The sequence below is a fragment of the Myotis lucifugus genome, unplaced genomic scaffold (assembly GCF_000147115.1).
Source record: "Myotis lucifugus unplaced genomic scaffold, Myoluc2.0 scaffold_65, whole genome shotgun sequence".
NCBI lineage: Eukaryota > Metazoa > Chordata > Mammalia > Chiroptera > Vespertilionidae > Myotis > Myotis lucifugus.
This window is the reverse complement of record NW_005871113.1, coordinates 5,895,891-5,957,184: the sequence shown is the minus strand read 5'-3', so window position 1 is coordinate 5,957,184 and position 61,294 is coordinate 5,895,891. Positions and strand designations below refer to the sequence as shown.

The 61,294-nt window shown below is 44.2% G+C and overlaps 2 protein-coding genes and 1 long non-coding RNA gene across 4 annotated transcripts; 2 read left to right on the top strand and 1 right to left on the bottom strand.

Annotated features, from left to right (window-relative positions):
• Window positions 1-2,926: 2,926 nt before the first annotated feature.
• Window positions 2,927-13,231, bottom strand: LOC111826271. The gene is made up of 3 exons (XR_002829558.1): window positions 11,039-13,231; window positions 8,689-8,829; window positions 2,927-3,206 (listed from the first exon to the last, which is right to left on the bottom strand). It is a non-coding gene; the product is annotated as an uncharacterized LOC111826271 (long non-coding RNA).
• Window positions 13,232-14,383: 1,152 nt separating this feature from the next.
• G0S2 (G0/G1 switch 2) lies at window positions 14,384-15,401 on the top strand. The gene is made up of 2 exons (XM_006089925.3): window positions 14,384-14,543; window positions 14,674-15,401. The coding sequence occupies exon 2, from the start codon at window positions 14,705-14,707 to the stop codon at window positions 15,014-15,016; it is 312 nt and encodes a 103-aa protein (XP_006089987.1). The 5' UTR covers window positions 14,384-14,543; window positions 14,674-14,704; the 3' UTR covers window positions 15,017-15,401.
• Window positions 15,402-34,989: 19,588 nt separating this feature from the next.
• On the top strand, window positions 34,990-51,502 carry HSD11B1 (hydroxysteroid 11-beta dehydrogenase 1). Of its 2 annotated transcripts, XM_023754810.1 has the most exons (6): window positions 34,997-35,213; window positions 35,959-36,089; window positions 37,843-37,954; window positions 38,109-38,294; window positions 49,315-49,458; window positions 51,047-51,502. In XM_023754810.1, the coding sequence occupies exons 1-6, from the start codon at window positions 35,126-35,128 to the stop codon at window positions 51,262-51,264; spliced, it is 879 nt and encodes a 292-aa protein (XP_023610578.1). In that variant the 5' UTR covers window positions 34,997-35,125; the 3' UTR covers window positions 51,265-51,502. The 2 variants fall into 2 exon arrangements, with proteins under 2 accessions (XP_014312363.1, XP_023610578.1); XM_014456877.2 differs by lacking the exon at window positions 49,315-49,458 and having other exon boundaries at window positions 34,990-35,213.
• The last annotated feature ends 9,792 nt before the right edge of the window (window positions 51,503-61,294 follow it).

Sequence of the window (61,294 nt, the reverse complement as noted above, 5' to 3'; positions counted from 1 at the left end):
CACATTTCAATAGCTTGCTCCCAGCTAGCAAGTGGTCCCAGACCCTTACCTATAATTACACCTGTAATTACCTGACTCCACCCTTGGGAATCCTTGACCAGAGTCCAGACTCTGAACTTCCTGTTTCCCAAAACTAACCAAGACAATCTAAATATGTCTCTTTGAGACCTTGATCCCTCTCTTGGAGCACTGATGTTGACTGAGGGCTCCTGGGAGACACTGCAGAAACATCTGGAACAGATACCACATTTTGTTTGCTTTCCATACTGACGGCCCCTCTTGTGTGGGCTCACATGGAGAAGGTGCTGGCCCCCAGATCCCTCATCCCCGAGACTCTGGTACATACCATCCGGGTTTCCCGCTCATACCAACAGGAAGCCACTGTGAGTGAGGACAACAGCACCCTAGAAGGAGTGAGAAGACAAGAAGGTGACCAGGCAAACATCGCGGTGAGCGTCATGACCACAAAGGGCGTGATGACGGATAACACAACTTCCTCCTCGCCTCAGGAAGGGAGATCCCGCCCCTGAGGTCAGGCCCTTGAGTCACCTGGGGGAGGGGGGGGGCTCAGCTTCTTCTGTTCTATCTCCCAGGGTAAACCCCCAAAATGTCCTACCCCCTCCCTCCAGAGGGTTATAGCCCGGGGCAGCCTGCAAAAGGAGTCAAATGCTGGCGCATGGCTGGCTGGCTTCCCAGAGAAGAGGGAGAAGTATCTTGGCATTTCTCCCACCGTCACTGCCCTACCCACTGCCCTACCTTCCTCTGGCAGACAGGCCAGCTCATGACCACGCCCCCTCCTCCACCCCCAACCACCTCTACTGTCTGGCCTGTGCCCTCTGGGAATTAGGTTCTCCAGATCTAAGTCCATCATTGTGACCTTTCATCAGCATGTCCCTGCAATGCCTGTGGTCACATGGGGTCTGTGCTTGAACTTGAACCTCTTCTTAAAATCCGAGACCTAGCTTCAACTCTGCTGCTCCATAGAAGCATGAACTTAGGCAAGTCCCTCTCCAGGCCTCAGTCTCATGATTCATAAATAAAGGTGTGTGGATTTTCCTGGTTCTTAACCAGGCCACCCCTTAGAATTACTTACAGAACCTGTAAGATCATATCTGCAGGCCAGGCCCCACCCAGGGATTGAATTGGCCTGCAGAGGGGCAGGACATTCAATGTTTGCCAAGCTGCCCTAAGGCCCCCTCCAGCTCTAGGATGCTGTTCTCAGGGACTAGGGGTTTAGGACAGCAGTTAAAAGCCTGGACTTTACCGTGAGAGAGGTGAAGCGTCAAGTCTGGTTTTGCACTCACCAGCTCTGACCGTCTGACCATGGAGGAGCAAAGCAAGTTGCCTCTACTGGGAACAGTTAACCATCGACCTCATGGGTCCTTGTAAAGATGAAAGGAAACAACGCGTGTAAACCTCTCAGCAAATGCCTGGCCAGGTGCTGCTCTATAATGGGCGCCTGTCCCCACGTGTGTGCCACACAAAGGTGTTTGGGGCCATGATTAGCAGCCTTTACAGTTGTTCTAACAAAAAGCAAGTATCACAGATGTTTCATAGCTCACTCACCGGGCAGTGAGTGGCTGGGCTGCTCCTCTCCAACTCCCCTCAGGGGGCCCCAGGTCCCAACCTGAGAATCTGTGCTTTCTGCATTCCCCTCTGTCCCATAAGGACTGCAGACTCCCAGGAGCCATGACCTGGACCAGAAGGAAAAACAGGGAACTCGAGGGGAAGACTGAGCTCCCAAAGAAAGGGAACAGGGAAGGACAGAAGGTGGGGGTAGAGGCTGTTTACAAACAGAGGACAGAGGAGCAAGCTGGCTTCAAGCATAAGAGGGACATAGTTGTGTGGACGAAAGGGGCCACATGCTGACCTGACAAGCTCAGGAGAGGCCTGCATGGCAGTTCTGCAGACTCGGAGACCTAAAGTAACCACAAAGGATGGTCTGAAATTAAACTTTAACTAAAAGCAGTTATGGTGGGCAGTTATGTCCTAGGCCAGTATCTTCACTGACAAGATCAACTTTGATCCTTACTGAGCCCATTTGCCTTTTTGCCTCTAAGATAACATACCCTTGAAATGTCTGGGTAACTTGTAACTTCCCTTTTTTCTGGAGCCCCTGGGGCACAACCAAATGTTCTGGGCAGATACTATAAATTCCTTCATTATCATGTTAATTGATCCTACTATCCTATCACAGAGGTTTCCCCCTGCTTCACTTAATCCCACCTCCTTAAATCTGTCACCAATGAATTTCATGTATAAATACGGATGTAACCCTGCCATTCTCCGGAGCACTATCTCAATTCGTTGAGGTTCTGCTTCCCGGCATATGTCGACAGTTTGGCTCAAATAAACTCACAAAAATTCTTTACAGGTTTCAATGGTTTTTTTTACGTTAACAGTTGTATGGCTTCGGGAGTCCACACCTGCTTAAGATAAGAGTCAAAGCTTGCCAAACCGGTTTGGCTCAGTGGATAGAGTGTGGGCCTTCAGACTCAAGGGTCCCAGGTTCGATTCTGGTCAAGGGCATGTACCTTGGTTGCAGGCACATCCCTACTGGGGGCTGTGCAGGAGGCAGCTGATCAATCTCTCTCATCGATGTTTCTAACTCTCTATCCCTCTCCCTTCTTCTCTGTAAAAATTCAATAAAATATATTTTTTAAAAAAAAGAGTCAAAGCTCTTCTTTGACTGCAGATTTGTTACTTAACTTGGGGCCGTTGTCCAGCAAATGTGAGGGCAACAGAGAGAAGGCGCTTTCTTTTCCTGGGGCCACGGTGAAGGGTTTAGTTTGCAAAACCTGAAACATCACAAGTTTGCCCTTCTGGAAAACTTTGGAAACAGAGACAATGAGATCTCTGCAAGTTGCACCCGGAGGAAAATATCTATGAGACATACATGCCACTCCAGTTTCTAAGGGAAAAACCACTGCAGGGTCAGGGCAAATCTTCAAGGAGACAATTCCAGTTTCGTGCAGGGGTGAGCAACCATTCTAGTTTGCCAGGACTCTCTCGTTTAAGCTCTGAAAGTTCCATGTCCCAGGACACCCTTCAGTCCCCAGACGAATGTTCGGTCACTTGGTTGATCACCGATACTTTTTTCTCCCAGACGAGTTTTAAAAGTGTCACCCCCAAACGGCTCAGCAAGCTCTGCGTGAAGATGCATAATGATCTGAGAAAGTGAAGCTGGCTCCGAGTCCAAGAAAAACCTGGGTGGAAACAGCACATGAGAATAGAACTCTCCCATAGGCAGGAACTCGGGAAGCTCCTGTATGAATGTTAGCCATCTTAGTAAAGCAGTCCTCTTTTTTATTATTATTAATATGTTGTTATTGATTTCAGAGAGGAAAGGAGAGAGAGATAGAAACATCAATGATTAGAGGGAATCATTGATCGGCTGCCTCCTGCACACCCCCTACTGGGGATTGAGCCGACAACCCTGGTATATGCCCTGGCTGGGAATCAAACCTTAACCTCCTAGTTCATAGGACTAAGCTCAACCACTGAGCCACACCAGCCGGGCTAAAGCAGTCCTTTTTGTGGACTTGAGGGAAGAAAATAGTAGCCAAAAGGACTTTTGTTCTGGAGACTTATTCCTGCTGCTGTGGACTGATGACAGGAGGCTTTTCCCAGCCAGAGCATACCACAGACCCATCCTGAGCTTACAGATGCATTAACACCTCTGTCTTTTCCGAGTCAAATACTGCTAAAACAGGTTGCCCCTTCTTAACTTGGAGCTATTCTTAAGGCGGACATGCACATGCACCCTTACACACAGGCACACATGTAGAAACACTCAAATCCCTTGCACTTTTACGTATGACGTATTGTCTTGTTAGCTTTGGCCTGCTGCTCCATTAGCTAAGTTGCATTCAAAATGCACTTTGCGCCCTAACCGGTTTGGCTCACTGGATAGAGCGTCGGCCTGCGGACTGAAAAGTCCCAGATTCGATTCTGGTCAAGGGCATGTACCTTGGTTGCGGGCACATCCCCAGTAGGGGGTGTGCAGGAGGCAGCTGATCGCTGTTTCTCTCTCATCAATGTTTCTAACTCTCTATCCCTCTCCCTTCCTCTCTGTAAAAAATCAATAAAATATATATTTTAAAAAAAGAATGCACTTTGACCTGTACACACGCCATTATCTCCAGATGATTAAAGTCCAGAGTCCACAGCCGGGCACCCATAATCCTGCTGAGGAAAGCTGTGTTTCTGGCCCTAACACACAGCCTCCTTCACTCAAGTGCTCTGATCCAGCTATGCCGTCCCCTTGACCACACTTGGGCTTGAGTCATCTGGCTCTGTCTGCGCTGCCCTCTCCACCTCGGTGTCCTTGGCTAAGTCCTAAATCCAAGACTTGCTTCAGGTTCCTGGGCCAGTGCTGCTACTCTGCTGTTCTCTGTCAATTCTTCCCAAACACCAGCAGCAGAACTTACCTATACCATTCAATTAGCAATCAGTTCAGTTTTGCTGTGTGAATCCCTTCTGTCTCAACTTGACAAAAAAGTTTTGCAACTTTTAGTTAATTTGTGATTTGTCCCCAAACCTGGATTGCAAACTCTTTGACAACTCTTGCTCACTCTTTTTATCCCCTAATGAAGTGCATAACCCAGTGTTTGCACGTAGTAAGTGCTCAATAAATAGATATTGATTTATTAGTATGGATCCTTGGGGCAAGGGAAAACTAACAGATCACACAAACACTGACTAAGTGGTGTGATCTGAGACACATTACTTAAGCTTTCCATTCCTCAGTTTTCCCATCTAAAAACCAAGAATAATAATTTACCCACTGGGTAGAGTTGTTCATAAGATTAAGAAATTAATACAAACATTAGAAAGCATTAGGGATGCAATGGCTTTAGCTTTGACCATTCTATGTGAGCAATGATGGCAGCTTGGCCCAGGTTGGATGCAGTGAAAATGGAGAGAAGTGGATAAAGTCAAATTATATATTTGGAAGTAGAACAAACAGGACTTTCTGAAAAATTGGCTGAGAAAGGTGAAGAAAAGAAGGGAATAAACCCGGCCGGAGTAGCTCAGTTGGTTGAGCATTGTCCTGGCACCACAAGGTTGCTGGTTAGATTCCCAATCAGGGCAAATACCAGTTGGGGAATGTATAGAAAGCAACCGATCAATGTTTCTCTTTCTCTCCCTTCCTCTCTCTAAGCATGTCCTCGGGTGAGAATTATTTTTTAATGGAATAAAAGATGGTTTCCATGTTTGGGACTTTCGGAATTGGATGGGAAGTGATGCCATTTACCAAGAGGGATAAGACTAAGAAAGGAATAAGAATTTTTGTAAAGGAAAAAAATTAAAGAATTTTTTTGTATGTATTAAGTTAAAGACAGCCATTAGCTATCTAAGAAGAGCTACCTATTAGACAGCTTAATATGGAAGCCTGAAGCTCATGAGAAAGAAACAAACTTCAGAGTCATTATTGTATAGAGCTGTGCTGTCTAATACAGTAGCCACTAGCCACAATTATAGGGTGATTTAATTTAAATTTAGATTTATTAAAATTAATTAAATTATCAATTCAGTTTATCAGTCACGTAAGCTACATTTCAAATGTTCAATAGCCACAGGTAGCTAGTGGCTCCCATATTGGACAATGCAGATATATAATGTTTTCATCATTGCTGAGATTTCTTTTTTTTAAAATATATTTTATTGATTTCTTACAGAGAGGAAGGGAGAGAGATAGAGAGTTAGAAACATCGATGAGAGAGAAACATCGATCAACTGCCTCCTGCACATCTCCCACTGGGGATGTGTCCGCAACCCAGGTACATGCCCTTGACCGGAATCGAACCTGGGACCTTTCAGTCCACAGGCCGACGCTCTATCCACTGAGCCAAACTGGTTTCGGCATTGCTGAGATTTCTATAGGACAGCACTGGGCCTCACACCATGGGACTGCAGGAAATCATCTAGGAAGTGGTTCACCATTCTGGCTACACATTAGAATCACCCCAAGGATTCAGAGTCAGTTCATCTTGGGGAACTCCCAAGATGAATTTATAAAACAGTCTTTTATAAAAGCTCCCCGGATGACTGAAGTGGAGCAGGGCTGAGAACCACTGACCTAGGGAAATAATGTAGTCAGAGGGGAGGGATCATGGTAGACCCAGGGTGCCCCAACATTAAGAGCAGTGATTCTCAAACTTGGCTACACATTGGAATCACCTTTAGACTTTTAAATATTGCCCTAGCCAATTTGGCTCCGTGTATAGAGCGTCAGCCTGCAGATCGAAGGGTTCCACGTTTGATTCTGGTCAAGGGCACATGCCTCAGTTGCAGGTCCCTCCCCGGCCCTGACCCTGGTCAGGGTTCATGCAGGAGGCAATCAATCGATGTGTTTCTCTCACATTGTTATTTCTCTCTGTCTTTCCCTCTCTCTGCTACTCTCTCTAAAAATCAATGGAAACATTATTTTAAAAAATAATAATAAAAATAAAATAAATATTATTGATGTCTGCATCTTGCTTAGAGGGATTTCTGATTTCACTGCTCTTAGTATTACCTGGTTTTCAGAAATTTAAAAAGCTCCCCAATGATTCTAATGTGCATTCAAGGCTGAGAACCACTGACTGAAAGAGGGTGAGATGTAACAAAGGAGACCTAGAGAGAAGAAACTAATATAGTAGGATGAAAAATAGTAGAGTGCAGTTCCCTAAAGCAATAAGCAAAAATAAAAAGGAAGAAATGGTTATAACTGTTGGATGCGAAAAATCACTTCAATCAATAAACAGCCTGCAGCCTATTAGATTTTGGTGGGGTGGTGGGAATGGAAACCATATGGCAATGGGTAAAAGAGTGAATGGTTGATGAAGAAACTGTTACAGTGATTGTAGACAACTGATAATAAATAGTTTTAGTTATGAAGAGGAGCAAAAAACCATGCAACAGCTGGACAGTGATTTGGGGTCGTGGACTAGACTTTTTTTTTTTCTTCGTGGCCTAGACTTTTTAAGATATTAGAGTATACCCTCCCTGTTTTGGCTCAGTGGATAGAGTGTCAGCCTGCGGACTGAAGGGTCCTGGATTCAATTCCGGTCAAGGACACATGCCCAAGTTGCAGGCTCAATCCCCAGTAGGGGGTGTGCAGGAGTCAGCCGATCAATGATTCTCTCTCATCATTGATGTTTCTCTCTCTCTCTCCCTCTCCCCTTTCTGAAATCAGTAAAAAAATATTTTTAAAAAATATATATTAGGGTATGTTTGTATGCTAACAGAATACTATAGTGAAAGGAGAAAATAATTATTTAGGAAAAGGGAGAGATATGGCAGGACGTTCACTCCCTACCCAAAATCCATACCCAAAATCTGCATTTCTCCCAAGTTCTCAGATGATGTTGCTGCCTCTGTTCCCAAGGACAATCTTTGAGACTACTGGTCTAAGCTCAAGATGGTAATCCTTTCCTTCAAGTAGTCTTAGGGATGGGCATTCATCCCAGTTCTGGCCATGAAAGGAAGTCTCTGGAAGGATTCTAGGCAAGCTTTCTTTGGCAATAAAAGAGAAAGAACATCCTCCCTCCTTTCACTGGATGTTGTCATATTGAATGAAATGCCTGGCACTGTGGCAACTATCTTGGAATCAGAATGTGAAGACTATAATAAGTCTCCATGCTGGAGATATAAGATTACAAAGATGGAAAGAACCCGGGTTCTTGATAAAGTTACACTACTGAATTAATTGATCCTGAAATCCCTGCTTAAGTGAAATCATATATTTTTCTTATTATTTAATCATTTTGAATTAGATTTTCTTACTTGTAGCCTAAAGCAACCTGAGTTATTCATGGACTCCCAAAACCTTAATTAGATGAGCCTGGATTAGATGGAGGGGCAGTTCTTTATAGAAATAATCAGGAATGCTTCCTCCCTGGTAATGTGACAGAAAGGAGAGCAGATAGATTTGGTGGTTGGAAAATTAAGTAGCTCCTGTCTGATTCTTTCTATTTCACCAGGTCATGAGCTGTCTTTTCAGAGAGGAATAAAGATAAGTGACTTGGGTAACATAATAAATTATAGCAGATTGCCCATTTGAGATTTGTGGTCTTAAATTCACAGAAAATACAGTCAGCCTGAATGGGTAATTTACTCCAGCAATAATAAACTACTTGGGTATACATTGATATAGAACAGATAGCTGACTAACTCCAACCATGGTTAAGTCTTTCTGGGTAAAAACAAAAGAAACAGAGAAAGTCAAGAGAGTTCAAGGTGACGATGGACCACAGAATCTAAGCCAGGTTCTTCCTATCCTGGTTAGTCTTCCTAGTCTTTGTCAAGTTTTTGTTGTTGTTGTTGTTGTTGTTTTGTTAATCCTCATCCAAGGATATTTTCCCATTGATTTGTAGCGAGAGTGGAAGAGAGAGGGAAAGTCAGAGAGAAACGTCGATGTGAGAGAAATATACTGATTGATTGCCTCCTGCACAAGCCCTAACCAGGGCCTGGGCCAGGAAGGAGCCTGCAACCAAGGTACATGCCCTTGACTGGAATCGAACCCGGGACCCTTTGGTCCACAGGCTGACGCTCTATCTACTGAGCCAAACCGGCAAGGGCTTTGTCAAGTTCAAATGGGTTTTTTCCTGTCAACCCAGCAGGAGCTCCTAGCTTATATTAGTTCTCAATCACTACATAGCAAATTACTACAAACAATAGAACAAAATGCACTCATTAACTCACACTTCTGTAGTCAGACGTCTGGCACAGCGCCTCGGGGTCTCATGAAGCTAATAAATCAAGTTGTCCGGTGAGTTGCATCCTCATCTGGATCTTGGGGTCTTCCTTCAAGCTGATGTCGTTGCAGAATAATTCACTTCCTTACTGGCGTAGAAAGGAAATAAAATCGAGAGATACTTAAGAGGCAGAATGACAAGTCTTGGTGATTGTTTACGTGAGAGGTGACAGAGAGGGAGAAGAATAAAGGATGACTCCCAGGCTTAGGGCCTGAGCTACTAGCCAGACAATGAAGCCTAAAATAAAAAAGATGGCGGTGCACGTTTAAGGGGTAGAAATGTTGAATTTGGCTTTAGACAAGGTAAGCTTGATACCTGCAAGATATCCAAGTGGAGATGCAGCACAGACAGGGGACACAGGGCTAGAGCTCAGGTTTGTAGTATGTCATCTGCATTGAGGCAGTAATGGGAGCCTTGGAGAAAACTAAATCGCCTAAAGGAGCATGTAGAGTAAGAAAAGAGGCCCCAACACTGAGTCCTGAGAAATGCTGACATTTATAAGTTGTATAAAAAGCAAAAGTGAGAAAAAGAACTGAGTGTCCAGAATAGGGCAGGAGGGAAACTAGGAGACTATGATATCCTGGAAGCCAAGGAGAAGGTGTTCCTAGGCAAAGGGAGTGGTCAGCAGTTGCTAGGTATGGCATAGGCAGTTGATCATTCATGTAATTGTTCAATATTTGGCTCCTGCCTACCACTGCTTCATTTCCCCCATTTCTCGAAGCCCATCCTTTATGCTCTAACACCAATCTTGCCTCACTTCTCCTGGACCATGCAATGCTTTCTCATGCATCCTCCCATTTTCATATGCAGTCCTTTCTCATTCCAACCTCCCAACCCTGGCCCCCACTCTACCCTAGAGTTCCCTGGTGAACACTATCCATCCTTTAATACCTTAGCTGCTCAGTCATCATCCACTCTTGGGTCTTCTTTGATTACCTCCTTCCTGAATTGAATCAATGTATTTCTCACTCTATTCTTTGTGTACCTGGTATATATTTCCATTATTGTGCTTATCCTGATATAATGTAACAACTTATCTAATGTCTGTGTCCTCAACTGGAATATGAGCTACTTTGGGGCAAGGACAATTTTGTATTCTGCTTTTATAACTATACTTAACACAGTATTGAATACATAGCTAGCTTCAACAAAGGTTTCTGGACCTTAAAGGACCATGGGAACTGCTGACATGAAGCAGGAGGTAAAGACAACCAAATAATAAAAGAATAATAACTGAATCAATAACGTATTGATTGCTTCATTGGTGCCAGACCACTAAGCCCTTTACAGTGGTCTAGCTCACTCAAGCCTCACCACACCCCATCTTATAGGGGCTACCATCACTCTCACTTTACAGATAGGAAAATGGAGGCTAGAGAAGTGAAGTCACTTTTCCAAGGTCAGACCCTGGGAAGAGGAGCCAAGACTTAAACGAAACCAAGTCTGTTTGGCTCCAGATCCCTGTACTCTCAAGTCCAGCTAATATTGGAGCTTGGGGGAAGTCCCTTGTGCTGGTTGCAATCTGTAAAGTATAGCGCTGCAATTCAGATGTGGTATGTGGGCAGCAGGGTGCCCATGGCTACCCACGGCTCCCAGCACATCTGCATGCACTGGCAGCTGGTGGCTCTGCGTGACCAGAAGTCATGAGGGACAAAAGCAAAATGTCTATGAAGGGTCTGTTCCTCAGAGTTGATTTAACGAGGCCCTCGTGTCCTAGGAGCAGGTTGGAGGGGTGCCCAAGAGTGAGCCAATCGCTGCCACGTCAGACACTAAGCTGGGAGTGCAAGTGAAAGGTGAGGAACCCAGAGTGGAGGGAACTAAGCCAAGTTGCCAGGGCTTGGGTAATTATAACCCTAAGGACAAGCCAATGTGCCCAAAATAACTTCCCAAGAGAGTCTTCACTGATCATTTTGCAGTCTCTATCCCAGTACTGACTTCCAGGTCTGGGAAACTAGCATTGATTGGGCCTCTATTATATGTTAGCACCATGAAGGGTACAAAGACCTGTTCTTGCACAGATCCAGGGCAAGCCCACAGAAAACAATGGAGAAGTGCATGGCACAGACCACAACGGAGTGCCAACCTGTGCAATACAAGACACAAAGGCAGCTGCAGTTCACAGAAAGGAGTGGTCAGGGTGTGCTGGCACAGGCGGTGGTGGCTTCTTGGAGCACATGAATTGAAGGAAGGAAGACAGAATAGAAAGGGAACAGCATTCCAGGGAGGAAGAAGAGTATAAGCCAAGGTGAGGCAGCAACAATGCAAACGAGTTACTTCTTTGGCTGTGACAAACCCACCTGTGGAGCTAAGGGTTCTTGTTGGAGATGAGCAGGGGAGAAAGTTAGATGAGTAGAGAAGATCAGATCATAGAAGTCCTGGATTCCAAGAAATTCAACATGCAGAATCCAGAAATTCATCATGTGGGTGAGAAATCACCCCAGGCTTTACACAGGCAATGAAGAATAAAATGTAATTTAGGAAGATTTATTCAGTGGTCGTATTTGAGATGGATTTGAGAGAAGAGGACTAACAGCAAACCCCCCCCCCCAAAAAAAAGGCTGAATGCTTCTTTGAACGTCCGCTAAAAACCTTACTGCATGCAAACTTAGAAAACATGGTTCCCCACACACCAGGCTTCACAGTCCAGTGGGAATGACATTCATTAATCCCATAGTTACCTATTAAGCATCTACTTTGTACCAAGAAATATACTGGGCCCTGGAGACCCAGGGAAGAAATAAATAAAGTCCTGGTCCTTATGAAGCTCATTTTCCAAAGGATATGGAAGACAATACAAAAAGCAAATCAATAATCATATCTATATAAAGTCAGTACTAAGGGCTACTGAGAAGAATAAAGCAGGGCATTGGGTGATGGGATGATGGGATAACAAAATAATGCTACTAATGATTGAGGTCCATACGTAACCAACCACCCAAAAGACCTCTGTCCCCTGCTCCTTCAGTCTCCAAGGCACAGTTGTAGGGACAGCTCTCTCTTCCCTACTTCCCCCTTGGACTACACGTCACCCCTTTTTATTGATTTCTCTGCAGGTGGCTCTGGGTACCTTAATGTTTGGAAGAAAGGGATTTGGAAAGCAAAATAAAGTTTAAACTAGCCTTCTTTGTCTTCCTAGAAATGTCAAGAATTAAATATTGGGGTAGACTCAAGGGTAGGGTGACCAGCTGTTCCTGACAGCCCGGAACAGCCCCAGTTTCAGCACTGTACGTCATGCATCTTGGGGAAACCCCTCAGTCCTGAGCAGAGAGGGACAGTTGGTCACCAAGGCTGCTCAGACCTTCACAGCAATAACCTGTGACTGACCTGCGTGTTGCAACACAAGACTTTCCACCTCTAAAGTGACATCAGTGCTTTAACGCATGGGTTTAGTTTCCTAAGCCCTATCTAATCCCCCACCCTAGAAGCTGGGTTCTCTTTCCCCACCCAGACAGAGGAGCTGTGTCAGCAATTCCTAGCTAGGGGGTGATCGTGGATTCCTCGGCCTTCTATTCCCTTCATCTCTCTCTCTCAGCCCCAGCTAACACCTAAACCAGAACACCAACTCCACAGGCAACCCCAAAGCATGCCTCTCTGCCCAGCCCTGGCCAGCAAGCTGGTGAGGTCTGGGGGTTGAAGTCAGATTATCAAAGAGGAAAAGAACTCATGTGAGGTGCCGATGTGCCTTGCCACCAGAAATCACAAGAAAGGGGAACCCCAGATAAATTACAGTCTGCTGACCTTGAAGGACATGTGGTTTGCGTCCTTCGAGTTACAGAAACACCGGAAATACTGACACGTTAATTTCGGAGTTTTGGGTTCATCGCTGGGCTGACTCACCTTCAGAGCAGAAACCAGGTAAAGGCCCTGATATTAAGATGCACGTAACATGTTCTCCCAAAAGCCACCATGTTTGTGACACTCACAGATCTTGGGAAAGCCTACAGATCATTTCTGCCAGTTATTAGAGATTCAAAGAAAATGCCAAGAATGATATCAATCTCTCCTTGTTCTAGAATTTTCCTGCCTGACAAGGTTAAAAGGATAATAAGCAGGGGATACAATCTTCCCAGAAATAATCCCAATTAGGACCATTGTCATCTTGACCACTGTGTACAGACAAAAAGGTATAATGTTAAATTAGCTATTTAGGTAACCTTGACCAATCTGCACAAACCAATATATCTCCTGAACTATGAATAGCCCAGGCAAAAAGTAGTTATTTTTAACTAAATTGTCTGGGGAAACTGCCTTATCCCCTCCCCCAAGAAAGATTACTGTTAAATTTTTCAGAGACTCAAATTTTTGATCCCAGAAACAGCTCTTCCTCCTATCCCTCCCTGTGGGGCTTAGCTTGAATGATTGTGACAGGCTGTTGCAAGATTGCATCACTGACCTTTGCAATTTTCTGGCCACTCCAATTTCCCCCTTCCTCCCCCTGCCCTCTCCCTTTCCTAGTTTAAAGCCCTTTGGCCTACCAGTTTCTCCTTTTCCTCACTTGCTGACTCTGGCATATGGAGAACAAAGCTAAATCAGAACCCCCCTACGTACCCCTACTCCCTCACCCCTCCATCCCCCCCACACACACACACACATACACACAGGATGATGTTTAATCCTAGTCACAATCAGTCCAACCATCCTCACACTTCCAAGAGTACTCTCCATTCTTGACCTTCTTACCAAACTCTACTCTCACTCTTCTCCCCTAAACTATGGTGAGCTGAGCTGGCACGGTAGTTGCGCCCCCAGATCCAGGGAAGTGGCAAATAACTTTGAGGACAGCACGAAATGCTAACATTCCAGACCTGCAGGCTAACTTTTACACACAACCCCTCTTCCATCTTTGTCTCCCCCCAGCCCCCAACTTCGCTTCTCACTGGGGAAGGGGGACGATTTAGATTTAATGGCAGTTCCCTGATACACAGAAATACATACACAAACACCTGCAGGCACAGAGACTCACACACACACACACACACACACACACACACACACACACCACCTGTGCTAACAGGGCACCCTCAATGAGTAAGTTACCTCTCAGGTGACCCTCACAATGCAAGCACCTGTGAATAAAACCAGTCAGGCCAGACAGAAACGGTGGTATCCGCGCACAAGGCCTCAGGCAGAGCCTGGACACCTGCTCTGTTCTGTACCCCATCCCTCCCCCTTGCCTTCTCCTCTACGATCCCCCCCAACTGTGGGAAGATGACACCTTTCTGGATAAAAAACGAGTGCTTTTTCCTCTCAGGTAGAACCCCAGATGTCCTCCTTAGGGGTCCTTCTCAAGCTGCCCCGGACCAGGGACGCTGTGCACCCACCCACACCGCCCAGAGAGAGTCGGGTGGCAAGTGCACGCAGTTACCTCGGGGCTCGGGTTCTCACCCTTGCACGCACCTGGAGCAGGACCTCCCACGTGCAGGCTGCCCTCCCCTGCACCCTGGCGCCGTCTCCCCCTCCCAGGCCCCAGTTCACACAGGCCCGGCGTGCACAGCTCGTGGCCGCCCCACCCCCTCCCTGCCCCGCTCCTCCCCCCGGCCCCCCTTCCGGCTCTCCCCGCCCCTCCTCCGCCTCTCTGGCAAGCGCGCGCCCGGCGCTGGCCCCAACCCAGGGAGCCCTGGAGGCGGGTCCAGGAGGAAGATTTAAGCGACCGCGGGACGCCGACGGGGTGTCAGCTGTGGAGTCTCCAGCTGGACTAGCCCCAGCGGCCACAGAGGAGGAGAACGCGGAGCCGGACGGACGGACGGACGCGCTCACTGCCCAGCTCGCGCTGCCTCCCTAGGAGCTCGCTGTGCGGATCAGGTGAGCCGGCTGGGCTGGGCGCGGCGGGGCTGGGGGTCCTTTCTGCGGGGCTTGGGGAGGATGCTGCGGCCACCGGAGCGAGCCATCCCTCGGGGACTAACGGCCCCCCTTCTGCTCCGCTCCTCCCCAGGTCCCTTCTGTCCCCGAGAGCCAGAGCCGGCATGGAGACGGTGCAGGAGCTGATTCCCCTGGTCAAGGAGATGATCGCCCAGAAGCCCAGCCGGAGGCTGGTGAAGGTGTACGTGCTGGGCGGCGTGCTGGCCCTGTTCGGCGTGGTGCTGGTCCTGGTGGAGACTGTGTGCAGCCCCTTCACGGCCGCCAGCCGCCTGCGGGACGAGGAGGCCGCCGTGGCCGAGCTGCGGGCCGCCCGGGAGCGCCAGGCCCTGCAGACACAGGCCCTGCCGGAGAAAGGCAAGCAGCACGAAGACACCCTCTGCAGCCGGGCCCTCTCCAACCGGCAGCACGCCTCCTAGAAACTGTGGGAGCCCCGCAGAGGGTGGGCGAGAGGAGAAAGAAAGAGAGCGAGCGAGAAAGAGAGAGACGGAGACGGAGACCGACGCTGATTCCAGCAGGGGAGCGCAGGAGTCCTGAGCTGTGTGGACCTCGGAGAAGCCGCTGCCTGCTAGAACTGAAGGAGCTCACAGATTTCACCAAAAGGAGTTTGGGGTGGGTTTGCTGCCGTGCAGCACTGCGGAGGGATGGCATGTCCAAAGCCACGTGTCTTTGAGCTGAGTGCACCTGTCATTTTGCACTGGGGCCGAAGGAGGAGAGATGCTTTTTATATTATTATTGTTATTGTTATTATTTTTACAATGACCATTATTTTGCATTTTGAAAATGAAAACATTTTGTAATATATCTGTGTCTGATTCCTGGGGAGGGGGGGGCATGGTTCCCTGGGTGGGCGGGCAGCAGAGGGGGGTGGGCATGCAGGTGAGGGGTCTCCCTGAGTGAGCCCTGCAGAGCCCAGCGTCCTGCAGGTCAGGCTACCCTCCCTGCCCTGCTGGGAGCTCTGGTATTCATGTCCCATGCTTCTCAGTCGGTTGAGGATTTGGTTTTGTCTCACGTTGGCAGTGGGAAGCGAGAAACTTCCCTAAGTCCCACCAGACTTGGCATTTTAAGATCAGAAGATCAGCTTCTGAGCTAGGGGACATGAATGGGAGATACTGATCAGTTCTGGGACAGAAGGTGCATTTGTCATTTCTCACCTGTGCACCAAAGGCTCCTATGGCTGATACCTCTTTCTTCCTAACCATATGTTAGCAAGGGAAAGAGGGAGAGGAGGAAGGAGAGGGGGAGGGGGAGGAGGAAACCAGCCAGCTGGTAGGAAACCAGGAAAGGCAAGCTCCCAAGAACCCCTATTGGATGCCTAGTTCTACCCAGCCTTCCTCCCTAGAAACGCAAATTGCAGTAAGAGACCCTGCGGTTAGAAGGACAAAAGACGGGTTGTCACAGATCTGAGTCCTCTTCCTCCGGGACCAAGCTTGCTTGGCGGTAATAACTAATTCCGTGTGTCTGTCTATAGGGCTCAGCAAAGGAAATTTTGAACAATGACTCTTAAAGAGGTAACGCGGGACATGGGCTTGATGCCTCCCTCCTTGTGATTTTAATGTGTCTCCTGCCCTAGCCAGGTACAGACATGTCTCTCGCCATCAGTAGCGATGCGTTTTTGCCAAACATCCCAGTGGCTCCTGTCTTTGCCTCTGATCAGACCCTCTCCACCACCACCCCCTCCCACACACCCCTCCATTGTATTTCTGCCAGCTCAAATTCTACCCAGGGTTCTGGCCCTGATCAAATGTCATCTCTCCCTGAAATGTATCCTTATCGCGCCAAACAAAAGAACAACCAGAACTCAGTGAGAATAATGGAGGGGAAAGAGATATGTTTAAAGGAAGAAAAGAATATCAGTGGCACCCCTGTTCTCTCGGTTTCCAAATTGGGAACCTCATCCCTATATTAAGACATAGCCTCACCTTAAACGTCCAATCTTATTCTCCCAGTTGGTCTACCCAAGTGCCTCTCCTTTTATGTTAATATTCCTCCTCCCATTTAGCCACCACTGTGTCCAGCTCTCAGCAGCTGAAACCACCCCTTAGGACATTCCCCCCAAACTGATCCACTGCCAGACTGTTCTTCCTTCATGCAGTGACCCTCACTGATTGAAACTAAATAGGGAAGGAGATTCAGCGCAGAATTTCGGTCCAGAAAAACCAGTTGCATGTTCACGGAATTGTGAAGGCTTATTCTAGCAGCAGATCATGCGGAAAAAGACATAGGTATCTTCACCAATTACAAGTCCAGTATGAGCCAACAAGAGCTGGTGACAGGGCTGCCAAAACAAAGCAACACCTTATTGGTGAAAGCAGACTGTCCAGGAAGAGGGAAGAGAAGGTGGTTTTGTTTCACTTGGCAGTCCGCAGGTGGGAAACAAGAGAAGTTAAGTTCCACTGCCTGAGCGCTTGGATTTGCAATCAGACTCCCTACTTGTGAGCTCTAAGGCCTGGAACAAGTAAGTTACTTATAAACTGCCTACCTCAAGTTACGTAAACCATTTTCTCACCTATAAAATAGTTCCTTCCTCGTGGCATAATTTTGCGAATTAAATGAGTGAAGTGCTTAGAGAGTACCTGGCATATACAGCGAACCCTTGAACAATGTTAGAGGCACTGACTTCTGTTATAGTCAAAAATCCACGTGTAATTTTTGACTTCCCCAAAACTTAACTACTTTCATTATCCATGGGGGATTGGTTCCAGCTACCCTCCTCCCCTAGTGAATGCCAAAATCTGGGAATATTCAACCCCCCTATATAAAATAGCGTAGATCAATGCATACAGTAGGCCCTTCAAGTCTGTGGACTCCCAACCACGGATTGGAAAATGTATAAGTATTTATTGAAGAAGTTCTCGGCCCTGGACAGGTGGCTAAATTAGTTGGAGCATCATCCCGTACACCAAAAAAGGTTTCGGGTTCGATTCCCAGTCAGGGCACATACCTAGATTGCAGGTTCCAACCCTGGTTGGGGCACATATAGAAGACAACCGAACGATGTTTCTCTCACAATGATGTTTCTCTCTCTCTCTCACTAGATCCATGCAGTTCAAATCCATATTGTTCAAGGGTCAACTGTAGTAATCTTTCAGCCAATGACAGTTATTGTAATTGTGGTTGTTGCTATAATTTAAGACACAAATACTTTGATTAGAGTGACTTGGGCAGATAACAGTCCAGAACCCCTCTCACATACAGAAGAATCAAATCACTAGAGAAGAGAATATACAGTAGTGTCACTTAGCAATTGCCTTCAAATACTTAAAGGGCTGCTCTATTGGTCCAATGAAATACAATCAAGTAGACTTATTATATGTGGCTTGAACTACGACTAGCAAGGAAACAGATCTTAGGTCATTGAGAAATCAGAGCATTTCCAAACAACAGCTTGTCTTGTGATGTATAGTAAGAGCCTCATTACTAAAAGCACCCAAGCAGAAGTTAGACATCATCTGCCAGGGATGGTATAACGTGGAGAGGAAATTTCTGAACTTGGAGGGATGTTTGTCATATGGCCTCTGAGGTCCCATCCAATTATAAGATGCTAGGATTCTGTTTAGAACAACCACCAAATAAGGGTTGCTTCTCTAGAACCCACCATCCCTTCTTCTCTGTTTCCAATGCCTCTTTGCTCTTTTTCTCAGCATGCTGACAAAGATTTTCCTTCTTGCTAGATGACTATTAAAAGTAATGAATTTAATCCCCCAAATAAACTATTTCCTGATTAAATTTATCTAACTAATACTCTTGCCTCTTAGAAAATGCCTAAACCTAGTGGCTGAACCTAATGGTTCTCAAACTTTGTCATAATGAAACACTTATTAGTCACCTTGCTCAGTACAAAACTCCACGGAACTCTGATCTATGAACATAAATAAATATATTATTTTATGTTTTATCAGATGCCAATTTGCACTATGTTCTAGTGAAAACAAATAGTAAGAATCAACTGTGAGAATATTAAAAAGTTACCACATTCTTGGGGAAAGTTTGATTGCTCTATAATCATTGTACCCAGAATTAGTTTTAAACCCCTTGGCTCAATCAATGACAGCTCACCTCAGTTAAGACACTTTTATAAGCCAATCAATCAGTGATAGCCCTGAGGGTCAGCCAACCAGGAACTAACTCACCCATAAATAAATTTCAGAGTACCAGCCATCAAGAAATAAATGCTTCCATAAATGATGTCAGCCCACTTAGGTCTCAGGAAGGACACCACTCCCTGAACTCCATGCTTCCCAAAAATCAGCAATGTACTTACTGAGTTCCAGCTAATTTCATTGAGTTCTCACCATTTCTATGATTTTTAACCAAGCAGGTCATCTGGTTAATTATACCTAGGTGTTCGTATAAGGTCATTCGATATTTGGTGTGGAAAGTAGATCATTGAATGAGTAGGCATAGTTCTGTATATTAGACCTTTTGTTTTGGAGGTGTACCATTTGACAACTATTTTTGCCATTCAACTGCTTCTTCTCCTGGTGCTCACTTTTCTTTTGCTTTTATTTGTCTATATTAAAAAGTCTCATTATATGTGTTTTTGTTTTGTTCTGGAATACATTGTTTCTCATAGATGAATAAGGGCGTATTTCATATGGAATGGCCCAATAAGTCACCAATCTAGTCCAAACTGGTCCTAAGGTGTAATGGCAGGAGGTCCATTACAGTTTGGGAAAGGGCAATTGGTCAAACTTGGCTTTAGGTTCTACAGAACACTCATGTGGGCACTGTCTTGTCCATGTGTGGCAGATTACTTTTAGTCTGCATGCCAGGGTCAGATTGTCAGGTCATTAACTGCATGGCCCACTCCTAACTTTTGCTTATAAAGAGAACCCAAGATACCATTTGCAGGCACACACTCTCACTAGGTTGCCTCTCTTGGGTTCTCCTGTGTCACAACCCCAACTTCCTCTTGGAAAAACTCCTGATTTCCATATAAAGTTGCACTGTAAGCCTAACTCTTGCACTTACTTTGATAAAAAGCATTTTATTTAGAATAAAAATGGTCATTATGGAGAACTTTTGGCATGTCAAAATCAACAAATTAATTCATTTATAAGGAACCCCAGAATAAATGAATACATTTAAGAGGAACCCCAGAAATCTAAAAAGCCAAGTTTGCTTCTTTAACTAGTATGCTGAGGTTTAAAAAACAAAATTTGAACTCCAGCATGGTCTTTTCAAAGACTCTGAAACCAACCTTAATTTCATTTCTCTCTCTTTCCACTTATCTTTACCTGACCTTTGATGTGAGCCACTCATTTTTCAGAGTTTTACTGGGGGGGGGGGGGGAACAATCACAATATAAAATTGCAAAATCAGAAGGCAGCTCTAGCCGAAACCGGTTTGGCTCAGTGGATGGAGCGTCGGCCTGCGGACTGAGGGGTCCCGGGTTCGATTCCGGTCAGGGGCGTGTACCTGGGTTGCGGGCACATCCCCGGTGGGAGGTGTGCAGGAGGTAGCTGATCGATGTTTCTCTCTCATCGATGTTTCTGGCTCTCTGTCTCTCTCCCTTCCTCTCTGTAATAAATCAATAAAATATATTTTAAAAAAAAGGCAGCTCTAAAGAAGTTGAATGAACCATTCTTTGGTTTTTGTTTGTTTGTTGGTTGGTTTTGCTGTTGCTGATGTTTTTAGTTCAAATAAATAGAATTGTTTTTTAAAAAGAAGTTAAATTTAAACCTTGGTCTAGATAGAGCCATATTAAGAGTTATAATTAAGGATTTTCCTAAACCGCAGGAAGCCAGGTAGAAATCTGTTACATAGCTCAAGATTTTATTAGATAATTATTGTTCTGAACTACAGATCAGTACAACAAGTTCAGTTGTTAGTCCTTCAACTGGAGAAAAAAATTGTTTAAAACCAGAAGGGTAAGAAAGAAAACATTGTAATAACTCATCTGTGTCAAACAAAAAAAACAGTGTCTTCAGAGAGCAAGAAAAAAATTAAAATACAGTATAAAAGACAATTCCAGAAGCCTTTTTTAAAAGATTCAAAATTATAAACTAAATAAAAATAAAAACAGGTTTCAAGAAATTTTAAAAGAGTATTCTGGAGTGGAACAATAGTTGAAGTTAAGGAGGCTTTTCTTTTTCATTATTGCTTTGTTTTGTTTTTTTTTTCCCTTTTTCTTCTTATGGGCTCAAATATGAATAAAAGGATTTAATGAGAAAAAAATTAATTGAAATCCAAAATGAACTGTTTAGAAAATATTCAATATGTGGGTGGACATTTTCAGAGAGCCTCAGAAAGTAAATGAGCTAGAAATCTCCAGATAAGACAACTGGCTTCTGAAAGGAAAACAAGACTAGAAGGTCTTCTATCCTTTGAGAATTGGGAGTCTATAGGTAAATACACTTGTAGATAGTACAGTAGGTCCTCGGGTTACGTCGGAGATCCATTACTATGGTGCAACATAACTTGATTTTCACCCTAAGTCAGAACCCATCTATATAAGCACCTACATCACTCACATGGAGCACATACACAGCAGTAATGAAGTGAAACAGTAAAAAAAAAAATTAAAAGAAAGATAACAATTCCCGACCTTTACTTGTGGTAAATAAATAAATAATAAAAAACATAAGGCACATATGTACATACATCGAAATGATGGAACTTTTTTTTTCTATAAATAAATGGAAGATGGCGACATAACCACGGACCAACCAACGTAACCCGAGGACTGTCTGTATAAGCAGAAGGGTCATTGGAAGAACCAATGTCCCTTTTTGACTAAGAAACAGAAAGATGACCATCTAAAATCTGTCCAGCGATGCTGCTCCAAAGGAGACATTAGCACCCAACAACTTCAACCCTTCCTCTACATTGAAGTCCCCAAATCTCAGAGAGACCAGTGTGCAACCACATCAATTATACTCACCATCAAGGTAGAGCTATGCCTAGTTTGGCTTATCACTCTATTCCCGGCTCCTATGCCAGTGCCTGGCATGGACTAGGTGCTCATTAACTCTTTGTTGAATGGTGAATACATAAATGGGTGAAGAGAATGACCTCTTTGTTGACACACTGTTGTCTATGCCTTAGCCCAGTGGTCGGCAAACTCATTAGTCATCAGAGCCAAATATCAACAGTACAACGATTGAAATTTCTTTTGAGAGCCAAATTTTTTAAACTTAAACTATATAGGTAGGTACATTGTTATTAACTTAATTAGGGTACTCCTAAGCTGGCCTTTGCTAAAAAACGTCCTCAATCTGATTGAGGTACGTTCGCTGAGGTCGACCCCTTCCAACTCTCCCATCCACACTCGTCTTGTATACTTGTTTCAGATAGACGAGTATGAATGGGAGAGTTGGAAGGGGTCGACCTCAGGGAATGTACCTCAAAACAATGTTCCTCCCCCGCGCTGCATATCCCGCGGCCCGCCTGCGCCACGTCTCCCGTCGCCCGACCGACCGACACCCCCCACTTCTTCTAACGCCACTTCTTCAAAATAGACTCACCCAGGCCGAAAACCGACTTCTGCGCATGGGCCACGAAGTTTCAATCGCACTGTACGTGCGCGCCCACACGTGGTATTTTGTGGAAGAGCCACACTCAAGGGGCCAAAGAGCCGCATGTGGCTCGCAAACCTTAGTTTGCCGACCACTGCCTTAGTCCAAAAGAATGAAAGCCTCTGAATTGGGTATGATGCTCCATCACTAATCGGTGTAAATCAGGCTGGAATTATTGTCCCTACCTGGATCCTCTTGCAGGTCCTGTCTCCCCTCTACCATCCATGCTCCTGTTGATGGGATCACCCTAATGGTTTATAAGTCACCTAGGTTATTGCTTAAGGGGTTTATAATTGAGAAATGTGTAGAAATGCTCTTCAATGGTGTTGGGGGAATGAGAAAAACACTCGAAAATGGGTCGGCAAGGCAGACTTACTTTTGCGCAAAAGGGTGCGCTGCCATTAGCAACAATAGGGCAGGCAGGCACACACAATGAGGATTCCACTCCTATTTTTATCTATTCCAGTGATGGTGAACCTATGACACGCATGTCAGAGGTGCACACGAACTCATTTTTTTGGTTGATTTTTCTTTGTTAAATGGCATTTAAATATATAAAATAAATATCAAAAATATAAGTCTTTGTTTTACTATGGTTGCAAATATCAAAAAATTTCTATATGTGACACGGCACCAGAGTTTAGTTAGGGTTTTTCAAAATGCTGACATGCCGAGCTCAAAAGGTTCGCCATCACTGTCTATTCCCTGAGGAGTTACTGCGCCCCGATTGTCTGAAGGGCATGGCTTCACAGTCTGGCGCCAATGTCTAAGCAGAGAAAGGCAGGCTATAAGGAAGGAGACTGGATGTCTGTAGGGGAGTGGGACAGACGACCTCTTCTTCAGGAATGTTTACACTTCTGGTTACTTATTAGATTGTTAATTACCTGCCAGGAGATAGGGGGAGTTAATATCTAAGCTATAACTTTGATGGAAAAGACTTCTTAACTCTTACACAGAGAACACTGGATCACTGGAGTCTCTTTGTGGGAGGGGAAAATCTGTTCAATTCTTGTTTCAATACTTTTCTTTGAGGCAAAGCCAAGAATCTGAGAGCAAGCGCTAAAGGTGGGACAGGGGTTCTGCCTGGTGTGCCTCTGGCCTGTTTAAAGCTAACAATAGGAATGGATAAGTCTCCAGGGCAACCAGGACCACTTCCAATCATTCATGCCCTGGGGCTGCCTCAGGAGGTCCTCTGTCCTCTGGGGAACGCTGATGCTTGCGTCCAAGATTGGCCTACTCCGGCTTCCCTTTAGGGCTCCTCTCCCGGGAGTCTCCTGGCTGCAACCTTGGTCCCAGCACAAGGTCTTCCTTGACCTGGGTTTCACCTCCTTGTATCAGGTGGCAGACCAGCTGGTTCAAGTCCTGAACCAGATCTTTTGACTCCTCCCAGAAACCAACCAACTTCTGAGCAGGAAATCTTGCCCCTCCCCAAAGAGTGGGAAACCGCAGAGGAGGAGAGAGATGAAACAGAAGGGAAGGCAGAGGAGGAGAGAGGGGAAGAAAAGCACAAGGAAAAAAGGAGATCCATAAAAAGAAGTAAAATTTGGTTGAAACCTCAAGGTAAGACTTTTTAAAATCCCATTATGTTTTATAGCATCACCATTGTGTCAGGGCCTAGTAAGTACTCAGAAAACCACTATTGAAATAATGGAATAAATTAGAGGGCTGGGCTGAAGAGAGATTTCAGTGTCAAATGCTGGTCAAAGGGGAAAAAAAAGAAGAAGAAATGCCCAATGAGTTATGAAATAAATGTGTAGGAGGGAAGATGTAAGACAGATGGAACCAGACGCCTGTCACTGGCACTGAGAGCGTTCTGATCATCCTGGGACAGAAAGTTAAGATGGAATGAAAATGTTGCAAAAATCGTTTTTTAAAATGTCTGCACGTTCTTTGAAATCCTACAAAGATTGCAGGTCATAAGCATTTTTTTAAAAAATTGGCTTTAACCCGATGACAGAGTACAAACATCAGGCAATCTCCTAGGAATTGCTGAAAGTGCTGGAAACTGCATCTTGCAGCCAATCATCAGCCAGTTGAACATTATTAATATGGAGATCGGGAGCTTTGAGAAAGGCTCATTTTATTTCGAGAAGTCTTGTTCAATGGACCAAGGGAGGCCTACAGTTGTCAGTCACAGTTCTTCACATGCTCTTCACCTGTTCTTTAGTCCCAGTCCTGCCTGGCTGCTCAGGATGCTAGGATACTGACCTTCTGAGCTTTGAAAGGGCCTGTGCAGAGCGAATTCAAAAGCACTTCTTTCAGGCCAGTTAGAGAAACGCTGACAGGAACAGGAAATGCCAGTCCCCACTCCCACCATTTACCCGAACCCTCACTTGCCATCAATAACAGTATCACCCAGAAGCTTGCGGTTTACTGATCCAGTCTTGGAGGGATTTAAACAGCGAGGCTCAGGCTTTGGAAAGCGTCTACAGACAGACGATGGCGATGTGTTTTCCCGACGGCTGGCTTTTAAGAGTCCCGCTCCCCCAACTTTTCCAACAGAGCTTAAGAATCCAGAGGGACACGCTGAAGTGCGCTTTTTAGTGCCAGTATTTCTCGTTGGGGTTGGTGTGAGTAAATCAGAGTCAGAAGCTGGAAGGAGGGTGGAGAGACAGAAGGATCTCACTTCTGCTTGCTTGCCAAGATGTAAAAGGAATTGCCTTTCCCTCCGTAGCATGATATGAAAATAGAATCCAAAAATCCAAGGTTGCTCTTTATATTATTTCAGTACAGCTCAAAGCTTCCTGCATCCAGTTTCTGAGCTGGAACAAATCTTAACGCTAATCTAATTTAATTCCTCTCATTTGCCAGGTGAGGGAATTAAAGCCCAGGCAAGGGCAGGGCCTCGTCCAAGGTCACACGTATGTCAGTGGTGGAGGGGAGTCTGGGACTCAATGCGCCTGGTCCCACCCAAACTTTACAGGAAAGATGCCCCAGACGCCCGAGAACTCATAAATACTGCATCTGCTGATTAAATAAAATAGTCTGTTAAAAGTTGCTCAATTAATCCTGGCCTGGCCAAAATGGACCGAGAGAAAAGATTTGCCTAATAGTTAAGATTTTCCAGAATCTGTTTTGTAACTGTCAGGGGACTAGAGACCATGGAAGAAGGATTTAAGGCAGGTTTGTCCTAAGAGAACTAGAATATTTTACATTCCTACCATTAATCCAGGGTTACATATTTCATCTCTTTATATAATCGCGCGACGTCTCCATTTTACAAATAGTATTTTTTAATTTGCTCAGATTCACAGAGGGAATCACATATTCTGCAGCTCTCCTTAGTAGGCCCAGGATCACAATCCGGACTAACGTGGATACTTATAGTTCAGTGGCCACGCCCCCATGTGCTCCAATTTCAGTCTACTTGAGGTTCCTCAGGCATGCCGTGCTATTTTGAGACCCCTTGCCTGAACACGGGGAGTTCCCTCTGCTTGGAATGCCTTTCCCCCAACTTCATCTCCATAACTTGTACTTTTCCTTCAAAACTTAACTCCAGGGCCACCTCCTCCCAGAAGCCCTTTCCCCTCTCTGGGCTGATTTGGATGGCCTGTTCTGTACTCCTCTAATAACTTCTCATCTGCAAAAGATGGTTAATGATATCCAACGTAAAAACGGTAACAAGAATGAAATGAGGTTATCGTCATGAAAATGGCTAGCACAAGGCAATATGCGCACCCTTATTACTGTATAGTATATTATTAACTATCGTGACTTTTAATTTACTTGCCTGCCTGCCTTATGATTAACTACAACTTCCTTGAAGGAAGATAGCAAATATTGCTCAGCTTTTATATTCCTGGCACCTAGCATAGGTTAGATTATTTATTAGTGCTCAATAAATGTTTGGAAAGACTGGATGAATAAACAAATGAAATGTTTTTCCTCCTTTCCTTCCATTAAAATGATTTAATGTCTCATTTCCACACCTGACTCTTGGGTAACCTAGGGGAGGAGATAGAAGATGTCACAAGTTTCCCCTCATTTCAAGCCCGACAGTCTCCTCGAAAGAGCTATCTACCTAGGGTTAAACCTGGGAGTTGAGAAGCCATATTCATTTCTGCTTTCATACAAAATGCACTTATCACAGTAGGAGAATTGACATGCTATAAACCACAAGGTCAAAGAGAACTGGAATGGAAACAATAGCGGATAAGAGATGTCAACACTCTTTTGCAAGAGGGAAAGTAAATGGACGAGTGATACGTGACTTAGCAAACGAGACCACTGGAGGAAGCCCAAGTGCCCATGGCAGGACGCCAACAAGAAGTCACAGAGCCCAGGAGAGTCTCAGGAACCAGGGCATCGGATCTCAGAACAGAGGGAAGAGGGGCCAACAATAGGAGACACTCCAGATCCCCTTTCCTGCCCTCCAACTGAAGAAGGAAAGTCTATATTTTGGAGAAAATGGCCTAAGAGGCAGTGGGCTCAGTAGAGCGTGGGTTTAGGCATGGAGCTAGAAGCAGGATTAGAGAAAGACTCCATCCTGAAAGATGAGATTCCCCAGCTCCTCGTTCTGGCTCAGCTCCCGGAACACCAACAGCCGGGTTTATATCCCTCTCCAGCCCACACTAGGCAGAAAAACTAAGGATTCCTCTGTGTAGAAGATACTCAACCAAAGAGAAAACAACTAACGCACTGGTATTTGGGGTCCCCCAATGAAAATGCCCAGTACCCTCTGGATTATCCAACAGTAGAGCTAACAGCCAGCCCTGCCTTTCCATACAGCGCCCCCAACAGCCAAGGAATGGACTCCAAGGATCATCAATCATGGAATAAAAGCCTCTGACATTGAAGATAAAAACTCCATAATAACCGAGAGAGCAGAAGAAATCGTTAATTCACAACAACATCGAAATTACCCCCTGAGATAAGGAAAAACAGGGCCTCCATGAGTGAAGACCAGGAAACCAATGTTTTTAAAAAGTAGTAGGGAACAAGAAAGAGCTTTTTAAAATAAATTTTAAAAAGTGCAACTAGAAATATAAATTTAAATGAAGCATTGCAAGATAAAATTGACAAAATCTCCTGGAAAGCAGGTCAAAAAGGAAAATAAATTTAAAAATAGGACAATAACAATAAGAAGCTTACATGGATTGATCCAGGAGCGCTGACATCTTCTAATTATGAATTCCAAAAAGAGAGCACAGAGAAAACTGAGTAAAATACATTAACCAAAAAACGAATGTCTCCAAAATTTCCCACAATGAAAGATTTGCATTTCCCTATGGAAAGGCCCCAGTGTGTGCTCAACACAATGAATGAAAAAAAAACTCTCCCCAAAGTACATCATTATAAATGCTAGAACCCCAGCAATAAAAGGATCCCAAAAGTTCTCGAAAGAGGAAAACCAGTTCACAAACCAAGGATCAGGAATCCAGGCAGCAATTGGACTTTGCAGGGTCAACACTGGAAGCTGGAAACTGAAAGGCAATCCAGCAATGTCTTCCCCTTCCATGAGAAAATAATCTTCAACCTAGAAATCCCTACCCAGCCAAACCATGAATCAAGGCGAGGGTGAAATAAGGACAAGCAGGCAGAGCTGTCACCCTGGGGTTTATGCGGCTGTGATCTGATGGATGGGTGCCCATGTGAAAATGTTAAATGTAAAATAGCACTCTTGCATCCTAGGTCTCAAAGAATTTCCTTACCACTTAGGGAAAGTTACCCGGGAGAGAAGTCAGAGTTCTCATGTGGATGGCAAAGGGATGTCCCAGCGACCAGCCTATCAAGCTTCTAGTGCAAATGGGCACAGCAGGATGAGGGCTCCAAGAGGGACATATGAGGGGAAAATATCAGATTACCCAATTAATTTAACCAATTTATTTTTCTAGCTCTTGTCAGAGGATTTGGAGAACTGAGCAAGCAAACAAACAAAAGTGTGATTGTAAACTCTGGTAAAGAGGGAAGGTGGGGAGAATAAAAAGAAATGCAATCACTGTACATTACATTGCTGAGCTGTAAACAATTAGTCATAATAATATGAACACTGACTTGATTTAATTAAAATGATGAAAGAATAGTACTAGGAGTCTAGAAGAAAGGAAATGAGTCTCTACATGTGTTGTTAAAAAAGCAAAATCCTAATATTTCTTAGTAGAAAGTCAATAAATAATTTCTCAAATTGCATAATCAAAGAACAGTAGTAAAAAGCATATTGTTTTAAAATATGTGGTTAATTCTCAGAGGGAAAAAATAAGATTTAAAAAAGGGGTTGCCAATGTGGCTCAGCTGGTTGGGTATCATCCACTGCACCAGGAGGTTGCCAGTTCGATTCCAGGTCTAGGGCACATGCCTAGGTTTCAGGCTCGATCCCCGGTAGGGGGCATGCAGGTGGCAGCTAATTGATGTTGCACTCTCACATCCATGTGTTTCTCTCTTTCTCTCTCTTTCTCTCTCCCCCTCTCTCTCCCTCTTCCCCTCTCTCTAAGTCAATAAGACATTCTTTAAAAAACAGAAAGGAAGGGCTCTGAAATGAGGGTAGGGCATGGAGATATGAGGAGTAAGGATTCCTGTTATTCATAAGCCTTTTGTGCCATGTAACTTTTTAAATGCTCTTCATGTATTATATTGACATAGAAATTATTCCTAGAAATTGATATAGACATTTTTTTGAGAGAAAGTTCAATCATAATTGCAGACTCCCATGGATTACATTCAATCCACCCGTCAACATGTTGATGCCTGGAGCCCTTAAATTAAGTCTCAAACAAGCTACAATTAAAGTTCTTACCTAATTACCCAGAGCAGTTTATCAGACTGTCTGTCCACAGTTTGCTTCACAATCGCCTGGGGAGCTTTGTAAAAATACAGATTCCCGGGTCCCACCGTTGATGGGTCTGGTTCAACAGGTCCCGGTGGGGTCTGGGAATCTGCCCTTAGTTCCCCCCATGACTCAGTGGCACTGCAAGGTTTGGGAACCACTGGACTAGAGCAGAAATTGTCAGTGTGCCTACGGAGGGGGGAAGGAGGGGGCTCTATGTGATTTGTGTGTGTAACTGTTGCTGTGTACATGTCAGTGTATTGTAAATCTAGCTTCCCCCCTTCCTCTCTCTTTCATCCTCTTTTATCTGAATTTGACTCTGAAGTCCCTCTGGACTGCTGAACACATTGCCAGAAAGTTCCCCACCCTAGTGATTTTTTTTAACCCCTGCAGTCTGAGCTTTCTCTCCCAACCCTGGGGCTCCCTCTGCTGGCAGAAACTCAACACCCTAAACCTAGACCATGCTCCTTCCGGTCCTAATTAGGTCATTTTTCTGGGCTGTTTCCACACCCTCAAAGGTCATGACCCCTCCCATCAGACAGAAAATGGAAAATTCAACCAACCAGGGTTGAATTTTCCTTGCCTTACAGGTGTGAATTGCATTTTAAGATCAGAAGGGAGCATGACAAGGCGGAAACAGGAGTGAGAGGTACATACTGCAGTCAACCCGGTCAGGAGAGCATTGTGTTTTGGGTTTATTTTTCATTCATAGCACCTGACACGTAGTAGGCACTAAATAAATGTCAGCAGATGCAATCTCCACTCCGCCATGTGCCCTTGTCCTCCTTTCCTACCCAGAGTCCTTTGAGAGGCTGTCTGTGGCCAGGCTCCTGAGCTCCACGGTGGGGAAGGTAAATGCGTGGTCTCGCCTCTGCTCTCAGTAGCCGCGGTCAAGGATATTCTGTCCACACCTGGGGCACAGCTTCCCCGTGTTCCCAAAGCTCTGTGCCACGTCTAAGAATCTCAGATAAACCATAAGATACCCAGTTAAATCTGAATTTCAGATAAATAATAAAAATGTGTTAGCATAAGTATATCCCCCGCAATAGTTGATTACGGGTACCCTAAAAGTGTATTCATTGTTTACCTGCAAAGCACATGTAACCGGGTGTCCTGTACTTCCATCTGCTAAATCTGCTAAGTCTGGCAGCCCAGTTTCCCACCTGGGAAGTGGTTCCCTCCAGTGCTAGTCCCTGGCACCCTAAGAAAGCCACCTGGCTGAGGCTGCTGTGCCACCTCGCTGTGCTCCCTGAAAGCCGGGCGGAGCAACCAGGGAACAATGCTGAGAGGTGGTTTTTGCTGGGGTCAGTCCTCTCAGCTGTGTGGGACTCGCCCTCTGCTCCCTTGTGTACCAATGCTTCACCCAAGTCCTCAGGCAGTGGCTTCTTCAGTTACTGTGTGGGCTCTGCCCTCCATGCTCCGATGCCAGTGCATAGGAGCGAGGCCAGATGAAAAAAAAACCCGAAAAACCCGCTAGGACATGTTCTGAGCTGCCTCCACTCCACCCGCACTGACGGGCCGGGATCCACGCTGGTTCCGGGCCTCATTAGGATACTGGCTCTTCCCCAAGAGGCTCCTAGCTCTCCCAGCCACAGGTGGCCTGCCCCACCAGCGCCCCTGTCACAGACCACAAATGACAGGAGGGGACAGGACAGCGCACACAGGGCACTCCTAGTTCATCGTTCCACACCGCAGCTTCCATCCATTCGGTGGAAACTATGAGTAAATCTGTCCATTAGGAGGAGGGTCATGCAGAGAGTTGCTAAATGATAACTTCTTCCCCCGGGAGAGAGAGGAAAGGGAGGAGGGGGAGGAGAGGAGTCCCTGTTATTAGAAGAAACCATAGTCGTGTCCATCGCTGGGAACAAATTTCAGTGGCTATGGCACAGATTTACAAATTCCTCCAAAATCAGCCCTAGGGAACTGGCCTGGGGTGGCGGGGTGGAGAGAAGGGGAATTCTAATGTTATGCCAGGATCCTTTCCTGTCTCAACAGGTGCGTGTTATTCTCCCAGGGAAGGCAGCACCTCCCAACAGGGAGCGTTCGCCCACCACGTACTCTGGGTCTGCCCGCTATTCCCCTGGCAGGATTCATTTTTTTAAAAAGAGGCCACTTTCTTAGCAAAGCTGCTGAACGGCCCTGAAAAGCACAGTAGCGGCTTGGGCCTCAGAAATGACAGGAACTCCTCTCGAGATCCGCATGTCAGGCCATATGTATGCAAATTTCCCTCTGGCTGCTCCTTCTCACATGTTTGCCTTCTCCTAGTTGTCCTCCCAGGCCTGGCCCATCCCCCAGAGTCCCTTTCCCTTCAACCTCTGTGTTCCTCTCACCTTGTTGCTTTTCCTGGACCCCCTTCAGGTGGCTGGGAATGAATGCCTGGCTGGCCTCCCACCTGCACCTCCAGCTGAGGGGAACCCATTCTCTGTAGGTTTCTGAAAACTGCCAGGTTGTGTTCATGATATTTCACGGAAAGCCTGTCTGAAATGTAGATAGTCAATGCATTGCAAAGAAGGGGTGGCACGCAGAATGGTAGCTCTACTCTTAATTTTTTGAGGAGTCTCCATACTGTTTTCTTTAAATATATACTAGAGGCCCGATGCATGAAATTTGTGCAAGTGTAGGCCTTTCTTCCCCTGCTGCCGGCTCCGGCTTCCCTCTGGCACCCAGGACCCGGGCTTCCCTTGAAGCCCCGGCTTCATCCAGAAGGTCGTCCAGCCTAATTAGCATATTATGCTTTTATTATATATGTATAATTGATTTCAGAGAGGAAGATCGAGGGAGAGAGATAGAAACATCAATGATGAGAGAGAATCATTGATTGGCTGCCTCCTGCACACTCCACACTGGGGATTGAGCCCACAACCCGGGCATGTGCCCTGACCTGGAATTGAACCATGACCTCCTGGTTCATAGGTCTACACTCAACCACTGAACCAAGCTGGCCAGGCCATACTGGTTTCCATAGTGGCTGCACTAACTTAGTTTCCCACCAGCAGTGTCTGAGGTTCCCTTTCTTGCACACCCTCTCCAACACTTGTTATTTCTTATATTTTTTTATAATGGCCATTCTAACAGGTGGGTCCCAGAAGGGAAAGTGGGGAGGGGAGGGAGCAGTGGGTAATGGGGGTCAAATACATGCTAATGGGAGGAAATTAGACTTCAGGTAGTGAGCACACCGTAGAGTACACAGATGTCATATTATAACGTTGTACACCTGAATATTCTATAATGCTATTAACCAATGTTACCCATTTTGAAATTTAATTTTTCAAAATGGGAGGCAGCACAGAGGAGTGGCGTGCACAGCTGGCGTTGGTGCTGTGGCAGTGAAAGCAACTTTACTCGCTTGGGGAAAATTTGACTCGAAAGAAATGCGAGGTGAAACCGTTGTTTCCTTTCATATTTTTTAAATTGGTGAGAAGCTCTAGAAGAGGACTAGGGAGTGGGGCTGATCGGGTGTGACCAGAACACAGAATCCCAGGGATTTCCCTGCTTTTTAACTCAGTCCAGGAAGCCAGGCGTCTTCTCGTTGCTGCAGAAACTCAGAAACACTAAAACAGCAAAGATGAAAACGACGTGGTCCCTGTCCTCAGGAGTTTATAAGCAAATGAAACAACCAGGCATGTAAATATGGACATACAGTGATCTGTGTTTATTACATAATATGGCCAAAATGTGCTACCCCTGGGTCCCTGAGACCCCACTGGGGGTCTAAAAGATCAAAACTATTTTCATAATCATACTAAGAGATTATAGGACTTTTTCCCCCACATAGGCACATTTCTTTGTGATCCTCAATAGTTGTTAAGATTGTAAAGGGATCCTGAGACTAAACATTTTAAGAACTGCTAAGAATATATACCATTATGCATTGTCCTCATTTCTCATTCATGCACTTTACTGACTAAAAATTATTTCATCTAATTCCATGAATGTTACTTTGTTAGGTGCTTTCTCTGTCCTTGTTTTCTGGCTTGATAGCTATCAGGTCATCAAGTTATTCATCTGTGTGTGGTGAGTTAACGTCTGTGTTTATTTGTCTTTTGAGGCAGCACAAGGTTGGACTTTATTTTTTAGTTCAGCCAACAATCAACTATAGTCAATGCATTAGTTTTACATTCTATCGCCCTGCTGTTTATCCTACTCCTTGTTATTTCATTGTTATTTTTTATGTCTTTAAATTATCTTTTCAGTAGTGAATTTTATTTTTTTTATTTTTTTGTCAGACAATAAACTTTCCTAGTCTGTCCATCTTTCCATCCTTTCAGCATCATCATATTTTCAAGCAATTGTTTCTTCCTATAATTTTATTATTAATAGTACAGTATTAAGAAAATAAACTTAAATTTCCTTTGCTGTAGAGATGAAAATGGATCTAGTCTGTAACATACCTTGGTAGCATAAAGTCAGTTATAAAATTATGCATATAACTCTTACAGTTCTGACAGTAGGTAATATAATTTTCTACTTGAATTTTCCTTTTTATTTTTTTCTATTTTGTCCTCCATGGACCTTGAGCTCTATCTAGCTCTTAACTATTCTCAAATTTTCATTGTTTTCTGGAAGTAAACTTTACAGCTGTGGGTCTCTGTTGACAAATTATTTCATCTCCTTTGGGTCTTCAATTCTTTTCCCTTACTCTGAAGTGAAAGTTCAGGGAGCGTTTCCAGATCCTGTACTTGGTGTCATAACTCGATTTGTCTTAATATTGTGAGAATCCCCCAACCCCTACCCTAAACCCATATTCCTTGTCCAAAGCCCCATACCCGTTCTTACTGTCACATGTAAATGGTTTTCTCAGTTCTATTGGCAACTTTGCAGAATTCCGAATTTGCTCTGTGATGGGGTATTTTTTATGGTTTGGTTAGTTGGTTTTAAGTTGAAAAACTTAACAATAATATATCGTCAATTCATTCTTTAAGAATTGCTCCTTAATGAATTCTTACTATAGACATACCAGCGTGGTTATTTCTATAATTCTATGATAAATTCTAAATTACTAAGGGTTTCTCCTCTATGGTCCTTGTATTGTTCCAGATCAGTTTTTAGCTGGCTGTGGGATTTTCAGGCCAGTGTTGCCTCGAAGGTGCTCGCTGCTTGTTCTCCTGCACCAGGCCTTCTCTTGCAGCAACTTCTCCATGGTTCTCGCTCCTCAGTAGCATTTATAAGACCCAGTTTAATAGCTTTGTATCATTTTTTTGTTTTGGCACTCATTATTCCTTCTTTATTTACTATTAAAGTCTTAAGTGTACATTCCATTGTACTTTCCTGAGAGCTGTTTGTTGTTCTTGTTAATCCTCACCCAAGGATATTTTTCCATTGGTTGGTTTGTTTGTTTGTTTTTGGGTTTTGGTGTGTGTTTTTTTGTGTGTTTTTTTAGAGAGAGAGAATGGAGGGAGAGAGACAGAGAGAGAGAGAGAGAAACATTGATGTGAGAGAGACACATGGATTGGTTGCCTCCCACACAGGGATCAAGCCTGCAACTGAGGTAGTGCCCTGGACCGGAATCAAGCCCAGGACCCTTCAAGTCCATGGGCCAATGCTCTATCCACTGAGCCAAATCTGCTAGAGCTTTCCTGAGAGCCTTGCCATCTGGGTTCTGGCTGGCTTGCATTCCCTTTTGATGTTGTAATACATGGTCACTGAACTTGTGTGAGGTTTATCGGGCTTGTTTATTTTCCAGGAACATATTTTGCACATATTTTCTTAAGAAGCTTATTTTTCTGTATTGGGCTATTATTTTTAATAGCTTCTGACTAGGAGGTGGGACTGAGAGTGAGATTTGACTTGAACTTGGCTCTCTTGGCTATTACTCACATTTCCCCGGAAGCCGCACACATATAAACATGCTCCGAAACGGGGGTTTGCCATGCACTTGTGTAAGGTCGTCGATTGCTAGTGTAAATGGTGTTCAGAGGAAGATGGACTCAGGGCAGTGATGCTGGGAATCCAGTCCTGTACAGTCATGAACTTGGCGATCTGTAAAGTCTCTTCTTGCTCAATGCATTGGAATAAATATCGTTCATTGTGAAATCTGCCATGCAGGCTGCCAAGATAAGTGCGATCTCACCCATAGCCAATCGCGCTGCTCTGACAGGGAAATTGGCTAGCACTGTCTGAGACTACTCCAGCCTCCCCGGGCCTGATGTCACAATTCAGAGGCTGCTGCCTGCCTGGAAGGCTGTAAAAAGTTGTGTAGATTCTCTCTGTGTCCTACAGGGCTCCTCGTGCCAGATCCCTGTCCGATGGCTTGTATGAAAAACTATCTCCTACCCATTCTGGGGATCTTCTTGGCCTACTACTACTATTCCGCGGATGAGGAATTCAAACCAGGTAAGTACCAGTGTGTCTAATTTTGAAGAGATAGATAAAAAGAAAAAACGGGTAGCTGCAGTGCCTGAGGATCATGATGATTTCCTGACCTGCAAAGTTGTAGAACGACAAAGGATCCTGAGGTGGGAGAGGATTTGTGTGTCCTCCAGCCACAGGGATGGGTAACAGGAGTGTGGGGAAGGGAAATCACATAGCCGAGAGCAAATGGTCCATGTGGCACTTGGCCCCCTTAATGAAAAGCAATTTCAGATCCCCTACAAAAATAAGGGTAACTCCAAAATTCACAGCTCAGCCAGATATTGGAGCTCCGTGGAAGGACTGATAAGTGGGAGGCAGGAAAGTAGTCTGGAGTTGATGACTAACTAGAAGTGAGGGAAAATCCCTGGGATCTCTGTTTTGCTTACTTTTTGCATTTTTTTTTCAATTGAGCAAAACTGGCTGAATCCAGAAACACCTGGAACTCTAGTGTTCCAGCTGAAACTTCTGTCCACGGAGGGTTGTTTTGTCTTGTTGTTGATTTTTAGGAGAAACAGTAGGTAGGCTGGGTTCTGAGCAACCAAGCCAAACCACCATTTCAGAGCATATTTATGAAAGACTTGAACTTTCCTCCAGTGATGTATGCAAATAAGTTGATCTGGACACATAACCGTGAGGCATTGAGATAAGGCTGCCCATGTCCAGAGCAGGAGGAGGAATGTTGCTGCCAAGTTGGGTTTACTCCTCACTTCCTTTTGGGGTTTCCCAGAGATGCTCCAAGGAAAGAAAGTGATTGTCACAGGGGCCAGCAAGGGGATTGGAAAAGAGATGGCCTATCATCTGGCGAAGATGGGAGCCCACGTGATGGTGACAGCGAGGTCAGAAGAAGCTCTAAAGAAGGTGAGGGTGCCCTAGCTGGTTTGGCTCAATGGATAGAGCGTCGGCCTGTGGACTGAGGGGTCCTGGGTTCGATTCCGGCCAAGGGCACATGCCTGGGTTTCGGGCTCAATCCCCAGTGGGGGGCGTGCAGGAGGCAGCCAATCAATGATTCTCTCTCATCATTGATGTTTCTCTCTCCCCCTCTCCTTTCCTCTCTAAAATCAATAAAATATATTTTTTTAAAAAGAAGGTGAGGGTACTGTGCCCACAAACACATACATGCTCACATGCCCAGATGTATTTTTATATATACTTACATATACATGCCAACGTAAAGAGACTGGCACATCCATACACAGATGCATACACACACATGCGCAGGCACACACACATACAGGCTCAAACACCCATAATAATATGAAAATACGCATTTCAGTGTTCATTCCCATACATATATGAGAGAGAGACACAAAGTTCTTGGGTTATATAGACTCATAGACATGCCTCTGCACACGCAGTTATACACAAAGTCACAGATATGTAAATATGTACTCAGGTATCAAAATTCCAGTATCTACACATGAATTAATATTCTTGTACCCATGCAAACTTTCACACACATGCCCTCTTATATGCTCAGACTCACAAACCCAAGGATATAAAACATTCACAAACCTAGGGCTACCCACATGGAAACTAGTATCGTTCAAAAACATCTATTCACAGAGACTCACATACACAAATCATGGACATGAACCCAAGCACAGTGATGACTTACCCATTTACACCCTACCTGAAATACTTCCAGAAAAGTATTTCATACCGAGGACAAAGATTATGTCGGGTTGCATTTAACAACACACACACACACACACACACACGTTCACTAAATTCACGTTCATGCACATAAACCCGCTAACATTTCTTATCAAACCAGTGCTGTGAACAACTTCTCATCTAAATCCCCATTACCTCAGAGATTGTCCCCAAAGGTCTGTAGCCAATACTGTAACAGTAGGAATTGTACCCCAGCCCGCCATTCTTTTGACATTGTGTCTGTAAAGCTGACTCTGACTAAGATGTAGCTTATAGATAAACAGCATGTTTGTATGAGAATCCTAGGAACTAACTTCAGAAGATACAGACTCCAGCCTTCAGTCATCCCGGTTCCAGGAGATTTGCTAACCTTCAACCATAGAACCAAGATGACAAGAAAAAAGCGAGATGACACCATCACTTGACCAGTTTTAAGATCCTTATCAGAATAGACTGTGCTGGACTGCACATAGAGAACTCTTCAACTCCTTTGCCCTTGACTTCTTTGTTCTGCTTTGCCTCTCCCTCCTTATAAAAAATCTCTGCTTGGCCCGCCAGATGGCTGGCTCAGTAGTTGAGCATTGACCTATGAACCAGGAGGTCATGGTTTGATTCCTGGTCAGGGCACATGCCTGGGTTGTGGGCCCGATTTCTAGTGGGACATGTGTAGAGGCAGCCGATCGATGATTCTCTCTCATCATTGATGTTTCTATCTCTCCCTCAGTCTTCCTCTCTGAAATCAATAAAGATATATTTTTTAAAAAACACCTCTGCCTGTACTGAGATGATGGGGCTTTATGACAAGAGTCCCCCATCTCCCCAGGTGGCCAGCACTTGAATAACATCTCTTTCCTTTTTCACCAGCATCATGTCTCATGAGTTTGGTTTTTGTGTTGGCAAGCTGTCAAACTTAGAATCCGGTTACAATACTGAAACCAAGGTCACTGTGTCCCTGCAGATAGTATCCGACTGCTTGAAGTATGGAGCAGCCTCAGCACACTACATTGCTGGCACCATGGAGGACATGACCTTCGCAGAGCAATTTATTGCCAAAGCTGGAAATATCTTGGGTGAGGCTGCTTCTCTTCTCTCCTCCTCTGGACTTCCTCTATCGTCTTTGCTCCTTGGAACTTGGCGCGGGGAGTGTAGGAACGGGAGAGGGGGAGGGGGAAAGAAAAGGTATCCACCCCAGATAGTTTCTCTCAACACAGTCATTTCTTGCAGGAGGGCTAGACATGCTCATTCTCAATCACATCACCAGCGCTACTATGGAACCATTTGCTGGTGATATCCACTTCGTGCGCAGAAGTATGGAGGTCAACTACATCAGTTATGTGGTCATGAGTATGGCTGCCCTCCCCATGCTGAAGCAGAGCAACGGAAGCATTGTCGTTGTCTCCTCCATGGCTGGTGAGTGGGGCAGGGGCCGCTGCAGAAGGTCAGAGCAGGAGATGTGCCAGGGAGGATGTTGGGGGCTCTGTAGTAAACATGAATTTTTTTTACCAGTTTTCATGCACAGAAATAACACAATATAAACTGGATGTTGAAATGCTCACAGTGATATTAAGCAAAAGCCAATTGTCAATTTTCCCATGTGCGTGGGCAGGCAGATATGTAAATGAGAGACGTGGACATGCACATTCCATGAGGAGCGCGCCTGCTGAGTAAGAGAGATGCCATTGAGAACAACAGGGGCAATCCAAAATGAGGGATCATTCAAGGTAGATGGGCTACAAGTTCCCTGGAAGGAACGGAGAAAGACCAGCAGTTCAGAGTGCCTACCAGAAGCTTGGTGGCTTATGATCTACAAATGGAAGTTCAATGGGACATCGAGAAACCGCTAGAGGTACCGCCTACCTGATACTAAGAGAGAGACCTGGTCATGATGAGTAAAAAGGACTTTGCTTCTTTCATCCACAAGAGATGTAGGCAGGTAAGGTTAGTTGAAGCAAAGGTAGAACTGAAAGTGAAATATTTTAACAACATACGGTTGCCTAATCAGTGGGTTAACCTAAGGCGAAATGAAATAAACAGAAACAAACACACCATATTATTCACAGACCTGCCTGTAGTGGGGTATACTCCAAATCTGAACTTGCTACACTAAAAGTCCAATCTAAACCACCAACGGGGTAGGGAGAGAGTGTGTACAGAGGAAGAGAACTCTGTGTGATCAAGAGAAGTCCCTGATGTTCTGGATGGTGGCAGCATCAGAAGTTGTCACTAGTAAAAAGCGTGGGGGATGCCTTGGTGCATTTCACCACAGGTCCCAGAGAAAATTTTTTGGTTGGTTGTTTTTTTTTGTTGTTGTTGTTTTTAAAATATATTTTATTGATTTTTTACAGAGAGGAAGGGAGAGGGATAGAGAGTTAGAAACATCGATGAGAGAGAAACATCGATCAGCTGCCTCCTGCACACCCTCTCTGGGGATGTGCCCACAACCCAGGTACATGCCCTTGACCAGAATCGAACCTGGGACCCTTGAGTCCGCAGGCCGACGCTCTATCCACTGAGCCAAACCGGTCAGGGCTGGTTGGTTGTTTTGATTTGTTGATTAGTCAGTTAGAAGGATATGGCTGGAAGGTGCGAACACCAGCATCAACGTCAGCCATCTCAATTTCATTCCTGGCAATGTGAAACCAACAGCCTTTGTAAGTTCTTACGTACTGCACAAATGTTAGTTATTGCTGTGACTAAAAATGCCATCGATGTTGTAAAGAGCTCTACTTCCTGGGCAGGAGAGGCCTGCATGGTGGTGGGATAAAAGGGCAATGTGTCTGCACTACCCACCAAACAGTGATTGATACGCATTCCTGCGCCTCCCGGGCAGCACGGACGCCCCACCCTCCCCAGCCACAGCCTCCCTCTGGGCTGAAAGGAAGGGAGAGCTTCCAGATGCATACTGAGTGGGAAGAGTGCTGGGCACATCCCCAGTTCACCCTAGGGCACTGGCCAAAACCCTCATATCAGTCCTGCTTTAAGGATTTCAGTTGATTAAATGATACACTTACTAATGCAAAGACATGCATCATCTTTGACTGGAAATTTTAACTTTCTATAACATATACACAGTGTGACTGTTCCCGAAAGGAACAAGAATTACTGTAGAAGTCCAAGGGCGTGGTGAAATTTTGATAACCTCTGCTTCCACACCTTCTACACCTACTAAATATCACTTTGTAATTCTGTGAAATCTTGGATGGAAATCTAGTTGGACTACTATCCTTCAAGTCTATTGGTTCTATAGCCAAAAGAATTCAGCCTGTTTGCTTAAAGCATGTCTTTGAACTGCCAAAGTACTGACAACTTTGCTTTCTCTCCCTAACTGAAGAATGTCTCTGTTCTATGCTATATTCTTTTAAATAGTCAACATCAATGTTCATTAATCCTTCCTCTTTAAAATCTGAATTCCACAAACATGGGGTGCTAAGTCTCAAAATGAGGTCAGCCAAGGAGTATTGGACTGGGTTTTTAATCATTCCTTCCAGAGGCTAGATTAAGTTGTTTATGAAATTATAGTGATAAGCAATCATTTTTGTCCCCAATGCATATCTAGGCATTGCATAACATTGAAATCTTATCCCTGATGAACATAAATTCTAAAATCTTCAACAAAATATTAGTAAACCAGATCCAGCAATACATTAAAAAGATCATACTCCATGATCAAGTGGGCTTTATTCTGGGTATGCAAGGTTGATGCAATACCTGCAAATCAATAAACATGGTACATCACATAAACAAATTTAAAGGTAAAAATCACATGATCAGATCAATAGATGCTGAAAAAACATTTGGTAAAATCCAGCACCCATCTATGATTAAAAAAAACAAACAAAAAATCTCTCAACAAAATAAGAATAGAGGGAACATATCTCAGCATAATAAAAGCCATATATGGCAAACCTACAGCCAACGTCATATTTATTGGGCAAAAACTAAGTGTTTCCCTTAAGATCAGAACCAAGACAAGGATGTCTGCTTTCACCACTCTTATTTAACATAGTACTAGAAGTCCCAGCCACAGAAATCAGACAAGAAGAAGAAATAAAAGGCATCCAAATTGGAAAAAAAGAGGTAAAAATGTCATTATTTGAAGAAACTGTACATAAAGTAACTTAAAGATTCCACACCCCCAAAAAAAACCTTTTAAAGCTGGTAACTTTAAATTCAGTAAATAAATTCAGTAAAATTTCAGAATACAAAATAAAACCCAAAAATCGGTTGCATTTTTAGACACCAATAATGCATTATCAGAAAGGAAACTAAGAAAACAATCCCACGTATAATTACATCAAAAAATAAATAAAATAAGATACCTTGGAATAAATTTAACCAAGAATATAAAAGATCTGTACTCTGAAAATTGTAAGACACTGGAGAAAGAAACTGAAGAAAACACAGCTAAGTTGAAGCGTATACATTGTTCATGAATAGGAAGAATTAACATCATTAAAATGTCTGTACTACCCAAAGCAATCTATAGATTTGATGCAATTCTTATCAAGATACCAATGGTGCATTTCAAAGAACTAGAACAACTATTCCAAAAATTTATATGGAATTACAAAAGGCCTCAAATAGCCACAGCAATCTTGAGAAAGAAGAACAAAGTAGGAGGAATCACACCACCTGATATCAAACTATACTACAAGGCCTTAGTAATCAAAACAGCATGATCCTGGCATAAAAACAAACATATAGATAAAGAAACAGAATAAAGAGCCTGGAAAGAAACCCACACTGTTATGGCCAATTAATACTTGACAACGGAGGCAAAAACATACAATGGGGTAAAGATAGTGTATTCAGTAAGTGCTATTGGGGAAATTAGAAAGAATTGTGCAAAAAAAATGAAACTAGACGACAAGGATAAACTCAAAATGAATTAAACCCTTAAATGTCAAACTAAAAAGCTTTTGCACAGCAAAGGAAACCATCAACAAAATGAAAAGACAACCCACCGAATGGGAGAACATATTTGCCAAGATATCTGAGAGGTTAATATCCAAAATTTATAAAGAACTGATATAGCTCAACACCAAAAATACAATCCAGTTAAAAAAAAAAAAAGACCTGAATAGACACTTCTTCAAAGAAGACATACAAATGGCTAATAGACATATGAAAAGATGTTCAACATCACTAATCATCAAAGAAATGCCAATTAAAACCACAATGAGATATCACCTCACATCTGTCCAAATGGACTTGTCCAAATGGCTATCATCAATAAACCAACAACAAGTGTTGGTGAGGATGTGGAAAAAAGGGAATCCTCAGCACTGTTGTTAGGAATGCAGATTGGTGCAGCCACTGTGGAAAACAGTATGGAGTTTCCTCCAAAAATTAAAAATGGAACTGCCATTTGACCCAACAATCACACTCCTGGGAATATATCTGAAGAAACCTGAAACACTAATTCAGAAGAATACATGCATCCCTATGTTCATTGCCATGTTATTTCCAATCGCCAAGATTTGGAAGCAGCCCAAGTGCCCATCCGTAGATGAGTGGATAAAAAAGCTGTGATACACTTACATAATGGGATGCTACTCGGCCATAGAAAAAGAAGGAAATGTTACCCTTTGCGACTTCATGGATGGACTTGGAGAACATTATATACTAAGTGAAATAAGTCAGTCAGAGAAAGGTAAGTACCATATGATTTCACTCACATGTGGAATCTAATGAACAAAATAAACTACCAAAATAGAAATAGACTCATGGATAGAAAACAGACTGACAGCTGTCAGAGGGGAGTGGGGTCGGGGAGCTGCATGAAAAGGGGAAAGGATTAAGCAAAGAAAAAAAACTCATAGACACAGACAATAGAATGGTGAGTGCCAGAGGGCAAGGGGTTTGGGGAAGGTAACAGCGTAAAGGTTGATGGAAGAAGACTTGAGTTGGTGTGGTGAATGCACAATACAATATACAGATGATGAATTGTACACCTGAAACCTATATAATTTTATTAACCAATGTCAACCCATTAAATTCAATAAAAAAATTTTTTTAACTAGAAGGCAGGCCACCCCACATGTGTATCCTACACATTACATACACACCCCAGACCCAGTCTCTCTGACATCCAAGGTCCATCGTGAAAACAAAACCCCTGTTATCAGATGCAGGGGACAGTGGGGTAGATGAAATAATGGAAAGAGAATGCCTACATGGTATTTGTGAAATAAACTGAGACAGAGATATTAATACTCCAATTTGATTGGGGCGGGGGAGGGGAATCACTGGATTGGGCAGAGAACATTTGGAAACATCTGGAAAAGTTTTATCTGCCATTAGTCGAGTGGGTCTTCATGACATAGGTTCCATTTTTAAAAAGTAAAGGTCATTCCATTGTCATGCCCTTTAGCTCCATGAACTTCATAACTGCAGCACATCACATCAATTACACACTAGATTTGCTGGGTGGAATGATGGGAATGTTTTTAAGGCTAGTGTTGGCAACAATTGACAATTTTATAGGTAAAAGGTGTTTAGTACAGTTGTCCTTCAGTATCAGCAATGGATTGGTTCCAGGACACCACCACCATCACCCCAGGGTGCTCAAGGCCGTTCTGTCAAATGGTATAGTATTTGCATATAACCAATGCACATTCCTCTGTATACTTCTGGGAAAAGAGATGACCGGAGTCATCTTGTACTCTGACTCCGTCTTGTTGGACAACCAAATTGCATCAACTTTGCTGACTTGCAAAAAAACACAAGTTTTTTGCTGAGAAAGAAACTTTCTGTGTACCATAGAGCTGTGCTTTCTAAGAACTGTGCAAAAAATGTTTCTTTCCCAGTAATGGAAAGTCAATATTCATCTGAAGCCAATGACTTCCAAAAGATAAATTTCCCTTTGATCATAATCCTTGGTAAACAGCTAATGTAACCGAAATGTTAATCCCCAGACAGGACACTTTTCTGGTTGCTTCCAGAATCTGTGTTTCTGAATTTCAATTCAAAAGCCCAAATAAGGGTTTTTCTTGCCTGGCAGCCTTACCTTTTTCTCTCGGTCAACACTCTAAATCATCTTTAGATTAGATATAATACCTAATACAATGTAAATGCTATAAATAGTTGTCATACTGTCTTTTTTAGGGAATGATGACAAGAAAATATCTGTACATGTTCAGTACAGATGTAGGCCTAACTATATGTACACGTTCCCAACATAACATTTTTTTCAAATATTTTTGATCTGCTGCTAGTTGAACCTATCAATGTGGAACCCGCAGGTATGGAAGAAAGACTGTATTTATAATTTATTTTCTTAATATATTTTTATTGATTTCAGAGAGGAAGGGAGAGGGAGAGAGAGATAGAAACATCAAAGATGAGAGAGAATCGTTGATCGGCTGCCTCCTGCATGCACCTACTGGGGATCGAGCCCATAACCCGGGCATGTGCCCTTGAGGGGAATCAAACCTGGGACCCTTCAGTCTGCAGGCCAACACTCTATCCACTGAGCTAAACAAACGAGGGCTGTATTTATCATTTAAATTTGTTCACTTGTGAGATGGCATGTGAGGTCCCTGTTCTCTTGAGAGCAGTAGAATTCTATTTTTTGGTTATCATCATATCCTTATTTTCTATAACAGCACTTTGCAGATATTAGATATTTAATGAAAGTTGAGTAATTAATGGATGAATTTCATTGTCATGTGTTTACAGGCAATTTATAATTTGTTCTGTAAATGGTTTTTACATGGCCTTGCCCATTGAAATATTAGCAACACTCTTATAACAGCAAATATAGCAAATTGATTTCCTATGCAGTTTCTTATTGCAAACGTTCACAGAGGCATAGCACTAAAAAAAACACCTAAATATAAAGTTAAGAAAATGAAAAGTGAATTTGATGTGGTGTGAATATATAGTGTCAGAAGTTGAGTTTGGCCCAAGGAGGATTCCTGTTGAGATCAGTATTGATTTCAATGAGAAGTCCACTTAAGGAAGCACAAGATGAGGAATGGCTGGGAAGAGAGCAGAACTCTACATCAGAGAACTCTATTCTACAGATGAACTTGCACAAGTGCTCCCCAAATATATCCGTTTATTTACTCACAAAATATGTGTGGAGGGCCCACTCTGAGCCAGGCCCTGTGCCAGATGCTGGGCTGTGGCAGCCAGCAAAAGAGGCCAGGTGAGGTTAGGTGCTCGCCCACATGAAGCCTACATTCCAGCGTCGGCGATTGCTAGGGCATTGTTTACAGGAATAAAACACACACTGGAAACAACCGAAGTGCCCTGTGATAGAGGACTGGATAAAGAAGATGTGTTGCATCTACACAATGGAATACTACTCAGCCAGAAGAAAGGACAAAATAACGTCATTTACAACAACATGGATGGACCTTGAGAACATTATGCTCAGTGAAATCAGTCAGACAGCAAAAGCTAAGAACCATATGGTTTCACTCATATGTGGGATATAAAACTGAAACTTATGAACACAAACAGCAGTGTGGCAGTTGCCAGCAGGAAGGGTGTAGGGAGAAGAGAGTCCTAATATGAGGTGACAGGAGAAGATTTGACTTTGGGTGGAGGGCACATGGTGCAATATACAGATTTTGTAACTTAGAAATCCACACATGAAACCTATATGTTCATGTTGACCAATGTCACCCCAATAAAATTTAATTTAAAAAACAACACTGAAAGCAACCTGAATATCCACCACGAGCAACGAATTCTTCAATTGTAGTGAAATACTATGTAAATTTGTATACATACTCACTATAAACATCCTATGTTCAAAGGAAAAATAATTTAGAGAACAGTATATATAGTATGAGCCCAGCTTTTATCTTATACACTTCAGAACTGCTTACTGTACCATGAGCGTGGTGTAAATTTTGTTAGAATAAAAAGGAAAGTAAGGGATAGGTCTCAACCTGGTAGCAAAAACAAAATAGTTCTCCTCTGACTTCAGGAGGACAGAACTTGTCTCAACTTCCCAAGTAAACAAACAAGTTCAAATGACTAAACCAACTAAACCACCGAATCCAAACTACTAAATACCATGGTGGGGGTGGGCTGTTGTTTTTTGTTGTTTAATTTGGTTTGTTGGTCTGCCTACAAGATTGTTTAAAACTTTGTTAACTCCACAAAGTAGGTGTGAGAGAGGCACTCTCATATTCTGTTGGTGGAAAGGGGTATGGTTCTTGTATTCATTTTAACTGGTTTTCACAATTGATTTTTTAAAAATCTAGTCCTTCACTTTTCATTTTGTCTATAGCAATTTGGCAACATGTATCAATAGCCTTAACAAGTGTTCCTATCATTTCACCCAGCAAATATAATGCAGTCACAAACATAAATACTAATATATATGAGCACTTATGGCGGGATATTTTTCAACATGGCTATGAACCTATAAGCAAAGTTACCAATGTTGCAAACAGTTAGCTGACATATGCCTGAAAGTCAGAATCCAAATAATATCTGGCATACTTGATTTTACTATAGGAGTTATAAATTATTTAGTGTTTTTCCATGGAGATGTCTGTCTCAGGAACTCCCATGTAATACATACATGTAATAAATCCTTTATTTCTGGCATTATAAAATCACTCTTGCCCTGTAGTCTCTAAGTAAATGTTGAGCAACATTTTATGAATATTATTTTGAAGGGGTGCCAAATCACTGGCCCATAAGTGGGCACACATCTGACTCAGTCCATCCTTGGAGAGACAGCTGGCCTTATATGGAGAAGTCACCAGGAAATAAGGCTCCCTCAGGACGTCCCAGAGAGAGTGTGGTTATGCAATACCTGACCCTCATTCTTCTCTATTAGCCTCTGTTTCATTTGGTGCATAGTTCAGCCTGGCTGCCACATCCCTTTCTCAACATAACAACTCTCAATATGCTTTTGACTTCTGCCTCATTGCCAACTCTCTTGATCTCTCAATCTCCCAACTCCACATTCCTTCCAGAGAAGAGGTGTCTAGCTGGCTCAGCTGAATTGTATAAGTCAATCCCATAAGTCATTCAATCGAGAGAGGGACAATTATTGACACAGGTCTAATCAGCAAGGCCACGGGAGGGCAGGGTTAGGCTACAAGCAAGGGGAGGCAGGGGGAGACATGTCTGAGCCCCCTGTGTATCCTTTGGATAATCATCCTTAAATATTGCTCTGTTGGCTCAGGTTGTCAAACTTGAGCAGAATGGGACAGCTTTGTGTCAGGGAGCAGCTATGACAGCCTGACTTGGAATGTCAAGACCGAGGTGAGATAAGAAGGGTGTCCAAACAAGGGGCAGCAATGGTAGTTTGGTTTATACCAGGCACCTGGTTCACACCAGACCAAGGAGGGTTCCATGAAGCACCTGGCATGGGATGTCAATAATAGAGGAGACAAGGGTCTCTGCAAGGGAGACTGCAATGGGGCAGTTCAACATGGAGTAAAGAGGGCATCCCTGTGGCCTGGCATGGGGTTCAGTGCCCAGTGGGGATGAGGAGGATGTCCACACAGAGGCCAAAGATACAACTGATGAATAATCACATACTGGGGGCATTAATCAAATGAATAACATATGTTGAGGATCAGGTTCTCACTGTCAGTGTTACAAGTATGTAAAGGACGAAAATTAGAATGAACCCTGTGATCCTGCCAAAAAATGCGTAGCCTGAATCTAATCATGAGGAAACAACAGAAAAAAAATCAAAACTGAGGGACATTCATCGGCAGGGTGCTGGTAAACGTTTAACAACTACCTCTCCGAAAGGCAACAATAAAATAATTTTATGTGTAGCATTTCCATATATAAGAACCGCGTGATGGCCATTTCAACATGACCTCAGCCTGCCTGCAAAATTCAATGAAATTGAGCAATCAGCTCTCGTGATCCAGTAGGAGCCAGCTCCAGCGTATCACCGTGTACCGAATTATTAGCAGTACTCAACAGGGTCAAGGTCATGAAAGTTAAGGAAATACTGGGTAATGTTCCAGCTTAAAGGTAGCACACGAGTGATGACAACTAAATGCAACATATGAGCCTCAATCGGATCTTTAGCTCTAAAGGATATTATGAGGACACGTGCAAAACTTGAATGGGGTCTGTGGACTAGATACATCAGTGTTAATGTAGTAGGCTAAATGGTGGCCCTCAAAAGACATGTCTACATCCTAACTTCCTGAACCTGTGTACGTGAATCACTCCTCCACAATTCAGGTTCCAGCGCCCATTGCACAGGGAAAGCCAAAATTTTGAGACACTGATGTTTCTTTGATTTGGACAAAGCAAGAGGACAGGAGAGCAAGATTTCTCAAATCCATCTCTCTCAAAAAGCAAACAGAATGAGTGTTGATGCAGCTAGGGGATTTGGAAGCGGGTGTTTCAGGGAACTGAGAGAGAAGTCTGTGTTTCTTGAGGTATAGATGACGCTTATATGTATCAGACTCCTGGGCGTCAGCAGCTGCTCACAGCTAACTTGAAGACATTCTTTCCCTTCACAAAACAAACCCATAAAAATTTCTTTATGACCCTGAAGGTATCTCCTCCTGCTTGACAACAAGACACCCTATTAACAGCTTCTGACTAACTTCATGAGAACAAAAGGAGTTGAGCAGAAGGAGTGGTTAACAGAAGAACAAAGGCCTAATTAAGAATTAAACTATTTAATTCTAGCTGCCAAAAATAGTAGAGGCATTAAAATCACTGATCTGCTGCCTCCTGCACAGCCCACATTGGGGAGCAAGCCCTGACTGGGAATACGAGCCATGACCTCCAGCTTCATTGATCAATGCTCAACCACTGAGCCACACCCAGCCGGGCCGGAAGAGAGCTCTTGCCAAACCCTTGGGTCCCCAGATATCTTGGGTTGGAGGTAAAAAAGTTAGCAGCTGTGGGATTACATGGCTCTTTCTTAGTCCCTCTTATGTACCAACCTTACTAAAAATCTAACCAATCCACTTCTGCAACCCTACTCAGATATTTGGATCAGCCCTAGGTTAGTCAGTAGCCCAGTGGTACCAGGTAGTCTGGTTGGGCCTTCTGTGTTGCACACCATTAGAGTCAAATCCCAAGCTAAAACTCATGATTCAGGATGGAGTTGGATTGGTTCCCTAAAGAGATTTGTTGGTATTTTTTAAAGAGTTCTTTATATATTAAGGTTGGAAAAGAAATTTTTTCCTTTTTATAAATTCAACACAGCATGATCATCTCTACAGGGAGCAGAGAGAAATTGTTTCTTTGTTACTAATGTTGTGGCCCCACCCCATAACAAAGACACAGAATTTCCGGAGGATGAGGCCCAGAAATCAGGATTTTAAAAAAGATTCCCAGGTGATTCTAATGTGCAGCCAAGGTTGAGAACCACTGCTTTAAAGGGGTAAGGGACACCATAGAAGTTAAAACACCTGCTACAGATAAAGCCAAAATCAGCTGAATCACCTCATTAACCTATTTATTTATTCTTTAGGGAAAATGGCTAGTCCACTTGTGGCTCCCTATTCTGCAAGCAAGTTTGCTCTTGATGGGTTTTTCTCCTCCATCAGGACGGAATATTCAGTGGCCAAGGTCAATGTGTCAATCACTCTCTGTATCCTCGGCCTCATAGACACAGGTAAGGTCAAGAGATTGGAATAAATGGCCTGCAGATGGATCGTCTGTCTTACCATTGTGGGTAGAGGGTGCTGAACTCCCCGATTCATGTGTAGTGACCTGAAAGCCAGTGAGAGCACTAAGTCCTCATTTAATGAAGTGCTCTTGTCACTAATGGAGCCTCTGACTACTCTTTGACCCCTTCTTTCCATTCTTATCCCCAAATATGCTGAGTGACACCACACACATCACTTGATCCTATTCTGAGCTCCTTATATCCTCTTGGATTCGAAATGGCCATTACTTTCCTATATGAGACATATCAAATACAAGTTTGTTTTTCTTAATAACATCACTGGTAATAAGACATATCAAATATGAACCCTTTGATATGATTCACTGAAAAAGACACAGCAGTGTGTTCATCGTATTCTTGCCAAAAATGCATCACCTCATTCCAATAAGAGAACAATGGACCCATGAGAGACAAGGAAAGACTGAAGAACTATCACAGATTAGATGTGAAATAAGAAAAATTTAATAGTAAGTGAAATCCTGGATAAGATCTTAGATCATAAAAAAAGGCATTAGTGAAAAAATAAGGCCTGTGGTTTAGTTAGTAATAGTGTTCCAATTATACCACACCTCTTCTTGATAATTGTGCAATGGTTATGTATGATATTATGATTAGGGGAAGCAGAGCGAACAATGTAAGGGGATACTTTGCATAATTTTTCTAAGTTTTCGTAAGCCCAAGTGCAAGTTTATCTAAAACATGTAGCAGAAACGGGTTTGGCTCAGTGGATAGAGCATCGGCCTGCGGACTGAAAGGTCCCAGGTTCGATTCCGGTCAAGGGCATGTACCTTGGTTGCGGGCACATCCCCAGGAGGGAGTGTGCAGGAGGCAGCTGATCGATGTCTCTCTCTCATCGATGTTTCTAACTATCCCTCTCCCTTCCTCTCTGTAAAAAGTCAATAAAATATATTTTAAAAAATTAAAAAAAATAAAACATGTAGCAAATGTAATAAGAAAACTATTTAAAGAGCAATTGATTAAACTGAGTAGTAGTTACAGAACAAGAGAGAAAGACAGAGATGCACAGTGAAACAAGGAAGAGATAGAGAGAGAGAAGCTGTGCAAAAAGAACATGAAAAGCTGGAAGGCTGAGAGAAGATAATAGAGATTCCTTCTAAGTGAAAGTGGATAATGTTGACACGGGAGCAAAGGCCTGAATTCTTGTCCTCTTCCTTGGGGAGTCATCATGCAGCACTCTTTGTGACTTCTCTCTGTTCTGCTCGCCCACATTACTTCCTCACCCCCAATCAAAACACCCATGAAGAACATGATTCAAATCTCTCAACTAATTAGCTCTAACTGCCCCCACAAATCTTCATCCAGGAAGACAGGGACTGGATGAAGCCTCTCTTTGCCCAACAGACCCTCAGCCTACCCAGTCTTCTCCATGTGTTCCTGATACGGCCTATGGGCCTTTCAGAGTAAGCACTGGCAAACAGCCCCTATCAGCTAAGTTGTTAGGGTCAGCAGGCCTCTCAATGATGTAGGCTCTACTAGTCTTGGATAACCCCCCACTTCTCTTGTCATTTAACAGACTCAGCCATGAAGGCAGTGTCTGGGGTACTCAATGCCGAGGCAGCTCCAAAGGAAGACTGTGCCCTGGAGATCATCAAAGGGGGAGCTCTACGCCAAGAGGAAGTGTATTATGGCAAATTAGGATGGGCCAGTCACCTGCTGAAAAATCCAGGGAGGAGGATCCTGGAATTCCTCAGCCTAAGAAATTATAATATGGAAAAATTTATAAACAACTAGAAATGTCCTTAGGGCTGGGCAGGATAAGGGAGCTTGGGACTGTTCTGCCAGATGTTTATCTAAGCTCCATCCATGAAGGCATCGACCCAGAGAGATAAATGAGTCAGTCTCCCCAGAGAGTTGCAAGCCATGCCTCATGTCTCCCAGTTTGAAGGAGTTCGTCTAACACTTGCACAGTGAACATGTGATTATACCAAATGTCATGAAGCTGCAGTATCTATGAAGTTTTTGTCGTTTGTTTGCGTGTTTGTGTTTGTTTTTGCTGAATCCCTTCCCCTTTTTCATTCAGCCCTGCAGCCCTTCTCCCCTCTAATAGCTGTCAGTGTGTTGTCTGTCTATGGGTCTGTTTCTATTTTGTTTGTTAGTTTATTTTGTTCATTAGATTCCACATATAAGTGAAATCATATGGTATTTGTCTTTCGTTAACTGGCTTATTTCACTTGGCTAATACTCTCTCTAGGCCCATCCATGCTGTTGCAAAGGGTAAGATTTCCTTCTTTTCTATGGGAACCTGCAGTTGTGAAATTGTTAGTCACCATAGGTATAAAATTATAAGATAATTATATCAAATTTACCTCATCCAATCTAATAAAAGAGAAACATGAAAATTGACCACACCTCCGCTACGACCCAAGCCATGCCCACCAGCCAATCAGAGCCACTATATGCAAATTAACCCAACCAAGATGGCAGCCGGCAGCCATGGAGCTGGAGCAAGCAGGAGGCTTGGTTGCCCCGGCGATGGAGGAAGCCAAGCTTCCTGCCTGTCCTGGCCAGCTGTGGCCTCCACTCAAGGCAACCAAGTTTCAATTATAGAAGATAAATAAGTCCCAGATACCTGCTTCCAGCCAGCCTCCACTGGGAGCTTGGGTGGCTGGGGGCTATGACCAGCCTGCAAACAGCCATCAGCCACTCACCCAGGTTGGCCAGGGACCCCCACTCTGAAGGGGCTGTGGCCAGCCTGAAAATGGCCCTCAGCCCCTCACCCAGGCTGGCCAGGCACCTCAGCGGGACCCCCACCCTAATCCGGGACACCCTTCAGGGAAAACTAGCTGACCCCCACCCGTGCACCAGGCCTCTAACCTACATAATAAAAGGGCAATATGCAAATTGACCCTAACAGCAGAACGACTGGGAATGACTGGTCACTATGATGCACACTGACCACCAGAGGTCAGCTGCTCAATGCAGGACCTGCCCCTGGTGGTCAGTACGCTCCCACAGGGGAAGCTCTGCTCAGCCACAAGCCAGGCTGACAGCTGCCAGTACAGCGGTGGTGGTGGGAGCCTCTTCCACCTCCTCAGCAGCGCTAAGGATGTTCGGCTGCAGCTTAGGCCTGCTCCCCCGCTGGCAAGTGGACATCCCTCGAGGGTTCCCGGGCTGCCAGAGGGATGTCTGACTGCCATCTTAGGCCCAATCTCCCGGGGAGCGGGTCTAAGCCAGCAGGTGGTCATCCCCAGATGTGTCCCAGACAGAGAGAAGGCACAGGCTGGGCTGAGGGACCCCCCCGAGTGCACAAATTTTTGTTCACTGGGCCTCTAGTATATAATAATGTTCTGATGCTTAGTATAATAAATTGTAATAGAGGTCACATAAATTTTCCAAATCATAACTGGTAGCTGTAACTTTAGTCCATTCAGTATGATGCCTTTAAAACCATAACCTATACAAGTAAAAGTTATCAGTGTTCATTTCTTATTTTATGGTTTGAATCTTTTCGTTGTTTTTGAGTTGAAGAAATCACCCTACTCTTCATTTAATTGACATAATGTCTTCACTAGTCTGTATATTTCAGATACTTTTTCTATTCTTTGTTGTTGCTCCTCTAGGAAGGAGGACACCTGGGTCTGAATCACTAGGGAAAACCCCCAGAGTGGAGGTCTCTAGAAACTTGAGCCACACAGCCTGTGCTCATCTGTTGCACTCGGAATGCATAAAGCATCAATGCTTTACATGTGAATGCTCAACTGTCTTTTAGACACTTGGAGAGAAGGAGTTGGAGTTCAAGTCCCGCCATTCACACATTTAATCATTCCTTCGGTCAACAAATATTTATCCAACACTTGCCAGGTATCACCTGAATATAACCAAATAGAAAACAAGACTTCAGTTACATTAACAACTCAACAAAACCTTAGTTAGGCCCCAAACTTGGAAGAGATGGCGAATTGGGTCATTTTAATAGAGTTTAATAACAAAGAGGTTCTTTACAAAAAGTGTGGGCAAGACCAAAGGGCAATCACAAGAGATAACGTGTATATCAGGGCCGGTTGCGGCTGTTTTCAAGCCTGGGCCCGCCCCGGTAGGGACAAGAGGAGAGAACTGTTATGAAAACCCAGAGATAAAAAGAACTGTTTGGAGAGTGCCGTGTGGCAGGAGCTATGCCATTCAGTTAAGGAATGCAACCAGCCCACTAAGGATCTTGAAGGAGGAACCTGGAGGAATAAATGCCCCAGGCTCGCTCTCGTCACTCTGATTTCTTGCTGATATTTCCTATTAACTGAACAGAGGTGCAAGGGAGCAGATTGATATAAACTAAGCAGGTCAGCTTTCCCCATGCACAGAGCAGGGTGGAAAAGGATGGAGAGTGTTCTGGAGGGACAGGCTGTATATCCAGCATGAACTCAATGCTCCCAAACGTAGTGCTTCCATGGTTAGGGATTCCAGGGCCCCAAAAATTAGGTCTGGGAACTGAAATCATTGAGGGCTCCTGGTTAACCGTCTTCATTAGCATGACATTACAATTCATTGCCTTTATCAGCACGACTTGACTACTCCAAGCAACTTTTGTCCGGAAAGATAAATGTTGCAAATCCATTCTAAATCCTCAACTTTTCAACAGACAACATAAAATGACCGTTAACCTTTCACGAGTCTTTGGAACCCTCACTTCACTATGCTCACCAATCCCAAACCACTGCATCATGATCCTTACCCAATCCTAACCTAGCCACCACACTGAATACCCACCTGAAACTAGATCCAATACTCATCAATTCCCCAACTTTGTTCTCCCTATTCTTTTTTTAAAATATATTTTTTTATTGGTTTCAGTGAGGAAGGGAGAGGGAGGGAGAGAGAGAAACATCAGTGATGACAGAGAATCATTGATCGGCTGCCTCCTGCATGCCCCACACCAGGGGTCGAGCCCACAACCTGAGCATGTGCCCTGACCAGGGATGGAACTGTAACCTCATGGCTCATAGATCAATGCTCAACCACTAAGCCACGCTGGCCAGCATTTCTTTGTGGATTCCAAAAGCAATTCCACTCTTACTGAGTGAGCACTGTTGCATGTTCCTAATATTTCGGAGGTTAGAAGGAAGATTGAATTTACATTCATTCAGTGTGCGTCATCTAACTCCAAAGACCTCCCTTGGCCATGTCTCTTTCAAAGTGCTTCCTCCTGGCTCCACCTCCAATATGACTCTGACCCCCAGGGAATTCAGCTCCTGTTGGCCTTCCCCTCCCCTCATTCATCATGGATTCTGACTCTAACTTGAAGCCATCCAGCAATTTTTTAAGAAAACAAAGATATTCTCTTACTGCAAGAACCTGTTAGGAAAACAAAAAATTTTCTAAACATTACATTCGTGGTTAGGGCTAACCCTAACCAAAAAATTAAAAACCTTAATGTCTACCCATGGGACATCAATGTTATGAAATCACTATATAGTGATAGAAAGGGATGAGGTGGATTTCTATGTACTCACAGGCAAGGATCGTCATGACATATTGTTAAGTATATAAAACAAGGTGCTTACAAATATGTATATTATAATCCATTTTTTGTTAAAATATTATACACATATGCCTTTCCCTTACATGTGTGTTCAGTATAAATCAGCAGCTCCCTGATTCTGCTCACTCGTCACTCATTGGACTGCATGGGGGAAGTAAGAGAAGCTATGAAACAATATTGATGTTGTTATAAATGAAACCTTTGATCTTTCCAAGGATGTGTTGGTGTATGTTTTTCTCCAGAAAAAGAGAAGGAAAGGGCAGAAGCCCTGATGTGTGATATTTGCTATGCCCCTGATGTAAACACTCTCACCACGGTTGATTTCAAGCCACCAGTTGACATCACCCAGTGTTTATGAGAAGAGATATGCACCAGCAGCTCTCTCAAACCTGCTCAGCCGGCTCCAGCAGCACCACCCTGACTTTCTCTTTCCACATTCTTAACATAAGTAGCTGTTCTTAAAGGCCCAGCACAATGCCTCTTTCCTCCAAGGACTTGAAAGTAGCAGAACAGCTTATTTCTACCCCTGCCAGGGAAAGAGGGGGAACAAGGGCTCCCAAAGAGGAGATATTCGCATTCTTCAACTCTCAAGGTGTCCACGTCTTGCATGAAGTCAACAGCCTTAACTAAAGGGTCAGCGCGTTGACCTTCATGTTTGCTAGCACTGCACTCCTCTGGGAGCAACCGAAAAACCCACTGTCAGGGGCTGAAGCAAGTAGACATTTATTTTCCTCCCGTCACAAAACATCTGCGAAGGACAGACCAGGGCCTTACGGAGCCGGCTCCTTCTGTCTTTCCACTCAGCTATCCATCCTGTTCCTTGTCACTGTGTGGTCACAGGACATCTGCTCCACCCTCAGCATCACGCTGTGTTTCAGGCAAGAAAAACAGGAATATGAAGGGCGAAAGATGCACGTGGGCATGCCAGATGAATCTGCCCCAGAGGAAGAGCCCACTGGGAGGCCCTCTCCAGGACTTCAGCTCACATCCCATGGGCTAGACACACATCCTGTGGTCACCTCCCCCTTTAAGGGATGTTGAAAAATAGCTCACATTCCCACCCCCCAAAAACGGGGTTCTGTTAGGCCACCAGAAGTATTTGTCACAAACATAAGTCACAACAGAAATAAAGACATGGAGAACAAGGACACAAATCCTAAGATATCAGGCTCCTAACCATGGTGACAGGAGCCACTCCACTGACCACCTGCAAGGTCCTAAAATGACACAGCACGCGCACACACACACACACACACACACACACATGCAGAAGAACATCCTGGGCTTCTCATCTCTCCCAATGTCCCTCTAAGAAACCCTGATCCCATCTCCTCAGGAAAGAATGCATGATCGGCCCTAGAGACCAGGTAGCAGGGAGCCCTGAGGTGGCGCAGGGCACAGTCATCCCAAATGTTGGCGAGCCCCCTCTCAAGGACAATTAGGTTCCACCTCGCCGCTCAGCCTGTCCACACAGGCTGGGCCTTTCTCCTTGGCTGGACGGCTCTGGGCCAGCATCTCAGACCCAACACTTCGGAGATTCTCCAGAGCAGTGGTCTCTAAAACCTCTGCTCACACACTTCCTCATTAAAAAATAGTTAGCCATTGGGAGAGGTCAATGGGGGGAAAAGGAGACATGTAATACTTTCAACAATAAAGTATTTTAAAAAATAAAAAAATTTGCCATTTGTGTTTCTCATAGATGATGAGTTACTATTTATTTAATACATGCATGTAATATTTACTAACATAAAACATATGCAAAAATAGAAATCTTAAAAAGACAAGATAAAAAAATAAATAGAAATTTAAAAAATAAATAGAAATTCTAATAGTTTCTCCCCATACCCCAGTGGTTCCTCTGGCGTGTCCCCTCTGGAGACCATGGCTCTAAAGTTGTGTTAGAGAAAGAAGTCAGAATATGTTATGCTACTAACTAGTTCTTTGGGGCCTAAGCTACTAACTAGTTCTTTGGGACCTAAGCTATAAGCCAGCAGTTCTCAACCTGTGGGTCATGACCCCTTTGGTGGTTGAACGACCCTTTCACAGGGGTCGCCTAAGACCATCCTGCATATCAGATATTTACATGACGATTCATAACAGTAGCAACATTACAGTTATGAAGTAGCAACGAAAATAATTTTATGGTTGGGTCACAACATGAGGAACTGTATTTAAAGGGCCAGAAGGTTGAGAACCACTGCATAAGCCATCTCAGGAGGAGCTCCCATACCCTGGCTCAGGGTATGACATGTCCCCCTTCTGGCACTGCCTGGCGTCCAGGGAATTTACCAAGAGCCCCATTCTTCTTCATTAGTGCCCAGCCCAGAGCATTGGGACACATATGCTAATCAAGTCACAGAAGCAGCCCTTAATTTCTCAAACTAACTTGCAGTATCAAGGAAAAGAAAAACACATCGGCCCCCTGATACAGTGCTCATGATGCCTCACAGTGTGCCCAACTTCTCCTCCGTGTCCACATCTCAGCACCCCTAGACCTCCATCCCACGTGAGAGTCACCAGTTCATGGGGAATGACAAGGAAAGGCAGGAGACCCCTTTATGCTAAACCCTCCCTCCTCTCAGCAATTCTTAACTAAAGTTCTCTAGTTCTTAGACTTACAAGTTGTCTAGTTAGACTTAGAAGGTGTCTGAATTCTCTCTTTTTTAAAGGGGGAGTGAGGGGTGGGAACAGGGCAGATGTGAAGGGATAAGGCAGATGAGAAAAGAGAGAATTTTCAAAAAGGCACAACAGGACTTAGAACCCCCAGTTCACGGGGCGGGGGCGGGGGGGCGGGGACCCAGGAGAAGCAGCTCTGCACAGATCCAGAACATGTGGGGTGAGGACATGGACCTGGAGCAACAGTTCATGTCCCCGGGGGGTGGAGGGGGAGATGGATTTTGAAAAACAAACAGAAAAGCGCTAGGTCAAAACCCACTGGGTTGGAGAGGCTTTGGAGATGGGAAGACAGGAAACAGAAGCCAGAGGGGAGGGCACATTGGCCTGTTGCCTGACCTGGAACCAGAGAGTGGAAACTGAGGGACAGATCAAAAAACCCAAAACCCACACTCATGAGACCTGAGGCCTGAAGGACCCAGAAAACCAGAGTGTTGACGTGTCTGTCTGTGCTCTGCTTGGCTCACCCGGGACTGTTGGGTTGGTGGACCTCCCTGCTACTGCCCTTGGACAGTCCCGTGGCGCCCTGGACTCCAGGTAACAGTGGACGAAGAGCTATGCCACCCCAGGGCCAAAGAGCAAGGCTGTTCAAAGGACAGACTTTCTTTTCACAGGCCTCCTTTTTGCCGTTAGAGGCAGCATCGCCACCTAGTGGCTGATGGTGGCGCGTGCCTCACTGCACCACAATTTCTTTCCCTAATTCGTGCCCACGCTCTTCCTGCTCTAGGGCTACCGCCAGCTCTTCGCAGCCTGCCTCCTTCTGAGTCACCGCCTAGGGCGGACAAACAGACCTAGTGGGGGCGGGGCGGGACTCAGTCATCTGGGAGGGCCACCTGGTAGCAGCCAAAGACACCATTGGCTTTGAGGTATGGGGAGCTGGAGCTGTTCAAGAGCGACAGCTAGTGGTCACCCTCAAAAGCAAGGTGCTCTGAGCCTCCCAGGGAAAGAAAGCTCAAGGTATGGGGAAATCAGGACAGATTCTTGGCTGTGAGTGGACACCGGCCCACATCCAAAGCCATTCTTGGCTAAAATGGTAGTAGAAAACCCAAGCTCTTTAAAATGATGGGCAAGGACCCTGGCTACCTCCCCAACCACATCTCGGGCCAGGTGCCCTGCTTTTGGTTCCTGAGGACAGAATTGCTGGCACTCTGCTGTTCCCACCTTGCCTTCACCCAGCCACCTCTTCTACGGAGACAGCTCTTCACTCTCCCGATTATCCGCTGAATCCTGCTCATCCTTTAAGATTCAACTCCACCATTACCTCCTCCAGGAAGTTTCTTGCCTTCACCAGCTGGGATGGGTGCTTTCCCACGGCATCCAGGCCTCTGTCACTTCCTATTTGTCTATCACTTCAGTTCACTACACTCTAAATTTACTGAGCACAGATTTGGTCATGTATAAAGTGCTTGATTAATGTTTGAGGAATAAAGGATTCATAGACCCTAATACTAGGAAAGGCTTTGCAGCGGTTCTCAACCTGTGGGTCACGACCCCTTTGGCAGTCGAATGACCCTTTCACAGGGGTCGCCTAAGACCATCCTCCATAACAGATATTTACATTACGATTCATAACAGTAGCAACATTACAGTTATGAAGTAGCAACGAAAATAATTGTATGGTTGGGTCACAACATGAGGAACTGTATTTAAAGGGCCAGAAGGTTGAGAACCACTGCTTTAGAGAAAACAGACCCACAGAGACAAAACAACTTTGCATTTCAAGGGAGAGGTGTAGATGGATCTAAAAGTCATTTCACTAGGTTCCAGCCTTTTGAGCTTTTCGCCAGGCTACCCTGTTTTTGCCTCTCTGCTAACATCCAGCAGCACTAAGCCCTCAGGCTGTTCCAGCAATGCCCTAAACCCTAGCACTATTCCTTCCTGCCCACTTCCTGCAAAACCTTCTCATCAGAACTAAACTGCTTCTCCCGGCCAGCGTGGCTCAGTGGTTGAGCATCTACCTATGAACCAGGAGGTCACAGTTTGTATCCGGTCAGAGCACATGCCTGGGTTGCAGGCTCAATCCCAAGTGGGGGGCGTGCAGAAGACAGCTGATTAATGAATGTCTATCATCACTGATGTTTCTATGTCTCTCTGCCTCTCCCTTCCTCTATGAAATCAATAAAAAAATATTTTTTAAAAAAGAACTAAACTGCTTCTTCACAGAACTGCTCCAGCATATCCACTTCTGGGATATTATCCTAAATATATTTAAAGAAAAATGTAATTTTTTTATTTTAAAAATTATTTTAGTGGCATCATATCACAATTTTCATAAAAATGAAAAAAAGGAAGTAAAGGAAAACCTGAATGCTTTCTGACCCATTTCTCCATCAACCTACTTTCACTGTTCGCCTGCAAAGCCCTTAAAGTGCTCTCTGCTGGCAGCCATGGAATATGCCAGCGCTTTGCTGAGATCAGTTTTGGGTCCATTTTACTGTATCGATTTAAATAGTCTCTGTTATGGATATCGGGTTTGCTGAGTATAAAGGAGATTGAACGGTTAGGGCAGAAATATGTAAAATGTATAGAAAAGGCTCGGGAGGGTGTTTTCAGTTTGGAATGGGAGGCCGCCTGGGAAAGTATTGGGATGGCTGAGCCAAGGCTGTGGGGAAAGTGACAGTTTAACCAGGGAGCCAAATCGCCGGTTTCAGAAAGAGCATGACACCGTTAACTAACCCAGTTTTACCAGAGAGCAAACACCTCTGGAATTAGAGTGTTAATGTGAGTACAGTTACTGCTTTTGAGGCCACCGCATTCTTGGAGTAAGACAAAGGTAATGAGTGGCTCTGCCGGCTGAGGCTGTGGTGAGAAAACATTATATAAATGAAGTAAAGTGAGTGGAAGCACATATTAATGAATAGAATCTTCATATTTTTTATATATTTTATTGATTTTTTTACAGAGAGGAAGGGAGAGGGAGAGAGTTAGAAACATTGATTAGCGAGAAACATCGATCAGCTGCCTCCTGCACACCCCCTGCTGGGGATGTGCCCGCAGCCAACGTACATGCCCTTGACCGGAATCGAACCTGGGACCCTTCAGTCCACAGGCCGACGCTCTATCCACTGAGCCAAACCGGTCAGGGCACTTTTTTCTTTTTTAAAAAATGATATCTTTATTGTTGAAAGTATTACATATGTCCCCTTTTTCCCCCATTGATCCCTTCTAGCCCCCCAATCCCTCTGCCCCAGGCCTTCATCACCCTATTGTCTGTGTCCATGAATTATGCATATATGCATACAAGTTCTTTGGTTGATCTCTTCCCACCTTTCTACCCTCCCTCGCCTTCCCTCTGAGATTTTGCAGTCTATTCCATGCTAGAAGCTTCATATTGTAAATTTTGTGTTAAATGATGGCTTTGGGTAGCTCGGTAATTTACAAAAACATATTGCATTTAAATCAATAATGGGGGTTTTTCATGAAAAACTAGGAGTCCTCAGAGTCCTGTTATTGAATAAGTCACACACACGTTGAGAAGAGGGGGTGTTGCTTTCACTGAGTCCTGAAAAGCAGTAATCTTAAAGTTTAGAAGAGGTGTGCACGCCTAGGGGACGAATCATTATATTTGACTCAAAGCTAAGCCCTTATTTTATATTCTGGCAGGCCCAAGGGACA

Bases quoted from the DNA above. Each gene is read 5' to 3' on its own strand.
- G0S2 (XM_006089925.3), top strand. From the start codon at position 14,705: ATGGAGACGGTGCAGGAGCTGATTCCCCTGGTCAAGGAGATGATCGCC.
- HSD11B1 (XM_023754810.1), top strand. From the start codon at position 35,126: ATGGCTTGTATGAAAAACTATCTCCTACCCATTCTGGGGATCTTCTTG. The intron at 35,214-35,958 runs GTAAGTACCAGT...GGGGTTTCCCAG, and splicing joins GGATGAGGAATTCAAACCAG to AGATGCTCCAAGGAAAGAAA. The intron at 37,955-38,108 runs GTGAGGCTGCTT...CATTTCTTGCAG, and splicing joins CAAAGCTGGAAATATCTTGG to GAGGGCTAGACATGCTCATT.